This window comes from Quercus lobata, chromosome 5, assembly GCF_001633185.2.
Source record: "Quercus lobata isolate SW786 chromosome 5, ValleyOak3.0 Primary Assembly, whole genome shotgun sequence".
NCBI classification, from domain to species: Eukaryota; Viridiplantae; Streptophyta; class Magnoliopsida; order Fagales; family Fagaceae; genus Quercus; species Quercus lobata.
The window spans coordinates 39,348,005-39,419,688 of NC_044908.1; the positions used below are offsets into that span (position 1 = coordinate 39,348,005).

A 71,684-nucleotide genomic window follows, 5' to 3' on the forward strand; every position below is an offset into this window, starting at 1 on the left:
TACCACCTAATGATCAAATTCTCGACAGAATATGGGGTAGGAGAACTGCGGGGGAATCAAGTAGCAGCACGAGAATGCTACATCGCCATGTTAAAGATGGAGGATCAGCAGCAGACAATGTGCATCGGGAAATAGCGAGCATTAGCAGAGCCGGTTGAAGAGCTAGAAGAAGTAAGACTTGACGACACACGGCCTGAACGAACGACTAAGATTGGCACACTAGCCAGTTGGCCCGTACGCCAGACGATCACAACTTTCCTAAGAAATAACCAAGACGTATTCACCTGGAATCATGAAGACATGTCGGGAATTGACCCATCGGTCATGGTCCACAAGTTGAATGTGTCGCCCTCCTTCCCTCCAGTCCGGCAAAAGAAACGAGTCTTCGTCCGGGAACGGGATAGGGCCATAGCCGATGAGGTTCGGAAGTTACTGGAGGCAGGTTTCATCCGGGAAGTATATTATCCCGACTGGCTGGCGAATGTCGTTATGGTTAAGAAAGCCAACGGAAGATGGAGGATGTGCGTAGATTTCACAGACCTCAACAAGGCTTGTCCCAAAGACAGCTACCCGCTCCCACGGATAGATACCCTTGTGGATTCGACTACAAGACACCAGCTCCTCAGCTTCATGGACGCTTTCTCTGGCTACAACCAGATCAAGATGGACGAATCTGATCAGGAAAAGACCTCTTTCGTCACAAGCCAGAGATTATTCTGCTACAAGGTGATGCCTTTTGGACTCAAAAATGCTGGAGCAACATACCAAAGGCTAATGAACAAGATGTTTGCACATCAGATTGGCAGGAACGTTCAGGTTTATGTGGACGACATGTTGGTTAAAAGCATGCACGAAGAAGATCACCTAGACGACCTCAGAGAAACATTCGATATGCTTCGATCGTTCAATATGAAGCTGAATCCGAACAAGTGTGCATTCGGAGTAACTGTGGGAAAATTATTGGGTTACATGGTATCCCAAAGAGGAATAGAGGTCAACCCGGAGAAAGTACGGGCGATAATGGAATTGGAACCACCAAGGACGGTCAAGGAGGTCCAAAGTTTAAATGGGAAGATCGCAGCACTAAACAGGTTCGTCTCAAGGGCGACGGATAGGTGTTTGCCATTCTTCCGAACTCTGAGAAAGTCATTTGAGTGGATGGACGAATGCCAAACGGCTTTCAACGACTTAAAGACATATCTATCGTCTCCACTGCTGCTCAGTCCGTCCATACACGAAGAGGAACTCTACCTTTACTTGGCAGTCTCGAGTGCCGCTGTAAGTGCAACCTTGGTAAGGGAAGAGGACGGTATACAGAAACCCATCTACTTTACCAGCCATGCGCTCCGAGGAGCAGAAGAGAGGTACCCTTAGTTGGAGAAGTTGGCTTTCGCGTTAGTAATTGCTGCGCGGAGACTTAAGCCATACTTCCAGGCGCATACAATCATTGTCTTAACGGAAAAGCCGCTGAGAAAAGCCATGCATAGCCCAGAAGCAGCAGGAAGGATGGCCTTGTGGGTGATAGAGCTAAGCGAATTCGACATCCAGTACCGCCCGCGGACGGCCATAAAAGGACAGGCAGTAGCTGACTTCATCGCCGAGTTCACACTCAGGGAGGACCAGTTGGTAAAAGAGAAGGAACAGTGGAGTATCCACACAGACGAATCCTCAAACAGACGAGCTGAAGGAGCCGGAGTAGTGATAAAAACTCCGCAGGGGGACACGATACAGTGCATGATCAGACTGGATTTCCCAAAAACCAATAACGAGGAAGAGTATGAAGCCCTGGTCGCGGGGCTAGACCTTGCGAAGGCCGCGGGTGCAAAAAGCATAATTGTCCACTGCGATTCACAAGTGGTCACAAGTCAGATCAATGGCAACTACGAGTGCAAGAACGAAAGAATGAAGAGATATCTAGAAGAAGTGAGGTACCGAATCAACAGCCTCGAAATCGAATTCATTCAGGTCCCAAGAGAAGAAAACGAATGGGCTGACCAACTAGCAAAAGTTGCATCAGCCGAATTCATGCTGGTTCCCGAACAGGTATTATCATTCTTCCAAATATCTTCACTTATCGATGACGGGACAAATATGTAGGTGGTGAACTCTGAACATAACTGGACCACGCCATTGATCTCCTACCTAAGGGACGGGTTGTTACCAGAGGAAAAGGGTGCCGCAAGGAAGCTGAAGGTCTAGGCGTCACGATTTGTGCTGATGAAGGATTTCCTATACAAAAGGGGTTTCTCTCGACCGTACCTAAGGTGTTTTTGCCAAGAAGAAGCAGACTATGTGATGAAAGAAGTACACGATGGTATTTGCGGAAACCACTCAGGCGCACGATCACTGGTACACAAGCTGATTCGAGCAGGATACTACTGGCCTACAATGATGAAGGATGCGCAAGCTTATGTCCAGTCTTGCGACAAATGCCAGAGGTTCAGCAATTTCATAAGGCAGCCGTCTGAAGAGCTGACACCTATGACAGCTCCGTGGCCGTTCGCACAATGGGGACTTGATATTATGGGTCCGTTTCCGACGGCTATCCGGTAGCTGAAATTCTTGGTCGTTGGCATAGACTACTTCACTAAATGGGTTGAGGCAGAAGCTTTGGCCACCATCACGGAGAAAAACATCCGAAGCTTTGTCTGGAGAAATATCATATGCAAGTACGGGATACCCAGGGTATTGGTCTCTGACAACGGAAAGTAGTTCGACAACAGCATGTTCAGAGACTTCTGCGCGGAGCTAGGGATCAAGAATCACTAATCATCACCCGCACACCCACAGGCAAACGGGTAAGTTGAGGTTACGAACAGATCCCTGCTCAAAATAATCAAGACCCGTCTCGAGGGGGCAAAGGGTATCTGGCCAGACGAACTACCAAGCGTCCTATGGGCATACCGGACCACAGCAAGAACACTTACTGGAGAAACCCCATTCCGACTCGCATATGGAACCGAAGCTGTCATTCCCGCAGAAGTGGGGCTCACGAGTTACCGGGTGGAGAGCTACGACGAGGATACAAACCGAGTGGGTATGCGCCTCCAGCTTGATCTACTGGACGAAGTTAGGGCAACAGCAGAACAGAGGTTGGCGCGCTATCAGGATCTCATGGCGAAACACTACAACAACAAAGTAAGGCACAGGGACTTCCAAGTCGGGGACCTTGTACTACGGAAAGTAATGGGTACCGCCAGAGATCCTTTGCAAGGAAAACTCGGCCCCAACTGGGAAGGACCCTACAGGATCGCGTCATGACAAAGGAAGGGAACCTACCACCTCGAAACGATGGACGGACGAAAGCTACAGCACCCTTGGAACACGGAGCATCTTCAGAAATACTACCAATAGAGGAAAATATGGGGATCCGGCTATTTCCAAAATTTATTTTATTATTCTTTTAGCTACAATTTACTAGTTTTTCCTTTTTACTTTTGCTACAATCTTTTTGTGCCTTTTTAAACCCAAGGGGGCAGGTACTTTTTCTACAAACGCATTTTCTTTAAAGAAGAATATTCAGACACGACTTTGATTTTTCACATGGATGTTTATTACAGATGTATATCATACTGGCAACAAAATCCACAAAGTGGACGGATCACCAGAACGGTGAACAAAGTTACAAGTCCACAAAGTGGACGGATTACTAAGGTGATGAAAAACTGTCCTCAAAGTGGACGGATCACCAAAACGGTGAAATTACAAGTCCACAAAATGGACGGATCACTAAAGTGATGGTTAAATTGTCCACAAAGTGGACGGATCACCAAAGCGGTGAACATAATTACAAGTCCACAAAGTGGACGGATCACTAAGGTGATGAAAAACTGTCAACAAAGTGAACGGATCACCAAAGCAGTGAACATAATTACAAGTCCACAAAGGGGACGGATCACTAAGGTGATGAAAAAACTGTCCACAAAGTGGACGGATCACCAAAACGGTGAAATTACGAGGCCACAAAGTGGACGGATCACTAAGGTGATGGGTAAACTGTCCTCAAAGTGGACGGATCACCAAAACGGTGAACAAAATTACAAGTCCACAAAGTGGACGGATCCCTAAGGTGATGAAAAACGGTCCTCAAAGTGGACGGATCACCAAAATGGTGAAATTTCGAGGCCACAAAGTGGACGGATCACTAAGGTGATGGGTAAACTGTCCACAAAGTGGACGGGTCACCAAAGCGGTGAACAAAATTACAAGTCCACATAGTGGATGGATCCCTAAGGTGATGAAAAACGGTCCTCAAAGTGGACGGATCACTAAGTTAATGAAAAAACTATCCAGAAAGTGGACGGATCACCAAAACGGTGAACAAAATTACAAGTCCAAAAGTGGACGGACTACCAAGATTTTGAAAAGTTGACGGATCATACCTGTCTTCAAGGTAGACGGATCATCCAAATGGATGGATCAATCAACACTAAAAATAATAGAACTCCACACTGTGGACGGAGTGAACGTTCGCTAGGAGTACACTCAGATAGACGAGTATTTTTTTTAAATCTCTCCTTCATAAGGAGGATGGATTTTTAAACAAGTTCCAAACAAAAATAGAAAGCATAAAAATAAAGTATAACATTAATAAGCAAATAAAAAGCCCAGGAGGCAAGTATTTAATACAAAAAAAGAGGACGGATTGTTCTCAAAATAAATTACAAAAAGATAAGTAATATCAGTCTACTTTTTTGGGTCGGCAACTTGGGCATCCTTCGACGGGACCGATTCTCCGTCACCCTGAACCGCATCCTTGCCAAAAAGGTCGTCTGTATTCTTTGAAGTGGCGGGCAGAGCAGACGTCTAATCTTGATTATTGACAGTTATCATTGACTCATCCAGGTCAGGGTAGGCTTTTTTAAGCTGACGGAGTACATCGTCGAAGCCTTGAAGGAACGATCCTCCCAGCTCTTTCAACAAATCCTCGGAGTCTCGGTACTCACTGACAGCATCCTCCTTGGCTTGACGGAGCTTTTCCTTCAAGTCCTTTATCTCCTCGTCTTTACCCTTCAAGGCCTTCCCAGCTTCCTCCATCCTCTGCTCAAGCTCTTTCCTAGTCTTCTCTGACAGGTCAAACTTCTTCTCCATTGTAGACTTCCACTTATGAAGTTGACCGAGTTCGTCCTCCGTCTACTCTGCTTTTGCCCATACACGTTCCAGAGCGGCCTCACGGTTTAGGCACCGGTCCATTAAGCCCTTCATCATAACCAAGGACTGGAATAAACAAGTTAAAAGGATGTTAAACAGAAGGCTAAGAAAAGTGGGCGGACACAAATTGACGGATAAGAGTTACCTGTGCAACAGTAAACAGACCCGTCTCCCCCATTGCCTCCGTCGAATGGTTACCCAGGTCCTCGTAATCCTCCGTGGAAATTATCGACGAAAGTTTCTCCAACGCAAATTTCGAGTCATCACGGAGAAGAGGAGGAGGCTTCTCCTAGCTGGTGGACGGGGCCTGCATTAAGCCTTTGCCGGACCCATGTTTTGCTAGGGTGACGGTCTTCGCTCCCTCAGCCATCAAGCCCACAACGGGTTCCAGAGGAACCTTCTGCTGCTTATGTGGACGGTCAGACTTGGATGACTGCTTCCTCTTCGCCGACGACCCCAACCCCTTGCGAACCACAACCTCGCCCGTCTCCTTTTATTTGACGGCCAGTGATTTTATCAGTGCCCTCCTCTTTGCGTCGTCCATTTCTGTAATACAGGACAAATGAAGCTATCTACATAAATTAACAACTACTTTTGAAAAGTAAAAGTTGACGGACTTACATCTATGGAATCTTTCGTCGTATATAATGGCTTCACGGGTAGGTTCGGGACCGTCACAATACCAATGGATTGTTTTCAGATTCACCAACTTTGCCCAAGTCCGCTCTTCTGGCTTCGTCTTCTGGAAAATTCTTTCTAGAAAGCCAAACTCTTCCACGTTGACTTGAGGGCGTCGTCTACCTGCAGATGAAGTAGATGGTTAGAGAAAACAGCCAAAGCTGACGAATATAATATATTAAGTAAAATGTGACGGGCTCATACAAGATGAATGTAAAACACCCCATGTTGTGTCGACGGGCATAAATTCCGTCTCCCCCGGATAGCTCATCAATCCGTCACCCTCTATGAAGAAATAGCGACTCTTCCAGTCTCTATTTGAGTCTGGTGTTTCAAAAATAACCTTCAGCAACGGGCTCCTACTGGCAAAACTGTAAATTTCCCTTGACTTATCAATCTCATCTGGACGGTAGCAATGAAGAAATTCATGCACCGTCAGCCTCCGTTCACTGTCAGTCATTGCACCATAGAGTATCTCCATGGCAATGAAGACCCTCCAAGCATTTGGGGATATCTGGTTGACGGAGAGACCTAGATACTTTAAAAGCTCTCTATGCAGTCTACTTAGAGGAAATCTAAGCCCCGCCTTCAGCATCTGTTCAAACACTCCGACACCTTCCACCTCGTCGTAATAGCATTTCTCTAATACGTAGGGCAAACAGATTGGAATGTAGTCAGGAATCTGAAAGTTGACCCTAAATGTGTTGAAGTGTTTCTCCTTAATGACGGATGTAAATTTGTGCACCGTCCACTCTGGTAGCATGATGAACTTCCTAAGTCCATCAGCACAGACGACGGGTTCTGACGGTAGATCCTCGCCGTCGTCAGACGATTCTTCCTTGGACTTCTATCTTTGCCAGAACTCTCTTGGTCTTTATGACCGGACGGGTATACTTCCTCGTATTTCGTCCCGTCACGAACCATTGACTGGTTACTTGACGCACTAGACATTTCCTACAAATGACGGCAAAACCTAAGACTGACGGATCTAAGAGTATTAACAGTTGTATAGGTCTGTCTATATATAACTGCCAAATTCAAAAAACTTGCATATAATAATAGCAATACTCACCGTTCTTTGAAGTAACTGGGAGTTGACGGTTGTATGATCAACTGTTTTGTATGGGCGACGGACTGTTCTGACAAAGATGACGGTTGCGCTCTGACTATGTGTTTTGTCTGTGAAATGAAGAAATGAGGATTGGGAGGTGTAATATATATACCTGAAATGCACGGAAGACGAAGCAACGCTTCGATCCGATAGAAAACCCAATCGAAATGCGACACGTGGCACGCTCATAAATGCTTGGCTATCTGCCTTAAAAATAGTCGCAATCCGTCTCCTCCTAAGAAAACCGTCAACTTAAAAATCATATGGATCCGTCCTAAATTTTCTCTATCCGTGAAATCCAAACGATATCTAACCGTCACCCTAAGGGTTCGTCTATATAAGAGTTGACGGACCCATAGGGTGAAGGGGGCAGCTGAAGGGGCAAAAATTAGCTCAATGGACTTTCACGACATTGGGCCTGACGGATCTGGGCCCATGGGCCGGCAATGGTAGAGCCTGGTAGCTTAGAGCAGTTCCATACTCTTGGTACGCACGTATGGTCTCCTAGAAACCTAGCGCAAGGAACATTCCGGAAAATACGCGCGATGATCCCCTCTACAAGGAAATGTCTTGTCCATCACATTTGGGATTACTCAAGGGGATTCCCATAAGGAAAAGACTTCTAGTCCAAGGAAGAGAAGCCGACTTTCTTCTACTATAAAAGCTACAATACTCTCGCGAATCAAGGTACGCATAATTTACCCTCTCTAGCACTCTAGAGTTGAGAACAGTTCTAATTTGACCGTCGGAGGGTATTTGGTCGACACCACACCGGTGTCCACGGCGAGATCAATTTTTCTTCTTGCAGGTTGTTAGCGGGAGCGAGCGTGGATTGTGTTGCTCACTGGTGATATTACGGCATCATCAGATAGCTTCATAGGCAGAAGACCATCTCTTTGGCTTCCTGCTTCTAGCTCCTGCTATTTTAATGATCAACTGCCATTGCCCTGATGGTGGATGTTGGTCTGCATTGGTCTTTCTTGGCTGGCTGATGAGTCTTGGATGTTTAAAGAAAGCTTCCTTGTACCTGCAAGCCATAGATTGAGCTGTTAAAATTACATTCATAGGATTAGATGTTAGTCCTTCATAAATCACCCTGTTTCTATGAGTAAGTAAGCTAGCCATTGCTGGACACTTGTGTTGCTAAAATCAGTGGAATGGATGGCAAAGGTTGAGCCATGCCAGCAAACTCTAGAGAATGGACAGAGCAGAAAAAGGTGTGTTAAAGATTCTTCTTCAAAGTTGCAAAGGGGGTACATTTTCTAATTTGTTATACCTCTATTACTTAAATTTAGAAGGGTAGGAAGTCTGTCCTGAGTGAGTTTCCAAATGAAAATGTTAATTTTCAAAGGAACTTTAACTCCCCAAATCAGATTCCACACTCCTTCCTGTTGATGAGTATCCTAGGAGGAGAGGAGTCAGTCATCAGCATCTCTGCATTTTTAACTTTATAGTCACCATCACTCGAAAACTTCCATAGGAGTTTGTCTTGTTCAGAACCTGTTTTGGATAAGGGAATCTGCAAAATTTCAATGCTCAAGGGGAAAGGATACACTACTCGAACCAGATTAGCTCTCCATGATGTGGAGTTCTGGTCAATTAGATGTCCCACTGTGCTAGTGGGTAGACTAGGGTGATCCGGATTCAAGTGGGGACTAGAAAACTAGTTTTGATGATTAAGAGGAACAGTAAAACCATTTCCTAATCTCCATTTCCCTTCTCTCAACTTAGGGTTATCCTGTTTAATGATGTTCTTCCAAAACCAAGAGTGATGCGGTTTGGGAGTACAATCTTGTAATGCACAATTTGGAAAATACTTAGCCTTGTAGGTTCTGGCTAGAAGAGAATTAGGATTTTGATTAATCCTCCAATATTGCTTTGCAAGCATGGCTTGGTTCATAAGGTTGAATTTCTTGAGACCAAGCCCTTCCTTCCTCTTAGATTGACAAATTCTCTCCCAATTAATCAGATGAAGCTTTTTCTCTCCTTGCTCATGTCCCCACTAAAAGGCTTGAACTATGGCATCCATCTTGCTGCATACTTGCTTAGGAACTCTAAAACATGAGAAAGTATATAGGGGTAAGGATTGTAGGATAGAAGATGTGAGAGTTGTTCTTCCTACTTGTGATAGTAACTTTGCTTTCTATCCTTGTAGTTTGGAGTTAAATTTTTCAATCAAAAATTGAAAATCAACCACTCTGTTACCCGTCAACTTGAAATTCATTCCAAGGTACTTGTTAGGATTTTGTATCAAATTAACTTTTAAGGTTCGAGCTAGTGCTTCCTGTTCTTTTATAGGCATATTTGGAAAGCAATATAAGTCAGATTTGGATAATTTGATGCATTGCCCTGAAACTGTATAGTACCATTTAAGAATCTTTTGCAAGGTGTCTAAAGAGTGATCATCTTTCTTGAAAAAGCGGAGGGAATCATTTGTAAAAAGAAGGTAGGTAAAGGAAATGCCACTCCTTCCAACCTTCACACCTTTCAATTTGTTGGAACTCTCAGCTTGTGTTAAAGAGATGGATAGGATATCTGCACATAATAGGAACAAATATGGGGATAAAGGGCCCCCTTGTCTCAAACCCTATGACGGGGTGAAGGACTTCATCAAGTTCCCATTTATTAACAAAGTGTAGTGCACTGAGGTAACACATTCCATTATCCACTTTATCCATTTAGAATCAAACTTCATAACAGTGAGGACTGCTTGTAGAAAATTCCATCTTACTCTATCATTAGCTTTGCTCATATCTATCTCCAAAGCCCTAAAGCCATATTCCCCCCCCCCCCCTCTTTTTCTCCTAAGGACATCAAGGATTTCATGAGCTAGAAGTATATTGTCAGAAATGTTTCTTCCCTATATGAAGGCATTTTGATAAGGTGTAATGAGATTGTTGTTAGGGACATATTTGATGTAATTAGTTAATCCTTTGACAAAACGCACTTTTCTTATAATTGGGTAGATCTAGGATGGACTTAGTACTTCAAGAAACAAGTGTTCAAGTTTAGTATTGAAGCTATGCAAGTTTGACCAAGAAACAAGTGAAGAAGTGATGTTCATTAAATCTCGACAGATGTCCCGACAAAAGCCTTTCTATTGAGGATTAATGTTGAAACTCGATAGAAGCTCAATAGGAGCTGTATCTATTGAGAATTACGAAATTAGAATTTCCAGATCTGATTTCACACACATCTATGAATATTTGTGTAGGGTTTCTTTTCTCACAACCCTAGACATATATAAGGATTATTTTAAGGATCATCTCAAGTGAAGCAAAGTGATAATACATGGATATTATGACTGGAGACAATTTGCCCTAGTTCATCATATTCTCTCTAGAAGCTACTGCATTTTTGTGTCAAAGGTTTTGTAACCAAGGAGCTTCTTGATCTTCATTGTTGGATGAACTGAAGAACTTTGCAGCCAACATCTTCTTCAAGTTGGTGTGTTAGTCACGTACTGAGATCCGTGCATCATTGGTTAGCTTCTTGTACACCAGTCTTGTGACTATTTTTACATACATTATGCTTATCTTTGATATATATATATATATATATATATATATATGATGATAATGATGATGATGATGATGATGATGTATGTCTTCTTTACCTATCTCTATATTTGTTATTTCTTTTCTCTCTTTATACACATGTTTCTTTATGTATGTAATTTTTATTTCTGTTTCACACTAAGATGCCTTTATGAGTTTTGTTTAAAGTGTTTTAGAAAGATAGGTTGTGAAAATCTATCATGCCATGAACTCTCTTCCTGCAAAGTTTTTCAAGAGTTTGTGTTAAGGTTAGATTTTTTTGTAATTCAACAAGTGATTATGAGTTTAGTGTTTTAAGACTTCTCTCATGATTCATTTGTTTGTTGTGGTTTTGTCACGGATTGCCAAAGAGGGAGATTGTTAGAGATATATGTTATGTAAATTGGCTAATCCTTTAAAAAAACACACTTTACTTGTAATTGGGTAGATCTAAGATGGGTTTAGTACTTCAAGAAACAAGTGTTCAAATCGAGTATTGAATCCATGCAAGTTTGACCAAGAAACAAGTGAAGAAGTGCTATTTATTAAAACTCAACAAATATCTCGACAGAAGCCTTTCTATCGAGGTTTAATGTTGAAGCTTGACAGAAGCTGAATCTGTCAAGAATTATGAAATTAGAATTTCCAGATTTCATTTCACGCACATCCATGAGTATTTGTGTAGGGTTTCTTTTCTCACAACCCTAGATATATATAAGGATTATTTTAAGGGTCATCACAAGTGATGCAATGTGATGCAAAGTGATTATATACGCATATTGTGACTGGAGATAATTTGCCCTAGTTCATCATATTCTCTCTAGAAGCTACTGCGTTTTTGCGCTAAGGGTTTTGTAACAAAGGAGCTTTTTTATCTTCATTATTGGATGAATTGAAGAACTTTGCAACCAACATCTTCCTTAAGTTTGTGTGTTAGTCATGTACTAGGATTCGTGCATCATTGGTTAGTCACGAACTGGGAGCCGTGCATTGAAAAGAGAGATTGTCGTTACATTACAAGTTCAATTAGATATTGGGGTAAGGGTTCAACTATAAGTTGGTATTAGGTACCGGTATTCCTTTTACTTGTAACTTCTTGTTTTGATAATAGTGGATTCTCGGAGTGGTAACCTTAAATTCACTCGATGGGGTTTTGCCTCGGTAGTTTTCCCTATTCATAAACAAATCACTTGTGTCAAATTTATTTTCTGCTGCATTTAACTTAGTTGGTAATTTTTTTATGCTGCCATGCTTAGTGCATGAAATTGAATCTAATTAATTCACTTGGCTAATTAATTAATTAATTTACCAAAATGGTAAATACATTTTTGGCCTATCAAGTGGTATCAAAGCGGGCACATTCTGATTATGTTTAATCTTTACTGTGTGATCCATTGACCCTTGGTTGTCATGGATAGATGACAATCTCTTTTTATACCTCCTTTATTTGATGGCACTAACTATGCATACTGGAAAGTACGCATGTGAGTTTTCTTACAATTTTTAGATAAGAAGGTATGGCAAGTTGTGGAGATTGGCAGGACTAAGCCAAAGGAAGCACCGGCTGATTAGGATGATGCAAAGATCAAAGCGGCAAACTTCAATAGCAAAGCATTGAATGTCATTTTCAGTACGGTTACGAATGAGGAGTTCAAGAAAATATCCTCGATTAAAACTGCAAAGTGAGCGTGGACCATCTTCCAGACAACTTATGAAGGGACTAAGGCTGTCAAGGAGTCAACGCTCCAAAGGCTCACTACTAGTTTTGAGGAGATAAAGATGAAGGAGGGTGAGTCTTTTGATGAATTCTATGCCAAGCTGAAGGACATAGTCAACTCAGCCTTCAATCTTAGGAAAACTATTCAAGAACCCAATGTTGTAAGAAATGTGCTAAGATCTCTACCTGAGAGATTTCATGCCAAGATCACTGTCATTGAAGAATCAAAGGATATTGACTCTATTCCTTTGACAAAGCTAGTTGGCAACTTGCAAACCTATGAATTGGGTTTAACAAGAATTGGGAAAGGAAACAAAAGTAAGAGCAGGACATTGAAGGCCAAAAGCAATGAGACAGATGAGTCTTCTGATGATGAAGATTCCAAGATGAAGTCCTACATGACTAGGCAGTTCAAGAAGTTCATGAAGAATGCCAATGTGAAAGGATTTGATACGGACCGTAAGCAATCCAATTCTTCTCAGTTCAAAAGCCAAGACAGAGGAAAGAAGGAGCTTAAGGATGGCAGTCAGTATACTATTCCCTTCGGACCAAAGTGCTTCAGATGTCAAGGTTTTGGACACATGAAACAAGAATGTCCAACATATCTCAAGACAATTAGGAATAGCAAGGCTCTTGCTGTTACCTTGAGTAACACCGAGCTTGAGATTAAGTCAGATGACAGTGATGACGAGAGAATCTTGAGTGCTTTCACTACTATAGTTGATCCTACTGAAGGGGTTACAGAAACAAAAGATGAAGAAGAGGACTTAGTGGTATCTAAGTTCGAGAAAATGGATGAACAAGACGACATCCATATAGCCTGTGCAAAATTGTACAAGGTTTCTGAGAAGTATGAGAAACTGTATAGGCTAGCCCCCAAGAAGCTGAGTGATGTAGAGCTAAATTGAGAGGAGCTCTTTACAAAGGTTGATGAAGCGAATCAAACTATTGGAGCTTTACGATTCGAGAACAACTTCCTTCCTGAAAGGAAAAAGAAGCTTGAAGCTGAACTGTTCTAGGTTAGAGCTCAATTGAAGAGGACTTCCAGTGCAAAGCTCAATGAGATGCTAAGCTTTTAGAAAGCTATTTTTGATAAAACCGGTTTGGGGTATGATTTCTCTTCTCTTAATATTGCCTCATCTAGTACAACTGTTTTTGTCTCACCTGCTAATAATATTAATTTTCTTTAGGCAGTTTTAAAAAGATTCGTCGGTTTATTTTCTTTAGGAAAAATGGTATAATTTTTAAAAGATCCCTTGAATTTGTTTGAGAAAAATATTTGGAGGAAAAAGCTTTATTTTGGAAAATATTTTTACAAAAAATAGGGGATTAGAAAAAGCTCTTTTGTTATTTAAAAAAAAAAAAAAAAAACTTTATGGGTTTTTATTTTTGAAAAGATTTGAACCAAAAATTCCCATGACTTTGAAGAAAAGGAAATATTCTTTTTGCAACTTTGCTCATTCAAAAGATTTCGTTCAACATATATTTTGAAAGAAGAAAATTCCAACGTGGTAAGAGAAAACATTTTTTGAAAGCCGTATTTTTTAAAAGAAAAAATACATCAATTACAGATTTTTTTTTTTTTTTTTAAAACCAAATATATTTTTGAAAAAAATTTCAAGGGAAAGAGAACATTTTTAAGAAAAAGAGTATAGAGAAGGATTTTTCTAGAAAATACTTTATTTTTGAAAACAACTATTGAAAAAGAGAAGAAAACTCTTTTTTTTTTTTTTTTTTTTTTTTTTTTTTTTTTTTTTTTTTTTTTTTTTTTTTTTTTTGTGGAAAAATCATTTTTTAGAAAAGCATATTAAAATAATTTTTTCTATCCAAGCAATTAATTTATGGCAATATTATTGATGAGAAAAAGTAAAGAGCAACAATAGTATAAGCGCTATAAATTTAAAAACAAGTAAATAAGTGCAAGAAAATAAAGTTGCTAGGAAATTTAAATGACAAGTAGATGGAAAGTGCTGAAATTTTAAATGATAATAAAAGTAAAGGGCTTGAATTTAAATGAAAATAAAAGTAAAGGTTCATTAAAAAGGTCTTTTTTTAGAGATTCCTCTTAAATAAACCTTAATCTATTTCAAGCCTTATGGGTGCTTTGTAAAAAAGAGATGGGAGTTCTAAGCCGTCAACCATTCTTAAAACAACATTCTCATATTGTGCTTTACTCTAGGTTTAAAACTCAATTAAAAGGGATAAATAGAAAATCTTTATGTACATATATGTGATGAGGAAATAATATATATAACAAGGGAAAGTAAAAGTGCAATATATAAAGGGGAGTGGGGATTAGCAAAAATTAAAAGGGATGACATTAAATTAAAGGGGAGAGGCAATAGCATTAAAATAAATGGGTAACATTATATGAGTAAGAACATAAAAGGTTCCTAGATGCCTAAGAGAAATGAGATTTCTTCCCCCTAAGGGTACTGCCCATATTAGGTCTAGAAGATGGTTCAATACCCATCTAGGAACAACAACAATATCATAATCAACAGTGAGTAATATAAACATAAAGGAAAGAGAGATAGATACACAATCACAACAATAGTGCTAGGAAAGTCAAGAGACAGTAAATAAATAGAACTTCATATATAAAAATGGATGATGTTTACATGAGATGAAGTAGAGTGAAATGAGATGGGTATGGTTATTAGGAAAACTATCTCATCCCTACATCTTACCTAGGGATGGCAATGGGGCAGGGTAGGGCCGAAAAATAGGGTCTTCGCTTCCGCCCTGCATGGTTTTGTCTTACCCCATCCCCGCCCTACCTGTCCTGTATGACGGGAAAAACTTTTTCCCCCCATCCCTGCCCCTTGGGGCCCCGCGAAGCCCTACCCCACCTTGTAAAACTCTACTTTTTGATAATTTTCCCTACAACTAGTACAATTTTTTTAATGAAACATATTTCATTAATAAAAATATACTTGAAATTGCAACCAAATTTATCCCATCAAATCAAATTAGTTTTTAGCAAAAATTGAATAATATTATCTAAGTGTTTAAAAAAAAAAAAAAAAAATCTTCTCACAGTATAACACATAACAAAATAGAGGCAGAAAACTACATTGGGTAAAATAAATAAGCGAATATTATTATGTTTGTTTAAATAGTTGGGTTTTAGAGTATGAAAAATTTGCAATCATAACCCTAATCAACACAGGGCGTGGCAAGGCGGGGTTGGGGAGGAGCGGGGTGGGGTGGGTCTAAAAATTCTAAACCCATCCCTGCCTCGCCCTGTAGTGCGGGGCAAAAATCTCGCCCCATCCCTGCCTTACTACCTTTGCAGGGAGGGGAAAACCAGCGCGGGGCGAAGCGGGGAAGGGTCAAGTGGGGCGGGGCAAAGTTTTCATCCCTAATCTTACCCACAAAGATTACAAATAAAATGAGAGGTTGAATTTTTGTGGTGGTTTCCTAAAGAGAGGAGAGAAACTTTTTTTAGAATTTTCTAAGGTTTTAATTTTTTTTTTTAAATTTATTTATAGATTTTATCTAGTATTTTTCTCTTTAATTTTCCTATTTTTTCTCCCAAAAACTTCATATTTTTTTACAAAATAATGAGGGGTATTTATAGAGATAGCCTCCCATTTTTGCTACCTCATCAAACTATTTCGTCTTTTTCTCAATTTTTGGATTGATCTTCGTATAGTTGTTTGAAGGCCTTTCTGAACTCCATTTTCTTCAAACTTTATATCTCTAGAAATTTCTGGATGTCTAGTTTCCATAGGTCTTGACCTTGAAATATTTGGAGTTAGGGTCGTCAAGATATTGTGTTCGGAAAGGAGGTGACAAAGTGTAGGAAATTATGTGACGTTTTTCCTTAAAAAATTAAGTCCTTCTAATCTGTAGCAAATATCATTGAGTCCTTTTTATGAGAGGTGTTTGAAACCTCATACTTCAAGCTAATTCATCCAAATCACTCCAATTCTTCCCCAAACGATACAGTTTTTTTGCGCGAAGTTGGTCCAAACACAGCCTGTTTAACTTGAAAAAAGTGAAGTTTTTAATCAGGGTTTTGGTATTTTGTTGATATCTCATCTGTTTTAACTCCAATTTTGGCCCATGAACTATCATTTCGAAGGGAAAAATATGAATTACGAGATGGTCCAAATTCAACTCGATCAGACGATTGGATCAAAAAGTTAACTTTTTGACCATACTTAGTTAGGGTTTTGGTCTTAATTGCTATGAGAGGGATTTTGGAATATTGCAACCCTTGGATTCACTATTTGATCATGATGCATTTACTTGTTACCCTTTTTTGGCTTTGAAATTTGCAATTTGCAACTATTTTTTATTTTTTTTTTTTTATTATTTTTTTTTTTTTTTGTTTTGATTTTGGTATTTGTTTTGATGCATGAATCAAGGTCGAACAAAATGCAGTATCGACAGCAATGCCACCACCAACAATGATTGCCGCTCCTCTTTCCTTTCTTCTTTCTCTTTATTAATATTAATATTATTATTATTATATTTCTTTTGTTTTATCGATGGCAAAAAATCCTTCTCTCTTTCCTATTGTTTGTTTGGTTATTGGTTGATTTTGTTAGGGTTTGGAGATTTGGGTTTGAGTTTGAAAGGTGGGATTTTGTGATGGTGTTTGGTTTGATTTTGGATTGTGGCCACAGTGGCAGTGTTGGTTGGGTTATGGTCACGGTGGTTGTTAGGTTATTGTTTTTTGGTTGGGTTAATTTTGGGCTGGGGTTTATGGTGGTGGCTGGTGGGTGGGTATCCGTTTGATGGGTGAGACGAAGTGGGAGAGAGAAAGAAAAGAATAATAAATGTATAGTGTTTCAATGGAATGCAAGCTCAAACAACAATTTATAGTTTTTAAATATTAAAAACTGTGGCCCAAAAAAAAGTATGTTTGGTAGGAGTGTTTGATCAAGAGTGTTTGAGTCACATTTCTCAATTTAAGATATTTAAACACTATATTTTGAGAGCACATCCAAGCAAGTTTTTAGTTTTTGAGTAACATAGCTCAATGGCATTGTTGTAAATATTTTGAAAATCATGGGACCCACTGATAAGACAACACATACTTTTTCCTCTCTCCTGCAAGGCTTTTCTCTCTCTCTCTCTCTCTCTCTCTCATGAACCCACATTGCTAGCTGATCATCTTCTTCCTCTCCTATTTCTTTTAATGTTATTTTTGCTGCTTTGGCGTTTACTGCAGTGCTAGTCTTCTTCTTCCCAATCAAACAAAACCTATTTGAATTTAATCCCCACCAAAAAAACAAAACCCATAGAAACAATATGCCAAACCCAAAAAAAAAAGCCCATTTGAGTTAAACCCCATCGACAAAACACAAACCAAATCAAACGTTTAGAGCAAACAAAAGAAAGAAACTGCAAAAGAGAAGCAAAGATGCTGGGACCTAGGCTGAGAGGGATGAAGAGCACTGAGAGAGACGAAGAGAAGAGAATCCTAGGTTTTTTGTGAAGAGAGAAGAAAGAAAAAGTGAAACGGTAATAAGGAGAAATTTCTCTCTCAACAAATAAAATAGTACTAAGCGTACTGTTTATGTCAGATAATTACCCACTTAAAAAAAAATAACACTCATATCAACACATACAATTATAATTTTTCACATTTTAAAATATGTTGTCCACTACTAAACTGACCCGAAATGTTGGGTGAATTGTGACATAGTGAGTTAAAAATTTAAAATAAATAAAGTAGCTTTTTTGAGTGCTAAAATCTAAATTTTTTTAGGAGTGTTACATTTATAAGATTTTCATAACAAATTTTGAATGGAAGGACGTTACTGGTTCTAATTTGAACTTATTACTAAATTTTTTTTTTTTTTTTCACGTCAATGACAACCAATAACAACTTACAACTTATAATTTGTTGTAAAAATATTATGGTCATTTCTTAAATATTTATGCATCACTGAATAATTTTAGAAGTAATTAGAGTGTTTTTTTTTTTTTTTTTTAAGGGAGTAATTAGTTTAGACTTTATTCATTTATTTATTTATTTAGGAGCATTAGTTTACACTTTAGTATCCTACCAACTCAACTGAGTTCCATTCCTAATCATTTTCCGGATCTAAAAAAATGGACCAAATCCAGCACAAGTTCATAGACGTAGCACGAGGACTGAAGCTCCACTTAGCCGAGATCGGAAGTGGTCATAATCCAATCCAATCCAATCCATTATGTTTACACAATCTTCACTTCTTATATTTTTTCTTTTCTGCACACGTCAGATTGGTTTGATTCTTTTTTCTTTTTCAGGTCCTCATGTGGTCGTGTTTCTGCACGGGTTTCCCGAGATATGGTACACGTGGCGGCACCAGATGATGGCTGTAGCAAATGCCGGTTTCCGAGCGATCGCACCTGATTACAGAGGGTACGGCCTCTCTGACCCACCGCCAGAACCAGCAAAGGCTTCGTTTACTGATTTTCTAACTGACCTGCTTGGAATTCTTGATGCCCTCCAACTTCCCAAGGTATTGTTTTGTTTGTTGGAACAAGAATTTCCTTTTGCTAAACTTGTTTTTGATGAGCTTGATCTTACACATATTTAGCAATATCTTGACGGTACTGTTAAAATAAGTTTTCAAAATAATCAACATTTGAGAACCAACAAAGAAAGACATTCATTTGCTAGATCCAATAGTATTTCAAAAAGAGATTAAGGTTTTAATGATTTTTTGCAAAATAATTTATATATATATATATTTCTAAGAAAATATTTATACAATAATTAGAGCTTATTTAGATACCATTTATTTTGTTGAAATTAAAAAATTATAATTAAAATTATTGTAGATAAAAATAAAAACTAGTTGGAGTAGTAAAATGGACTCATAAATAGTGCCAAAAAATACTGTGAATAATAAAATAACTTTAATTTTTCATTTTAATCTAAACGCACACTTAATATTGAGAAATTTGAATTTGTAGTGTTTGTCAGTACGTACACAACTTATATTATAATTATATATGGCGAAATTATGAAATTGTGAAGAGTGCGGCATGACTTTTTTTATTCTATCCTTATGAAGAACCAAGTCATGTAATTGATTCCAGGTTGTTGGCACACCCATGTGTTTTATCAGCTAGAGGAGTAATCGTATTCTAATAAAATGAGCAAAAGAAGAAAGATTTGTGTTGCATTTTAAGTAGCTCACTCACAAACACATTTTAATTTTTATATGCACAGGTTTTTCTTATTGCAAAGGATTTTGGAGCTCGGCCTGCCTACTTATTTGCCAATTTGCACCCAGAGAGGGTCCTGGGAGTTGTAACAATGGGAGTGCCATATTTGCCCCCAGGTCCCACTACATTCCATAAGTACCTGCCTGAAGGCTTCTACATTTCAAGATGGCGGGTATAGATATAGTTTCTCTCTTAAGGTTCTGATGATACAATGCATTAATGCCATCCGCTGCTTGCAACTTATATGTTTATGAACTCTTTTCAGGAGCCTGGACGAGCAGAAGCTGATTTTGGGCGCTTCGATGCTAAAACGGTTGTAAGGAACATTTACATCCTCTTTTCCAAAAGTGAAATACCAATAGCTGCAGAAAACCAAGAGATCATGGATTTGGTTGATCCATCTACTTCTCTTCCCCCTTGGTTCACGGAGGACGATCTTGCAGCATATGGAGCTTTGTATGAAAAATCTGGATTCCTAACTGCGTTACAAGTTCCATATAGGTAATGAATTGATCCCAATTGTACGCTAGTGACCAAGAAGTATTACCCATTAAACCATGGCACCTTCCTAAACTATAAATCTATACGAGACTTTTGCTCCTCCACTATTGCTTTGTTTACTTGTACAATCATTCACACTGTATCCAATGAGTATGCCAGTGCTACTTATTGGTGTTAGAAATGCATCATTTTCCTCAAGCAAGGTAATTTATAGTTGTTCATCTGTTTCGCTTCCAAAGTGGATTAATTGTACTTTTTTTTTTTTGGGTGCGTAAACCACAGTAATTGGAAAAGTTGTTAATGGACTGTGGATTTGCTAATGATTTCTGTTGATATTATGCATTCTAGGTCATTTGGTGAGGACATCAACATGACAGATCCAAAAGTTAAACTTCCAGCACTTCTGATTATGGGTGGTAAGGATTATGTCCTCAAATTTCCAGGCATGGAGGACTACCTTAATAGTGGAAAGGTGAAAGAGTTCGTCCCAAATTTGGAGATCACTTTTTTGCCAGAAGGAACCCATTTTGTTCATGAGCAGTCACCTGATGAAGTGAATCAGCTAATCCTCTCATTCCTTGGCAAGCATGCTTGATCATAGACACTTTAATTACAGTTAGTTGTCATGAAGATTGTCTAAGCTTGGACGAGTTGTGAAATATTAAACACATGTATTGTATTGATATCAGAGTAATTTCAATAATCAAGCGTTTGTGTATTTATAGACAGATTAAAACTGTGTTTCGTCAGTGTTGCATGCGTTAATGTTTTAAATGCTATGAAATAGTGTACACATCCTCTGTTGCTTGAGCTCTTGTTGAAATCTATGATAAAGAAGAATGGTTAGTAAAGTAAGGTCTCTATTTTCTTTGCTTCTGGATTTATTGCCGTTACAATTTTTTTTTCTTCCTTACTCTCTTTTGAATCATTGTTTTCAATGTGCATACTCCTAAAACTAAAGATTCTAGGTGGAATAAATGACTCAAAAATCACATTTTTTCAACTTCAAATTCATCACTCCTAGATTTAGTAGCAACCCTTGCAAGGGTCTTACCAAAAGTTTAATGCAGGCGATACTGCTGCTGTAATAACAACGGCTCATTGACAAAATGGCAATTTGCTTTTGTTCCTTACTCTCTTTTGGATCATTATTTTCAACTTTCATATTCCTAAAACTAAAAGATTCTAAAATGACTCAATAAAATAAAATTCACATTTTCAACTTCAAATTCACCACTCATAGATGATAGATCAAGCAAGGTCTTACCAAAAAGTTTAATGAAGGTGATATTGTTGCCATATAACAATGATATAATTTGCTGTAATAACTTTTGTTTTTTTTAGAGTGTTTCAACTTATGACGTTCGCTTCTAATGATAGCTCTTTATCATCATACCAAGACACTAATCAGTGTTTAGTGTAGGCGGGGATTGAATCTCAGATCTTTTATTTAATTATAAGAGACTTTACCAATTGAGCTAACAGGAATTCACATTTGTCATAACAACTGCTGGTTGGCAAAACGTCCTAAATTGCCAATGGTTACATTGGAGGAGTTCTGAATTTCAACTTCACAATAAAAGCCTTGACATTAGTAACTAATAAGTACAGCCAGTACACCCAATAAGGAGAAAGGAAAAAAAAAAACTTCTCTTTATTTATTTTGAAATAAAGAATAATTTCATTATAAATTGTAAATGAATAAAATATCACCGTATTTAAAATTCTATTCTACAGTCTACACCTAATAATAAAAATGTTAAATGAAACGAATTCATTTTTAAATTTGCTAACCTAATAATAAAAATGTTAAACGAAACGAAGAATTCATTTTTAAATAAGCTAAGAGCTAAGATAAACTATCAATTAGTACAATAAAAAAATAAAATAAAAAACTCTCTCCCTTCTAAAAGAAAATATAATATAGGTGGTTAATGCTTACCACAAAAGAAAAAGAAAAGAAAAGAAAAAAGAAAAAAAAATATATATATATATATATTTATATATATATAAAAAGTTATTCTCTCCCTCCTAAATCTAATCCTATAATAATAATAGAAAAATAGAGAGATTCTTTTCCCACCTAAACCAGCCGTGATTGTTTCCTTTTGTTTTGTAATTATGTTGGGCCTTTTTTTATATCCTGGGCGGGATTGCTTCTGCCATACTATGGCCCAATGATTTTGGGGTTGGAAAGTCGAGACTGGCTCAATTGAAACTCACTTTAAACCAACTTATGCGCAAGCTAGGACTCCTAGCAAAGATCTTGGTCACATGCCCACAGCAAGGAATGCTGTCATAAAAACGTTATAGCAGGAGAAACATAATACAGTAAGATAGTTAAAATATTCTAACTAAAGTACCAAAGATAATGTTTAAACGATTTTGCAATAGGCTGGAAAATATGATAATATGAGTATGACAGGAATAAATAGGCAACAAGAAAAATAACATTAGCACTTAAGCAATTATGATAAAGGAAGGAAGGAGTCAGTTTGCTGAACCTGGCACCTTGGCAGATTCAAGTCCAAGAAGGGAACCAATTTCCAATGTAGGTAACCTCACAGGGAGATTCTACCATAGAAATTGCCTATTTTGGAAAATGGGCCTAAGTGGCTTAATCTCAAACTCTTGACTTGCTAGAGAATGAGCTATTGAGAGGGAGAGAAGTGAGTAGCTTATAGGTGCATGCTCTATCACTCCTCACAATCTTGTTTTCTCATTTCACTTTCTATGTTTCTTGTTGTTCCTCCTTATTGTTGTTCACTGTGCACAATTAAGGCTTTTTTATACTGTCTACCATGATAAGATTTACCTTTTTACCCCTCAAGTACTTTTGGCCTGTTATGGGTGTCTTTCTCAAACTACCCACTAGTCTGCTAGCTGCCTAGCCACCACCACTACCATGTGCTGGCTATGCCATATTCCATTCCCAGACAAAGAGTTTTGTTTTATTTTCTTACTTTCCGTGGCATTCCCATCCGGATAAGGGCTGGGTATTCTCTCTTACTAACTCCTATAGCATGCACCTAAAGATTCCATCTTATCTTTGCTTCTTTTGGGTGACATGTCATCCCAACAGGACATTTCCCCCAAAAAAGCTTGAGCAGGAACCCCAGAATAGGCTTCCCCCTTCTCACCACTACCAGACCACACCCTTTCTTACCTCTAACCCATGGCCCACTACCCCTATACTGGTTGGGTACAAGTTGGTGGTGCCTGAGTCTTATGCGTGCTTCACTCCCATGTGAGTCCATTGCTTGTCTGGTGTTCACGTGTTTACTATTGCTTGTGGGTTTGTCTAGCATTGCTATGTGTTCTGCTGCTTGTTTAACCTTTTGTGGCATGGGTGAGTCATTCATTCTCCGCATCTCATTTCTTCTTTAGGCTAGGTATTGCTTGGATGTGGGCCTTTGCTTCTTTCAATTCAACACCTATCTCTTTTCACCCTTGGTTTGTGGGTTGATTGGTACTCCTGCCATGCCACTGCGTTGTTCTTGCCATGATACCGTTTAGCTTTCATTTGCTGGGCTTCCTCTATGCCTGCCATTTATTATTCCTTCCCTCAGCTCACGTTACCCAGTATTTTTGCTGGATCAGTTCTCACATCATCTTAGGTTTCCTTGGCCCATTTTATTCCTTTAGGCATCCTTGGCCTATTTCATTCCATTGGGCATTCTCGGCCCATTTCATTCCTTGGGGCAACCTTGGCCCATCTTACTCTTTCCTACTTCTTACATTCCCATGGGTTTTTGCTAAAATCTTTCGAGCTTCCTCGACCCAATTACCATATCCTTTACTTTTGGGTTTATTGGCCTTTGAATCATCCCTATTTACTAATTCCTTTCTTTGGACTCCTCCGGCCCATATTTGCTTGCTGTTTATTTCTTATGATTCTCATGGGCTTACTACTTCTTTCTTTGGGGCTCCCTTGGGCCCATTTGTTTTCTTTGGAGCCCTTTTACTATTTTGTGGGCTTGTGTACCATTATTTCTATCATTCGGGCCTAATGGTTTTTTTTTTTTTTTTTACTTTACTAATTCTTCTTTCTTCACCCCTTTTATATTGTTGGACTTCTTATTGCCATTGGGCTTTTTCTTTTTGCCAAAATGGGCCCCAATATTCAGCCTCCTAAGCATATGAATCGCTCCTACGGTTCATATGCGAATAAAAAGTCTTTTTCATTTTTTTGTTTTGTTTTTGTTTTTGTTTTTGTTTTTTTTTTTTTTTTTTTTTTTTTTTTTTTTTTTTTTTTTTTTTTTTTTTTTTTTTTTTTTTTTCGAACAGTGGGTCGCTCCTTATTTTCTTTCTTGTTGTGAACAATATTGTCTCTTCGAATTTCCCAGTTTAGCAGTTATTCTGAAACACAGCTTCTATTTCATTAATACCATGCTTCTTTTGACGACTGACCCGTTGCATCCTTTCATGTTATCTTTATTGTCATTTATACTTAAACTTATTTCCTTCCCATCATTCATTTAGAATGTCTTTTCATTCTCTCTTTCTTCATTGTGTTTTCTTCACTAATCTATTCTACTCAACTATCCCATCATGACATTAGCAAAACGCAAGGGTTCTTCCCATTGTAAGGGGAAGGAGATTGCCGCCAACGATCTTGCCACCAAAATCGTGGGTGAAGATGCTCCCCTCTCCGAATTGGAATGCTCTAAGGAGGAGGAAGGGAGTCGCGACCCGGATAGTAAGTGCGCTCTCCTCATTGACTTGAGGTACAACACTCACGCCCATTTTTCGGTGGTACCCGGTGACTACTTGCCTCCATCGTCAAGTCACGTGTGGCTTTCCATTTGTTGCATTGACATGGAGGTGTCTCGGGCCCCTTTGGTTTCCTCGATCCCCGATCTTGTATGCCAAGGAACTTCGCTCCCTGTGCCCATTCTCTTCGAATTTGAGTCAGGTACCTCTTTGGGTTGGAAGGAATGGGTAGATGAAGAGTTGTCCAATACAGGTTTCATGACAGCGTTGTAGCAGGTTGGTGTGTTTAAGCCTATTGTTTCACCGCGTTGCTTGTCCAACTATAAGGACTTGTTCAATCGTCATCATTTGGTCTGCCGATGGTGCACTGCTACCCACACCTTCTTCCTTTCTTGCAGCAAGATCACTATGGCCTTGGAGGATATGGCGAATCAATTGTTGTTGCCCATTCTTGATGATGTGGACCCAAGTGACATGGAACTTTTTCTCGAGGAGGAGGCCCTGGAGGTTGAATAGAAGAAAGGGATGAGCGGCAAGCATTGGGTTGGGGCTTTCTCCAAGGCTTCAGATGTAGTCCGCCATGCAGCCTTTGTTGCATTCTAGCTCTGTAAGTTCATCTTTGGCTCTCACCATCATTATGTCGTAAAACCTTTTTATTTCCAATTAGCCAATGAGATTTTTGCCGGGGTGAGTCTACTATTGGCTCCTATGTTTCCAGGTAATCTGTATGTGCATTTAGATATTTTGTACACTGATGAGAAGCAGGAAGGCTCTTGCCACATAGTTACTACCTCTACCTACAGTACCATTTTGCAACATCTACTATGGAAGCGTTGTGCTAAACACTCGGCTAAGTGCAAGTCCGTTCGTTTTACCAAAGAGAAGTATCGTTCATGTTTGAAGGTTATTACTAATTTTTGTGATTGCTTTGTATTTGACTTTCCGTCGGCTTACCCCTGGGTTGGGTTGAAGCCGTTTGGGCTTCCTATTGTGGAGTTTTTTGATAAGGGAGTTGGCTTTTGTTGGAGAGCATACAAGAATTTGGGTACTAGCTTTACATGTGCTAATTTGGTTATGGGCCCCTTTACTAACACTACTAGGACCACCACCTCGTTGACTGCTTTTGGTGAAGGGGATTACATACTTGGTAGCCACTAATGCTGGGTGGCTGCCTTACCTTGCTAATGAGGGCATCCAATTTGTGCACTATTCTGCCAATAGAGTGATGAGGCAGTTTGGGTTGTATTAGGACATACCTGATGATTTCTTAGCCATTCTAGAGTCCACTACTTCTGTCCGACTATTCCTGCAGCCTAGTGCCTTTGAGTTTTGGGGCAGGCATTTCACTGTGGTCACTATTCAGGGTTCACAGAAAGAGGGTCTTTGCACAGCTGATATGCATTGGTGTTGGCAAGCTGTGATGCTTCATTTAAGAAGGAGTTGTTGGGCAACCGTGAGTTTTCTCTCATTCCTCCTGATGGTCTTCATGCCATCATTTCTGCCAACCTACAATTATTGCCTCCCACCAAGTCTATGGTGGTGTATGTTAGGAAGTAAAGCCAGTTTGCTAGGAAGCAGAGTCAGTCTGCTATATTTAGGAGAAGAAAGTGAAAGTGGTGAACCTTCCTACGCTTATGAAGAAGGGCTTAGTGTCTCAGTCCGCCAAGCCCAAGTCTACCAAGAGGGGTGATGATTCTTTTGAGATTTGTTCCGATATTATTCCCTATAAAAGTGGTCTTCCTCCTATTGGTAATGTAGTTCTTGAGGGTTCTCCTCCTCCTTCTATTCGCACCCGTTCCAGCAGGTGGCCTATTGCAGGCAAGCCTAAGCCTTCCACTCCATGACCATCTACAGATGCTCCTCCTTCTAACAGGACCTGCGGTAGCAAGAGAAAGACATCTCCACCACCTCCATCCACCATTATTGAGAGAAGAGTATGTTATCTCTAACCTTACTTCTTCTTTATTTATTTTTATTCATGGGGCCTTCCTATGGCCAACTCTACATGCATACTTATTTATTTCTTATTTTATTTTATTTTTTATATCACTTCTTGGCAATCTAACATAAGGAAGATACTTTTGCCACCTATCCTATCTTACTTGACGAGCTTGAGTTCCTTTTCATTATCATTCATCAATTTTTTTTTTTTTTTTTTTTTTTTGCTTATTTTACTTTTAAAATCTGCCTTTTTTTTTTTTTTTTTTTTTTTCTTCTTTTATGCTTTTAGGCTGACCTCGAGCCCCTTTCTATTTATCACCCCATGAGTGGGGAGATCTCTCCTGCCATGAGCACACCCATGGTGGGTTTCTTTGATGGGGCGGATATAATGGCTGGGGCCATGGCCTTTGCTTCTACTGTTGCACAAGGAGCTCCTGTCGAGGCCTTGATTCCTTCACCTAGACCTGGTCCTGTTGAGGAGAATGCCCAGACTGAAAGGGTTGGTGAGTCTATTCTTATTCTTGTCGAGACTCCTACTCCTCAAAAAGGAGTCACTCCTGCGGGTGCATCTTAGACTAGGAGTGCTTCTCCTGCTACTCCTATTGTCATCTCTGTTAGTGATCCCTTCATTGCCCTCTCTCAAGCCGTAAAGGATGGCTCCTCCTTGGTGGTCACTCCTTCATCTATTCCCAGTTTTGCCACCTATGGGCCTGATGCAAATTTGTCTTCTGATGAGGGATCCGATAAGGTCCTTGAGGATTCTAAGGACGAGCCTGTCACGAAGAAGAGAGTTTTTGATCAGTTCATTCCTCTTTTTCTTTTAGCTCCAATCCTTTATATATTTATTATGAATAGTTAGTAGTGTCATCAACTTTACTTCCATCAAAGGAAATTTAAGAATACTGTGCCATATGTTTAATGCAGTCAGTGGTGACTCCAGGAAATTTTTTCAGGGTGTTCCTCAATAAGCATAAATTACACAATCTAATAAAAAGAAAATTTTATATATTGACAACAACAACAATCAAAAAATACACAAATACATAGAATTTACAATTGCCTTTTACAAGTTTTCATATTTTGAAATCGTTGCATAATAGTCTCATTATCAATGCTACAAGCTACATCTTTTTCAATATACACAATTAAGCAATCATTCATCCATTGATCTCCCATTCAATTACGCAGTTCATTATTTACATATTTCATTGTTGAAAAACTTCTTTCTATTGTTGCAGTAGCAACTGGAAAGGTCAAAGCTAGCTTCACTAGCAAATAGACTAATGGATAAGTCTCGTGTTTTCTTGTGCTCACTAACTTTTCAGCAAGTTCACTAACTCCTTGAAGCTCTAAAAAGAAGTCATTGCTGCGCATATCAAAAATATAATTCTGCAGTTGAGAGTCAAGTGCCAAAATATCTGTCCCAAGAAAATCAGAGGGATATAACTTAGCTAGACGTATCAACTTTTCCTTATCGAAAGCCACAAATGAATTACTTGGATTCAAGCAAGCCATACAAAGTAGCAAATCGGTATTCGCCTCAGAAAAGCGGTTGTTAAGCTCTTGAAGTTGCATATATATGACTGTGTAGAATAGCTCAACACGATAATGATGTAAATTTATATTTTGTTGGGTGTTGCGTCGCGACCTCCCACTAACTACAAATATCGCTTCCATGTCCAAGATAGGAATATCATGTGAGGTACAAAATAAAGATACTTCAGCCAATAAAGATGCCCATCCATCATCTCTCATCACTTGCAACCGTTGCTTAGACACTTTAACAAGATCCATAGCATTTACTATATCTTGATTTTTTTTTTTTTTTTTTGGTAATGCTATTGACAACTCATTTGTAATCCCTAAAATATTTTTCATCAAGTGTAGAGCAAAGACAAATTCAAAAGAAAGAATTGACCTCATAATAGAACGAGCTTCAACTTTTTGGTCGGAGAGGCCATCTTCTTTAATAATCTCTAGTACATCAACAACAGCAGAGAACATCAAAATCAAGCTGAGAATAGTCCCATAATATGATCCCCAACGTGTATCACCAGGACGTTTAAGATTTGTCTCTTGATTCAAACCTTGCCCACTTCTACGAACACCATTATCTAAATCTTCTTTAATTTTGGCAAATTGTGTATCTCGAAGAGCATCTCGTCTCTTGCAAGAGCCTCCAACAACAATTACTAAATTACGAACCACATAAAAAAATTCAGCAATGTTAATGTGATTTTTAGCAACAGCAACAAGTGTCAATTGAAGTTGATGAGCAAAACAATGGACATAAAATGCTGACTTGTTCTCTTTCAAAATTAAAGTTTTGAGACCATTGATATCACCTTGCATATTACTAGCCCCGTCATAACCTTGCCCACGTAGGTTCGATAAACTCAAATTATATTTACAAAGTAAACATTCAATAGCATGTTTGAGTGACAAAGCGGTAGTACTTGCTACATGTACAATACCAAGGAATCGCTTTATAATAATTCCTTCTTTGTTCACATAACGAAGAACAAGGGTCATTTGTTCTTTCACTGAGATATCACGTGACTCATCAACTAATATTGAAAAGAACCCATTGTCAAGATCCTTGATGATGGCTTTGGATGTTTCACGTGCAATTGCATTCACAATGTCTTTTTGAATATCAGGGTGGGTAAGCTTGCAATTTTTCGGAGCTTTTTGCAACACTTCATTGATAGATTCATTGTGATCCCCCAAATATTGTACAAGCTCAAGGAAATTTCCTTTATCACTTGAACCTTGAGATTCATTGTAACCACGAAAAGCTAATCCCCGGCATAAAATGAATCTTATGCAATCAACTATGCCCAGGATCTGAAGGAAGATTTTCTAAGTTAAAGTCAACACAAATTCGCTTAGAAGATGAAGATGAATCTTGCGCAGGAGCTGAATCTTGGGTACATGGTTTTCTTATCAAATATTTGTCCATAATTCTAGCAAAAGAATAAACAATAAACTATAAGTTTATTTTAAATATTAATAAAATTATTAATTATTGTTGTTTAGTTGTTTCATTAATTTGTTTGTTTTTTATAAACTATAATTTGTTACATTATTGTTTCATTAATTATAAAATTATTAATTATTATTTAGCCTAACATAACTTAATTTATTTGTCTTTTATAATGTATTGGTTAATTATACTGCTTTAATTATTGTTGTTTAGTGCAACAATAAACTATATTACTTTAATTTGTTTGTCATTAATTATATTGCTTTAATTTGTTATATTGTTTAGTTCCTTGTGCACATTACACTAAAAGAGCCAAACATTATACACCCCATGTGCAGCATAATAAAAGCAGTGTAATGTGCAACACATTACACTACTTTAATTATTATTTACTACCCGACCCCATGTGCCCACTGCCCATCAGCCCATCTATCCCTACCCCACTCAACAGACAAGCACAAACCATCCCCCAATCAGAACTTGCCAATCAGAAAATTTCACAATCACAATACACATTACTAATCAATATCTCACCAACACCAACACCAACACACACTGAGTCATTGACCAACAGGCAACAGCAACGAATAAGATAAAGCTAAGATAAAGCCAAAAAACAGACAAAAAGCAAAATAAAGTTAAAGAGTAAAGATTGGTTCCAAAAAAAAAATAAAGAGAGTAAAGATTCGATAGCCAATCAGAGTCTTACAGTTCAAAAGAGAGAGAGAGAGAGTTACTGAGTTAGAGACTAGAATAAAAAGAGAGAGAGACATTAGACATTTTCATTTCATATTTTTCATTTCAGTGAGAGAGAGAGAGAGAGTGAGAGACTGAGAGAGAGTCAGAGAGAAAAAGGGAGAGAAATACCTTGAGGCTGAGCCGAGCACTGGAGTAGCTGAGACGGTAAGACCGATCTGCGATCTACGACGACGGGCAAGCGATGAGCGACGACGATGGGCGAGCGAGCGAGCGACCGGCGACGACAACGAGACGAGGACGACGAGCGACGGAGGTCACAGAGTGAGCTGCGCCTGCGAGCGACGTGACCGGGTTTGGTTTGCTCTGGGTCTGGGGTTTGGTTTGCTCTGTATTTGGTTTCTTTTTTTTTTTTTTTTGATAAACACCTCTGTATTGCAGTGTTGGGTAATGGGGTTTGGTTTGCTTTTGCTTTGTATAGAGTATAGACTGTATTAATCTCTGCCAACGACGTGACTGTGGTTTGATTTTTGATTTGCTTGGTACTTTTTTTTTTTTTTGGGTGAGAATCCATGGGTTTGCTACCTCCGTATTATGTTGGGCTTGCCAGGCTTGGCTTGCCGTGGGCAGTGTGCTTAGCTTTGTTACCATTTTTTTTTTTTTTTTTTTTTAGATTTTAGTTCAAAAAATGTTTTTTTGGATTTTTTTTTTTTTGGCTTGAAAGTAGAACAGATAATTTTTTTTTTTTTATATTTAATTTGAGGGTATTCCTATTTTTGTGATTGAGGGTGTTCCTAATTTTAGATTGAGGGTGTTCCTAATATGGATTAAATATATATATATATATATATATATTTTAATTTTTTTCAGGTCAGGGTGTTCCTGGGAACACCCTGACCTGTACGTGGCACCGCCACTGAATGGGGTGATTGATTTTATTTAAGTTTGTTTATTTCTCTATTTGGTTAACAAAGTTTGTTTTAATAATTAGAATAAAATTCAGTTTTGATATATATATTTATATATTTATTTATTTACTTGAAAATGTAGAAATTGTATTACTATAAAAAAGAAAGTAGGAACACCTTGACCTGTACGTGGCACCGCCACTGAATGGGGTGATTGATTTTATTTAAGTTTGTTTATTTCTCTATTTGGTTAACAAAGTTTGTTTTAATAATTAGAGTAAAATTCAGTTTTGATATATATATTTATATATTTATTTATTTACTTGAAAATGTAGAAATTGTATTACTATAAAAAAGAAAGTATGAAAAGTATAACATGGGAATAATCCAAGCCAACACAGTGGCTTAGGTTCCAGGAGAGAGAGAGAGAGAGAGAGAGAGAGAGAGAGAGAGAGAGAGAGAGAGAGAGAGAGAGAGAGAGAGAGTATTAAAAATTCAATCACTAAGCCCCAAAAGCCAACAGTGTTAAATTAAAATAACCACAGAAAGCCTATGATCCTATAATAATAGAAAAATAGAGAGATTCTTTTCCCACCAAGCTTACTGTTTCGTATTTCCTTTTGTTTTGTCTGTATGTTGATGAGGATACAAGTACGACAAATGAAGAAACGAAAGACAAAAGATGAGAACACAAATCACAAGACCTACATGCAGAATCTAATTAAAGGCTTACCAAGCTTACTGTTTCGTATTTCCTTTTGTTTTGTCTGTATGTTGATGAGGATACAAGTACGACAAATGAAGAAACGAAAGACAAAAGATGAGAACACAAATTACAAGACCTACATGCAGAATCTAATTAAAGGCTTAGATGATTACAAAGGAGAAGATGAGAAACCCAGTTGAGCTAAAAAGCCTCCGGTGACTAGACTCTCTCTCTCTCTCTGAAGCCTAATAATGGACCAAGTCCAGCACAAGTTCGTGGACGTAGGAGGACTAAAGCTTCATGTAGCTGAGATCGGAACTGGTCAGAAACCAACGTCAATCCAATCTAATTTATTTAAGAATCAAACACAAACGCCATTTGATCATTCACTCTTAAACTTTGAAAAGTTTTTCAGGTCCTAACGTGGTGTTGTTCCTGCATGGATTTCCGGAGATATGGTATTCATGGCGCCACCAGATGATAGCTTTAGCAAATGCTGGGTTTCGAGCCATCGCGCCCGATCACCGAGGATACGGACTATCCGACCCGCCGACCCAACCAGATAAGGCTTCCTTTGCTGACATTCTTACTGACCTCCTCAGTCTTCTCGATGCCCTTCAAATCGCTAAGGTATTAAAATATATTAAGTGTTAAGAAATTTGATATTTGCCACCAAACCTCGGTTATGCGTTTTTAAGGTCTTATTAGTTATGCTCCAAAAAAAAAGTTCTTATTAGTGATAAAATTTTGGAGATAGAAAAGTTTTAGTAATGTTATTTTCATAATTAAGAATTTGTGATGTGATGAAGCATAAATTGACATGCATGTTTGAAAATTCTTTATTATTCTCAGAATTGAATTTCAATATTATGGGTAAAGATTTTGGCTATATATAGTTAGTTAATAAGGTTCAAGGAAATTAAATGCCTTAAACGGTTAAGCTGTAACTCAGACTCAACATTGCTGCTTTGCCTTCTCTAGTCTATTGTTTCCATATATCTAAGACAATATAATGCCTAATTAATTAAAGCTTAATCTCCCCATTTTTCTCTTGGACTTATTGTATATGTCCATAGGTTTTTCTTGTTGCAAAGGACTTCGGAGTTTGGCCTGCCTACCTTCTGGCAGTTCTCCACCCAGAGAGGGTCTTAGGGATGGTAACAATAGGAGTACCTCTCAAGCCAAAACGCTCTACATTCCATCAATACCTACCGGAAGGATTCTACATTTCAAGATGGCGGGTATGGGTATACCTCTACTTTCCTCAATTAATGTTACCTGGCTCTGGCTTGCAATCTCATGTTTATGATCTCTTTTTAGGAACCCGGACGAGCAGAAGCTGATTTCGGACGCCTCGATGTTAAAACAGTTGTGAGGAACATTTACATCCTCTTCTCCAGAAGTGAAATACCAATGGCTGCTGAAAACCAGGAGATCATGGATTTAGTAGACTTATCTACTCCTCTTCCCCCTTGGTTCACAGAGGAGGATCTCGCAACATATGGAGCTTTGTATGAGAAATCTGGATTCCAGACTACATTGCAAGTACCATATAGGTAACGCCACTCATCATCAATCAATATTTTACACAGTAGTTGTTATATATGTAACCGCTGCACCTCGTATACTATTATAGGATTCTGCTTCTTTACTTTGTATATTGTCAATATTGATCGCAGGTCACTTCACACTTCTTGGTGTAGATCGAGATGTTACCATCATTTGTTTCAATTTTGTATAAAATATAATGGAGGTTTCATCTTTGTGGAGTTGTAACTAGTCTGAAATTGCAATTAGCAGTCTGCTTTACCTGATAAATAGGCAGTGGTAACTCGTAAGTAAGTAGACATTTGCTAAGGATTTTTGTTGGTGTTTTGCATTAATTTATAGGTCATCAGGTGACGACCCCAACATAACAGATCCAAAAGTTAAAGTACCAGTGCTTTTGATTATGGGTGGCAAAGATTACATCCTCAGATTTCAAGGGATTGAGGATTACATAAACAACGGAGAGATGAAAGAATTGGTCCCCGATTTGGAGATTAAATTTTTGCCTGAGGGAACCCACTTTGTTCAGGAGCAATCACCTGATGAGGTGAATCAGCTGATTCTCACCTTCCTTGCCAAGAATGTTTGATCATGGAAATCTCAACTACGGTTATTGGCATGTAGTTTGCCCAAAGTTTGGCCTGAGTTTTTATGTGTGTAAATTTCAAATCTGAAGGACGGTAGTGTAATAATAATCAAGCATTTCAAGTGTGATATAAAAAGCCTAAAACTCTGAGTTTCGTGTGGCGTGTAATGTATGTTTCTAAATGCTATGTCTGTGTACACATTTGCTATCACTCACTCTCTACTCGTCCCTAGATTTCATTGTCAATAATCTATTCAAATAGCAATTGTTTAAAATGTGTGTTTTTTTTTTTTTTTTTTGGGTTGGAAGCTAAAAACATCTTTAAAAAAATCTGTTTGAATTCTGGTTTTTTATTGTATTTTTAAAAATACTCTAGAAAACATTTTTCGGCTCTTTAGCTTGTATAAAATCACAATTTTTTTTCTATATTTATAGATATTAAATAACAACTTTAGTTCACCACTTTAAAATATTAATATAGAATAACTAAAATCAACCTAAGCAAAATCAAAAGACATTTATTGAAAATTACACTTATAAAATTAGAATCATTCTAATAATAATAATTGTGGAGGCCAATTAATTAGGAAGTACTGTTAAGACAGTGTTAACTGGGCCTATGGCCCGATCCGAGAACGTTAGACCATCTGAGGAGGTCCAGATAAGATTATAAGGATAACGAAATGAAGAGAGGAGTAGAGACAATATGAGATAGGTCCAACAAGCGTCTGAGGACAAAAGCCCTTGACAACATGTGTCCGAGGTCGATCTGAGTGTCATATCATCACAGACTTACTTCGGAGTTACATCATTACTAAGGGTTAGATGTCAGACAAGGGATAAGAAAGGAGAAGGACAACAAATATCTTCAAAAAACTGCTATCTCCGCATTAAATGACTCCCAACCAACTCTCTGACCGTATTAATATGGAAGTGACGCCTGAACAGTGATCAAGCAGCCTTACAGCTACTAGTTTATGGTTCTGGGAAGTGCTAGATGGGACAGGAATGAATTTTCCAAATCTAACCTACACGTGTGTGGTAGGGACGACACTAAGGTTGGAATATATAACATGGAAAGATGTACTAAAAAGAAAAAAGGAGAAAAAAATCAAAGATCAGGACTGTAACTCTTGTGCAATTTTATTATTCAACAAAACCATATGATACAAACTACTTGGGCTATTCCGAGGATAGATTTTCTAATCTGAATTGTGTCTTACAGTCTGAAACCACTAAATCTAATTCGTTTTTCTTCTGGGATAGATATAGTGCTTCCATCCACGCTCTACAAATTTATTGTTTGGGCCGCTTGGGTTTGAGCTCAATCCTGTTTTAGGACCAATCCAATTTCAGTCCTTACAATAATAATAATAATAATAATAATAGGTGAATCTAAGAGAAATTCAAATTAAAATTCCAAATTAAAGTTCCAATTTTGAGCCATGTGTCCTAAATTATTTATTCTTAAAGAGTTTTATTTCTTAATTTTAGAATCAAATGTGGGATCACATCATAAATATTCATCCAAGTGAGTTATTAAATACAAAAACCAAATAATCTAGAATAAATGAATCGTGTAAAAAAAAAGTGCTTTACAATTAAAAAAAAATAGACAACTTACATTTTATACCTAATAATATATGTACAAAATGTTTTAAAGAATTAACAAAATATAAAAATGATTATCAATAATATTTAAATTATATATAGAAATTATATTATACATCTTATTATATATCTTTAAATGTATCCATGCATATGTATGGGATTACAAGCTAGTTCAAATTAAAGTAAGAATGCTCCAACCAAAAAATAAAATAAATTAAAATTATCAACTATAATACCATGACCCACCAAATTCATTTATTCTAAGTAACACCCAACCGGTCCATTTGTCTTATTACACGTTCACATGAAAATTTACAAATACATGAAACCTCCCACCTCTATATAAATATATTTTGTCTCTATATAAATATATTTTTATACAAGTATACATAAAAAAATATAAAAATATAAAAATACAATATTATATATATTTAAATCGAGTCCTCATATTCATGAGTTTTGTCACAAACACATTAGAGCATTCACAACATTGATTCTAAAAAATTTAGCTTTTAGCACCTTAAAAAGTTATTTTATCTATTTTACCATCTCATTTTAAAATTTATCAAATGTCAAAAATTCTATTTTTTTTACCACTTCATCTAAAATAATATAAACAATTCATTAAAAATTTAAAAAAAATAATAAACAACAACAACCACCACCACAAAAATCTATGTCAATTAGCCACAGCCACCTCCACCATTAGCCATAGACACCACTTTGGCAGCCATAACCCATAAAAATAAAAAATTAAAAAAAAAAAAAAAAAAAAACCCCACAACTCATCACCACCAACCATAACAACCCACCACCGCAACCAAACCTACAGCTAAAATCAACCAAACCCATAGCTAAAATTAACCACCATCACCACCACCACAGCCCACAACCAAAATCAACCAACACCAATCCACGAAACCCACAACCAAAATCAACCACCACGAATCCACCCACACTTGAAATCATCCACCATTCACCACCCCAGCCACCAATCCACAAAACCCACACCCAAAATCAACCACCACCATCACTACAGCCACCAAACCCGCAAAATCCACACCCAAAATCAATTACCATCACTACTCTAGCCACCAATCCACAAAACCCACACCCAAAATCAACCACCACCACCACTACAACCACCAATCCACCAAAATCAATCACCACCACCATAGCCACCAATCTCACGAAACTCATAGCCAAAATCAACCACACCAACAAACCCACAACCACCAAACCTATAGAACACACACAAAAACAAAGAGCAAAGAGAATAAAGAAAAGAGACCAAGAGAAAGAGAAGCAAATTGGCGACGAAGTGGTGGTGAAGAGAAGAGGAAAAGATAAAGGTGTGAGGCGATGAGAGATGGAGATATAGAGTATAGAGAATATACTTCACAGGATTGAGAGGTGAGGAGAGCCATGGTAGTGGGAGAAAGAAATTAATAAAAAAATAATAATAATAATAGTAGCAACTTGCTATAGTGACCTCTGCTAGTAACAGGTTACTGTAGTAAGTTGCTAAAAAAATTTGAGTTTGGCACCACTGATAAAGGGCATTTTTTGGGCTAGCAAGTTGCATGTCTAGTCTTGAGGAGTGTGTTCATTCCTGTCAATACCGAGAGCCCTTGAGTCCGCTTTGGTTAAGGAAGGCATTAAGTTGGTTGATCACTATTTTAACACATTTGTTGGGAATGCTCTTATAATGTTTGTGCTTGGTTCATTTAATAATCATGTCTAAACTTAATGCTTAAACTTAACTTATTTTTTAAAGAAACGAACATAAACAAACATTTTCCCAAACTAAACTTGAGTTGTTCATAAAAAGTTTGATACATTTACAATTCACTCATTTTCATATACAGTTTGCTACAACTATCCTCTTTGTCAGACCATGATTGTTTATCGTTATCATATTCACTCACGATTTTTTCTTCAATCATAGGTTGGTTTGCCATAAGACTTGCCATTGGCCCATTGCCTGGTATAGTTGTGGGAAAGTAAGTGTTAAAAAAGAAATATTAGTACTACAACTTTTATTACAACTTGACACATAACGAGTTGTCCTGTAAGTGGTACATATATAGACTCATAATTTTTTTTCACCACACGTGGCGAGTTACAGCCAAAATTATGTAAAATATTATAGAATTGGCATTTATCGCTTAAAAGTGTGCCTTGTCTTGGTTGGTTCTTTATCAATCTCGGTAAGAGAAAGGATACTATTACGACAAAGGGAGAAACAAAAGGCAGAAGATGAGAACACAAATCACAAGACACAGAATCTTGTTCTTCGATGATTACAGAAGTAGAAGAAACGAAACCCGGTTGAGCTTAAAAGGCACTAGTTTGGTAGTGAGTACAATTAATGGACCAAGTCCAGCACAAGTTCGTGGACGTTGGAGGACTAAAGCTCCATGTAGCTGAGATCGGAACTGGCCAGAAAGAAACCAACGTTAATCTAATCTGATTCATTTAAAGAATCAAACCCATATGCGATTGCCATTTGATCATTCATTCGTAACTTTCACAGGTCCTAACGTGGTGTTGTTCCTACACGGTTTTCCGGAGATATGGTAATCGTGGCGCCACCAGATGATAGCTTTAGCAAAGACTGGGTTCCGTGCCATCGTACCCGATCATCGAGGCTACGGACTATCCGACCCACCGCCCCAACCCGACAAGGCTTCCTTTGCCGACATTCTCACTGACCTCCTCAATCTTCTAGATGCCCTCCAAATCGCTAAGGTTTTAAAAGCTATTAACTATATATGATACTATCTATGTTAAAGAAATTTTAATTCGAAAATTTTATTTTGTTATTAGCCAGCCACAGTCCAAGGGTTTTGGTTTTTAAGTTCCTAGTGAGTAGTGATATGAATTTGGAGACAGAAAAAGTTTTAAGTAATGCTGTATGAGTACTCTTTATTCTGTTACATTTTTCATAGGAATTTGTGGTGAGGCATAATTTTCATGATCAATTTGAACATTAAAATATAGAGAATATGCATGTTTGAGAATTCATTATTTTGTTAAAATTAGGCTGAAATACACTCCTAATGAGCATTTTTAGTGTCAGTTTCAAATAAGCGTTATTAGTTTCTAAAGTTTTAAAAATGAGCATTTTTTTTAATAACTTATTTTATATTAAAAATTACACATTCTTCCCAACGACCCAAACCGGTTTCTATGTGGTCTGCCCACCCAATTGAAACCCAAATTCATTATTGTTCAAGATGATTCATTCCCAAATCCTCAAGAACAAGAGAGAGAGAGAGAGAGAGGGTTTATTCACTCATAATTCAATGTGAGCAAAATTTTTGCCTCTAGTTAAGGCTCAAGGCAAAGCTAAACGTTGAGGAATCAAGGTTCCAAGCCTCAGGGTGGAGTTTTGAGGCTTGAAAATTATCCTCACTCAGGCCTCAGCACCCAACTTGGTTGGGGTTTTCGAACAAAAAGAGGCTTATTTTTGTCTCATAATAATAATAATAATAATAATAATAATAATATATATATTTTTTTAATCTTTAGATATATATATATATATATATTTTTTTTTAATCTTTAGATAGCATTGAGTGATTCGTTTAGTTTTAGGCTTACCATTTACGGTTGACATTATATACGTGTTCATTCTTAATGCTAGTTTTTCTTTGAGGACATGAATATTAGTTGTGATTTGGCTGTAAAGTTGTTTTTAACATTTAAGCTGATAGGCAAGAGGCTTGTGGTTTGTCTAGTTCCTTCTATGTGGAGAGTCTGGGTTTAGATCCCTCTTCCCCGACTTGCTGTAATCAATATATATGTTCTATAAATATATCAAATGTGAAGTTGAGGACTTATAAATTAGGGTCAATGAGATACCTCATTTCCAGCAAATCATCATTGTTGCCTTCTTTAATCTGTTGTTTCAAAAGGCAGAGCAATCGTTGGTGCATTTGGGTATTGTTGAAAAAAAAAGTTTTGCTTTCTGTCTTAGTTTTTGTGGAAATAATCTAGCTTTTAGCTTTTTTGAAGTAAACTAGCCTCTAGCTTTTTGTAACATATTTAATATAAAAGTTACCAAAAATTATATCTTTTAATAAACACTATTCAAACAAGCTACTAGAAATAAGCAAAAGCCAAACAGACCTAAGCAAAAGACAATGCCTAGTTAAAGATTTTGTTATGTGTAAACTCTCCCTTTCTCTTGCTCTTGTTATGTGCATAGGTTTTTCTTGTTGCAAAGGATTTTGGAGCTTGGCCTGCCTACCTATTTGCCGTTCTCCACCCAGAGAGGGTCTTAGGGGTTGTAACAATAGGATCGCCTTACATGCCAAAACGCTCTACATTCCTAAAATACCTACCAGAAGGTGTCTACATTTCAAGATGGAGGGTATATCTATACTTTCCCCAATTAACATTCGGCTATTATTTCACCAACGTTGCCTGCTTGCAATCCTATGTTATGACCTTTTTTTAGGAACCTGGGCAGGCAGAAGCTGATTTCAGACACCTAGATGCTAAAACAATAGTTAGGAACATTTACATCCTCTCCTCCAGAAGTGAAATACCAAAGGCTGCGGAAAACCAGGAGATCATGGATTTAGTAGACTCATCTACTCCTCTTCCCCCTTGGTTCACAGAGGAAGATCTTGCAACATATGGAGCTTTGTACGAGAAATCTGGATTCCAAACTGCATTGCAAGTTCCATATAGGTAATTGCACTCATCATATTTTACACAACAGTGACCAAATGTTATTGTGTAACTAGCGCACCTCCTATACTATTACAGGGTTCTGCTTCTCTGCTATTACTTTGTATATTGTCAATATTTATTTATTAACCTGTCACAGGTCACTTCTGCACTTCTTGGTGTAGAAATGCTACCATCATTTGTTTAAACTCGAATAAAATGGAGTTGGCATATTTGTGGATTGATGTGGTCCGTGTAACTGATTGCAACAGACCTGAAATTGCAATTGGCTGTTGCATTACCTGCTAAATAGGCAGAATTGTAACTCATATAAGTGGATACGTGCTAATGATTTTTGTTGTGGTTTTGCATCTATAGGTCCTTAGGTGAAGACTTCAACACAACAGATCCAATAGTTAAAGTACCAGTGCTTCTGATTAGGGGTGGCAAGGATTACTCCTGCAAATTTCCAGGGATGGTGGATTACATAAATAGTGGAATGAAAGAATTTATCCCCGATTTGGAGATCGAATTTTTGTTGGAGGGAACCCACTTTGTTCAGGAGCAATTACCTGATGAGGTGAATAAGCTGATTCTCACCTTCCTTGCCAAGAATGTCTGATGATGGAAACCTCAACTACGGTTATTGTCATGTAGTGTACCCGAAGTTCGACTTGAGGTTTTATGTGTGTACTTCTAAAATCTGAAAGACGGTGGTGTAATATCAAAAACCAAGCATTTGAAGTGTGCCATAGAAATGCTAAAACTCTGTTTAATGTCGCATGTAATTTATGTTTCTAACTTTAATAAGATGGTGTACACATTCCTATCACTCTTCTTGTCCTTAAAATAGTCTATTGAAATAGTAAAGCTCCATTTGTTTCGGCGTACAATACTTTTTGTTGGAAACTGAAGAACATTTGTGCCATAAATAACAATTTTAATTCACAATCATTTAATTACAAAATCAAACTTATAAGCACAATCATTTAATCTCATATTCGAGGTTTTGAAGGAATTATGCTCATTTAAAATTTTAAATGTTGTTTTGGTCATTTGCAAGTGTGGGAAGATTTTAATAGTTCTGGTCGTTTAGAAGGTATTTTTTATTTTTTTATTTTTTTTATTGGTCATTCATTTTAATAGACTAGATAATGTCCCGCACAATGCAGGAATGCTTTGTAATTTTATTTGAAAATAATTTTTATTTTTTTAAGACCCATATATAATAATCATTTTGTTATATAATATTTATGATGTTTCCTATAATATAGTTGAATGCTTTGAAACTTAATTTTCTTAATTCATATATTATAATTTTTCCTTATCCTAAATGTAGTTTTCGACTATATATATATATATAAAAGATTGGATATATATAAGATTGGTAGTTATTAGAAATTTCTAGGTGTCTATAAAATATTATAAATTTAATATTTAAAATAATAAAATAACATCTAGATAAAAGGTAGACTTTATTTCTAGTACCGAACACTTCCTCAACCACTTCATTCTCACCGCCAAATCCCAAGACCCCAACCTCAAACACTTTGTTCATAATCTAAATGAAACAAAATTATTTGGGTACCAACATAAAGAGAACGTAATCAAACAAAGAAAAATTGGCTAAATATACTTGCATTTATCAATATTTAATTACCTCTAATAGGACCTTTATATCATTTTAAAAAAAAAAAAAAACAAAAACAAAGAGAATGTTAAAATTCAAGGAAAGTATAAGCTAAAATTGGAAAGACTGATCTTGTATTATTAATTTTACACATGATTTTTGTCTTTATATAGAGATGTAGAGCACACTTATTAACTTACAATTGTATATCAAAAGCGTAACAACAAATTAAATAATTTGAAACTAATCATAACAAACTGCAACAACAAATTCCTTGTCAAAGAAAGGATCGTATGACAGAACTTCATGCTCTCCCACGTGAGGTTTCTGCTTTTATAATATATTGATTGATTTATCATTTTGATGTTTTTAGGGGTTATTTGATCATATTTGATGTTTTGAAGCTATTTTGGTCATTTGTAGGTTTTGGAATATTTTAATAGTTTTGGAAGTTTAGAGGGTATTTTTATCATTTTTGAGACTTTATCATTCATTTTCATTTTAAAATTTTGAGTATATTTTGATCATTTCAAAGGTTTTAAGGGTATTTGGGTCATTTTGGAGATATGGGGGGCATTTCTATATTTTGAAGGTTTTTAGAGGATATTTTGGTCATTTTAATTGTTTTAGGAATACTGTGGTTCTTTTGGAGGTTTTGATAGTATTTTGGTCATTCTAGATATTTTAGGAGTATTTTTTTTATATAATTTTTTATGTTTTTGTTGTATTTTGGTCAAGGCTTATTCCAATACCACACTAAAATAACGGTAGCATTCAACGTCCTTCTCGAATAAAGGTGGGTCTCACGCTTGTGGTGTACACCTTCATGTGAGAGAGACATTATATAGAACAATTTTACAAAATAATAAATCCTGAAGAGGGTTCTTTCTTGGTCCATGGAAAATTATTTATGCTTGACCAAGTTTTTCTACCATCCCAAATACCACAAAGGACAAATATTTTACAGAGACATGTTTTATTTTGAAATAAATGAGGCAAGAGATTTTTATGTTTGTGTAATTACAAAGGCAAAGGTTCCCTTTGAAAGTCTCTAAAGTAGCCTCTCCAACTTTTAAAGAATTGGAAGAGAAATAGTTTCCAAGAAAATGTTTTATTCCAAAATAAATGAGGCATGGGATTTTTATGTTTGTGTAATTACAAAAGTGAAGGTTCACTTTGAAAATCTCTAAAGTAGGCTATCCTAAAAGAATTAGAGTTTCAATTTGACCAAGTTTTTTTTTTTTTTTTTTTTTTTTTTTTTTTTTTTTTTTGCCACCCTAAACACCAAAACTCAAAAATGAGGAAAGCATTTTCCCAAAAAAAAAAAATTGCCAAAATAAATGGAGCCTGGTGTGTGTGTGTGCGTAAGAGAGAGAGAGAAATTCTGAACTTGATCATAATGTCTTTTTCCACCTGAGTCAAAGACCAAAACAGTCCCTAAACTCTAAAAATAAATTATAGGCATTAGCAGAACTTTACTCCATGTTTAGTTTGAGGAAGTAAGAGAGAAAGGAAAGCAAATACTTTGATAGGCTGAGATGAATTGGGGTAGAGGAATGGAAAAGTGTAGGGTTTATTTTCATCAATGGCCTACCAATTTCTGACCTCCCAATTTGGGCAAAAAGTATCTTATTATATATTGTCTTATGAGACTTTTTTCTAACAATATGTCTTGACACAAAATATGAGTTTTACATGTTGTAAGAAAGTGTTCTCATGACACCAACTTAGGCGAAAATGGGTAACTAACCCTAATTTTCCAACTATATAGTTAGTAGGTCCAATTCAGAAACAATATCATTTACTAACATCTCAAGTCTCAAAGACTCGATTTTGGGCCTATAAATCGAGTCTTTAAGGCTCGGTTTTTTGGGTCTGATGTGGCAAAATTCCACGTGGAGTACACCTGGAACTCGAGTCTCAAAGACTCAAGTTATGTGACGTGGCCACCTGGGTCTGACATGGTTGGTCCACGTGGAAAAATTAGAAACCGAGTCTCTAAGACTCGATTTCAATTTGGGTTTTTTCAAAATTAACACCTCTCACACAGAACGGACACTCTCCACTCTCACTCACCCTCTCTCTCTAACACAACAGACACTCACTCTCACGCTCTCACTCACCCTCTCACTCTCACATTGAACCTCAGCCTCTCTTACTCACTCACCCTCTCCACTCTCACTCACTCTCTCTCTAACACAGCAGACACTCACTCTCACGCTCTCACTCACCCTTTCACTCTCACACTGAACCTCAGCCTCTCTCACTCACTCACCCTCTCCACTCTTACTCACTCACCCTCTTCTCTCACTCACTGCTCTCTCACTCAGTCTCCACTCTCTATCTCCACTATTTCAGATTCATCGCCTTCGCCAAAAGATTCGATAAAGCCACAGCAACGTGTACAGAGCTTTGAGTTCCTTCAGTGTCTATGTGGTCTCTCAAAACTAAAAAAAAAAGGTGAGTCGCTTTGTACAAAGTTCACTGTTTGGTTGCTGAGAAACAGTGGGAAAAATCAAAGAACTTTGGTTTCACCCACCGTGGGTTTTCTATTTTGGTTTCTTTATTGAATTTCTAATAGAACTATTAAAAAAGATCGAAGCTTTATTGTTTTTTGAGATTGAATTGGTTTGTGGGTTTGATTTTTTTTTTTTTTTTTTTTTTTTTTTTTTTGGTTTTGTTTTGCGCTTTGTTCTGTTCATGGGTTGATATCAGGAAAATTTCAAATTTCTATCTTGAACTATGCATTCTTCTGCAGTGATGATGCTAGTTTTTGTTAACTGGGTCTTTGCTAAATTAAATATATATATATATATATATATATATTATCAGGAAACAAATATAAATATTTAATACAAACAAATATTTTATCAGGAAATGTCATGACAAATTCAATGCAAGCAACACTTTCTAAAGCAATTATATACACTAAACAACCAACTAGAGAGTAAGGAGACCCTTACCTGACATGAGGATGTGCAAATGTACTGCTGAGATTGTATGAGAGTGAGAGGGGGAGTGAGAGAGGGAGACTACAATGAATGTTGGGCTTGTATGAGAGTTAAGAGAGGAGCAATGTTTTGCTGCTGAATGTGTATGAGAGTTTATGAGAGTTCTGTGAGAGTTGTATGAGAGTTGTTGAGAGAGGAATCAGTCAAATATTCTCTAAATCCCAAGAGACTGGACCAGACAAAACAAGATGGGACATGACCAAACTTGATGGGAAACAGACATGACCAGCCCACATGGAGTTTCTGACCACATTTAAAAATCAAGTTTCTGAGACTCCGTTTCACTTTTAGTAAACTGAGTCTCAAAGACTCGAGTTTTAAGGGCATCTACGTGGCATCCACATCCACGTGGCGTCTACGTGGAATTTTGCCAACTCAGATTGTAAAAACCGAGCCTCAAAGACTCAATTTACAGGCCCAAAATCGTGTCTTTGAGACTCGAGATGTCAATAAATTAATTACTTTCGGAATCGGACCTACTAACTATATATTTGGAAAATTAGGGTTAGTTACCCATTTTCACCCACCAACTTATAAGATACCTTCTTTAATTTAGGAAGGAAGAAAAGAAAAAGTCCTTTATGAATGGGGTCCATCATAACTCAATTTTCTTTTCTTTTCTTTTCCTTTCTCTTCCCATTAACCAAACACTTGAAATGAAAATTTCTTTTTCTTCCCTTTCCATTCTCTTCCCTCCCCTTTCTTTTCTCTCCCCCTTGTGTTTTTCCAAGCACATTTACGGAATTGGTAATCTGTTGTAGAACTGGTGTTAAGATGAGAATGAATTTGACACTTGTGAATGTAATTTTCCACCTAAAATATAAAGACCTCCCTAAATCGTCTGGACTGGATTACATGATCTTGTCGTAGGGTTGACCCTTTTTTCCTAAGTGGTCAGGTTGGTTAACACATGAAGATCATTGTCCTCACTAATATATTTGGATCGGGTTGTTCCATACGTTTTCCATGTTCATAACTTAAGGCCCAAGCATAGATAGCCATACAAGTAAGTGCATCAAGATTTTACTAGCAAAACAGATTTGTGGCCCAGTTCTTGAGGTGCAATCAGCCGAACAGACTTGAATGATAGAAGTTTTTTTTATCCTGATTAAAAATTGAAGGAATCCAAAGCAAAAGGCCTCCTAACCCAGTGTCGTGAGAAGAAAACACGCTCTAATTCAGAAATTTAGCTTATGAGAAGGTTTTATGAGAGGTCTCGGGACATGTAGGACTCACCTGTGAGAGAGTGGGGTCTCATGAGATACATGAGGCAAAAGACAGAATTGCCAACAATGAATATGAAGAAAGAAAAAAAAATTACAACACAAATTACGTGTACACTGGACAAAGAAAACACTTTCATTCTACTATCATTTTTTCGTATACAAGCATCTCAGCCTGCACAAAATGGTGCAAAGAGAGCTAAAAAAAAAAAAAAGAATACACTAGTAAAGAAAGAAAACAAGGGACCCCAAATATGAAGAGAAGAAGAAAAGGCTCAATCAGACTATAACACAGGCTTGTCGTCAGTTTGATGTAGTTTGCAGCAGCAGGGAATCGTGTCATAACAAGCAGTTGTCTTCCAGGAAGTGAGAACACTGCTGCCTGATATGTAAGAAATGCTGACGCTGTACAAAATCTCTCGAGCTCTCATGGCACTCTACAAGATTCAATTACTTCGCTCACAGCTTTATGAGTTTCCGGAGAAATCATGTTTAAAGTCAAATGAAATGCCTGTTGCAAGAGGGAAAAAAAATCATATTTATTCATAAATATAATACTGAAATAAAAAGAAGGGGATCTCAAGGTTTCAACTGCTCCATCATCGACCACTGGGGATACACAATCCCTGTTTTGTTGGTCACTTCCACCATTTTAAATGGTTAGAGTAGCAGAACACTAAAATTATTTGACAATTGAAAACAATTCACAGATCCAATTATGACTTGAGCTTCTCGCCCATGAGGTGGTATCTCATAAGACCAGCCTCTCACAGTTGTGGATCCCGCATATGAGAGCGAGGTCTCATAGGACCGTCCCATTAGATACTTTTTGCTCACCCACACCATGCTAGAATGAAGGGGATGCCGTGGGCAATTCGTCCAAAAAGCAGGGAAACTAAATAAGTTAGCTGCTCTACTCTAGGGACTGGCACACCCACGTAACAATGATATGCATCCTTCAATAATTCACAACCTGACCATTGGACAGGCTACAGCCCTTTGAAAGTAAACCAAAACGTGGCCTCTTAATGGGATAAGCTTAAACACCAAGACAGTCCTGATTAATTTATTTCTAATACACCAGATTTCACAATTGGGTAAGTTTCAAGCCCCATCTACTGTATGAATTAAAAAGTTACAAGTCAAAAAGAAATACATACCACAAATCTGTCCAACACAGGTACAAGAATTGCCAGGTTGTGTTTTGGGAGACAGCCAGCAATAGCTTCACGAATGCTCTTACTGTAAACAGCCAAAAAAACAACTCCCTGATAAAATCTGACGTGAAATTTTACAAACAAAAAAGAAAATCTAGAAATTGCAACCAGACCTTTCAGTTGAAAGAAACGCTAGAAGAAGGGCTGAATAAGCTTCCACAATCATCTTCTCAGCTTCTCTCTCTCCTTGTAATACAGCCGTCTCATCATTCTGTGACACAATGCAGATTTAGATGTCAACAACAAGCAGATTCCTTCTGCCTACCCATAATGTAAACAACTTTGTTTTTAGTCTTTATTTTTCCCTTTCTTGTTTTTACTTTCTCCACTATTCTACTCCTTTATGGTAGGTATCAGCTAAAGTAAATTTGAACAGTTGGTGACTCGGTGACTCACCCATGTTAAATTTTTTCCTTCATCAGCTCCCTCGCCTGCTCCTTGGTTGGCCAAAAAGATAGAGCAAAGTAGTGGAATCACATCCCTCTGACTCTCCTCTTCTAACCCTTCAAAGTTAGGCAATGGAACTCTGGCTGCTGCAAGTCGTGATCTGCAGAAAAGCTAATTGTAAGTACATGAAAATTCCTTTCCAAGTTTCCATGCTCCAGTAACTATAATATTAAAGGCATCATAACAACTTGCAAGATCAAAACAACAAGACAAGTTCTCATTGAAGACTGGCATCATTTGACTAGGAGCTGAAGAAAATTATGTGTTTCAAATGATGCCTTCTATGAAACTTATGATCTGTTTGGATTGAGGGGGAGGGAGGGGGAGTAGAGTAGAATTGACCCAAAATTAGCTTATTTTCAACCAACTCTACTCTACTCTCCTCCACTCCCCCTCCCTCCCCTCTCAATCCAAAAGGGCCCTTAATGTATTTAGAAATCCACCCAATGAGGACTTGTCCACTTTACCCAACCCATCAATGTACTCACAAATAGAGAATGCTAAAAACCCATCTGAAGACTATATTCTTTCTACCTCTCCCTTAAAACCTAATTTAACAATCAACTGCTTCAATTAACGTGGTTGTGTGTAGTAATTTATTATACTGTATGAGAATGATAGAATGAAGAAAAATATACAAAATTAGAAAAGGCACCAGCAATTAACACAATTTTCAATGGCCAAAACATATAAATTGAACAGCAATAGGGAGAGAGGGGGACAATTGCATAGTTGAAACAGTCAAAAATCAATCATTAAAGCACTGGGTCACCAACATCTCCCAGAGCAATATAAAAATGCGGGCAGCAAAGTAAATAAGAAGTAAAATAAACCTGTTATGACCATCTTTCTCTACCAAGTTCACTAGCAGGCCCAAAATCGCAACAAGAAAGTCCAGCTCTTGATCAGTGAGATGTCTATCATTCTGGTTGTCAAGATCAGTGCTTGAACTGTTCTCTTTTATCAAAATGGGGGGAGATGAGGACGAACTATATGAAGGAAAGTGCCCAGCAATTAAAGAACACATGGTCTCCAGTCCGCCACAGGCAGCAATTTGACAACAACCAACAGGGTTGTCATTTGTTAAGTTCATTAGAACCTGAAAATAAGGACCACCAATATTATAATTTATATACATTAAAATACTGTATTTTCAGTCCTAATACAAAGCAAATAAATCAATTTTATTCAAATTTAGATGAAACAATCACCTCCATAACTACACAAGAAAATCAATCAGCTGATGCATATTAGATAGACTAAAAGTTAAACAGGGGAAGAAAGTTCAGTTATTAGGGCCACATTGACAGTAACAGTAACCAGGAAATCTGGTTGATCACAAATACAGATGCCCTAACAATAACATCGCCTGATAGGTAGCATCAAGATAGAGTTGATGGGTCTAATATAGGACATTGATAATGACACATAGTATAACCATCACCCTCCGTCCAATATCATAGAAGTAAGCATTGAGAATCACAAAAGTCCAAAAACAAAACGTTTAGGCTGGGTTTGGATTTGGCTGAAACCCATGTTTTCAGTTCTGCGTTTTAACTTTTTTTTTTTTTTTTCTTTTTCCCTGCAGGCATTACTTTTAGGGGACAGTAGCACTGTTGAACACTGTTTATCACTGTTCATAGATTAAAAAAATATTAAAAATGGGTCCAACGGTATTATTCACACATTTAAAAATTATTTTTGCTATAGTGTTTTCAATTTTCAGTTTCAGCAACAATAAGTTCAATCCAAACAGACCCTTAAAGTTCAAATATTAGTTCAGTATTCACCTTAACAGCAGTAAGAAGGCAGTCAGCTAGAAGACTGGAACCCTCTTCATCAGCAGCAACTGGACAGGAAAGTTCCTGGGAAAACTTGTTTTCACCATTACTTGATTCTTGTTGGCTCATTAACCGCTGAGATTGACACCCATCTTCAAGTTCTCTGTATGGTACCCTACTTTTCCGAGTTTGAGATGTTTTTTGCTTCCCAGATAATAAGTCCCACTTAGAGGGCTCAAAATCATCTTCATCAAAAGCAAAAGGATCCCGGTTCTCTAAAATTTCGAGCTTGGCATCTTCTGTATCGTTTGGTCTCTTACCACACCCAAAGTTCTTGCTGGAGCCATTATCAGTTACAAATATGCCACTACTTGAACGCTTTGATGTTCCATTGCATGAGCCAGACATAGAAGAAGTGACTCTCATCTTTAACGAACAAGTATCATTCATGGAAGTGCTGGTAGTCTCAGAACCGGATATAGAATAATCAAACTGAGTAGTTGGCAACAATGGGCTGTTCCCAGATATATTGAAGCTCTTCTGAGAGGAGGTCCTCCCTGTGCTACACCACTTTCTAGAGGAATTGATGGAAAAAGTCTCACTGCTGTCCACTGCAAATTTGAGAAAAACATTCAGTTTAAACTTTAAAATCTAGAGTCAACATAGATTTGTCATACTAAGGATTACGGAGCAGTAACTGACAAGTAGCTGGTGGCTGGCAGCAGTGAATTTAATTTTACTGCACACTTTTTTTTTTCTTAAAAATAGGATATTATTCTGTAAAGGTAACAAGAAAGACTTTTTCCCAGGACAAAAAGATTGTTGTTTTTATAAAAATAATATGAGAGATGATGCAATAGATGTGTGATGGTCCCTGTATAATGATTTGAATCACCCACATCAATCATTATTTTTATCAATAACACAGTATCCTTCTGCTTCAAAGTTCAAACTCCATCAGGCATGATATCAGCACTTAAAATTAGTAGAGTAATCTAGATGGCAGATCTTATGAACAGGGCAAGACCCTGTGGATTAGAACAGCCTTTCATATCCATGGCTAACTTGGCTACAAAATCAAAAGCCAGTTGAAACATAAATGTGTCTCTAATTTTTCATATTTTCATGTTTATAATTTCCGGAAGATGTTAAAAAAACCACTTGCAACTTTACAAGATTGGCAAATTATGAAGAGAAGATATATATAACTGCTCTTTTGTGAAATGGGATCAAGATCCTGAAACACACACGGGGAGTGGGGGAAGAGAGAGAGAGAATAGCTAGCAACTAAGTACCTTTGAAGTCTTCAATTAAAGCCAATTCAGAAGCATGACAAGTCCCATCAGAGAGATTACAAGACTTTTCATCATTGGAGATGGCAGGAGAACTTCTAAGTAGATAAAGACCTAGAAATCAAAGCCATCAATCATCAAACAGAACGGATCAAAGAATATTTAGAAGTGTTATTTATAACAAAGAAAGTGGACCAAAGCAGTAGTAACAGTGGCAGTGCTCTCTACATAACAAGGCAGAAGTAGTGGTTCAATATAAGAAGCAACCCCTTATATTGTCAATCACCTGAAAGAGTCTTGATGAGACTTATAATGAGCTCTATAAAAGATATTGGGGTTCCCCGAGGATTTGAGTTTCCTTTCATTCCAAGCAAATGACTCTGGTATGGAAAAATATATGTAAAGACCTATTTAGAAGGAGAAGAAAAAAGATCCTAACATGCAAAAAAAAAAATTCTATGAAGTTTACAAAACCAATAAGATGGAAGAAGCCAAAGTCAAATTTATTAAATATAAGAGAGATGAGCCAAAATCATATTTCAATTTACCTGATTATCCTTACTAAGAAATGTGGCATTTTCCATTATCTTCAAACATTTTAATAGCAGCACCAAACTTTGAAGATTCAGGTCATTTTTTCCACCCTGAGAAGAAGGTGAATTACGTTCCATCCGACCCTGCCAATAAAATTTAAATGTTATATGAGCTTCCCCAAATATTAATCAAGTAACAGCATTTATTCATATAGAAATCAACAGGAGAGGATATACAGTAAACAATTGTTTTATTTGACAATTACACCATGCACCAGCCATCACTCAAACAATCAGATGCCTATCAAGTAAAAAAAATTACATTATAATCACAGCATTCATTTAGTATGCGTTTGGATACCGTTTATTTTGCTGAAAACTGAAAACAATAAAAAATCATTTTCCGGTTAATGTTCACTTTTAAAATTACTGTTCATATGCCTGATTGCACTGTTCATGGGCTCTGAGCTGAAAAAAAAAAAAAAAAAAAAAAAAAAAAAAAAAAAAAAAAAGCTGAAACGCAAAATGCATAAAACGTGGATGTGAGACACGCAAAACAAACGGACCTTTAGAGTCCATAAAGAAATGGTTGAGTTTGTATGCATGCATTCTCATGTCATATACAAGAAGAAACAGTTGGAAACAAGAACTAACACTAGATAAATACAGAGGTCAGACAATGATCACTGCCCATAAGTTCTGTAGAATAAATACAAAATGCCATGATTCATAGATTGATGAACACAAAAGAAAATTGGCAATGCTATTACCCTATAACTAGTATGGGAACACTGCTGCCCATTCAACAACTAGAATTGAAGTACAATTCCAATGAAGTCCCATCAGGACAGCTTATTGTTATGATTTTTCTTCTTTCCCAATACATGCATTTTAGCACAGAAAGTTTCAATTCATAAACTGAACCCCAAATTCTCATATAGCACTAACTGGATCAAGAAATGGCAATTGATACATGTTTTTAACAATTTATAGCAATAAATAAAACCGACAATGAGATCAAACAAACATACAAGTTCACACCTCCAAATTGGAATGACAATTCATGGCGACCTCAAAAACAGCATCAAGTCCTCCAAGCTCTCTTAATTTTTCCTTGAAATTGCCCCCAGTCTTCCTTACTGCACCAGAGGTTTCTAAACGAATGCAAATCCAAACAAGAAAACAAATGAGCAATCAGGAAAGAGCAAAAGAAAAAGAAAAATCATATTATTAGGATATAAAGGGCATGATGATTTACTTATCTAAAAAACAAAACAAACAAACAAACAAAAAAGCATTTTTTAGGATTATAAAGATCCCTACCAAAGCTAAAAAGAACATAGATTGAGAAAAAGTTGCATAGATAAGAATCCACATCCAATAAACTTGTTTAACAACTCATCAGGGATGTGAAAAAGCATAAAATAGATTACAGAAAACTTGCAATTTCAGGTTTGTAATTAAACAAGCACAGCAAACAAGTCTTCAATGAAGAACTGTCAATTTAAATTAGCATTTATTCAGAATAATGCAGTTACAGGAATTCTGTAATAACTTGAAATGGGCAAGAAATCAAAGAAACATATTTTGGAAGACAGACCAAGCAAGGAAAAAGAATGCACAAAATTAAACAAATGAAAATAATAAAACAATTCCTAGTTGGTAAAGACACATATTTTGATAAGTACTTAAAATAACTACTTGAAAATATCTACATGATTTTCTTTATCTCAAAAACATGTAAATGATTTTAATGATCTTACTTGCCAATCATATTAAAGGAAGTTTTCATCTCAGATTTATTTATTCACAACCTTCACAATGGTCAAGCTACCAAACAAATTAATGCACAATTTAACCCAAAAAAGGCTACAAGCTTCCAATGAAGAGATGCATTAGCGGTGCTGATTCTCAGCAATACCTTCAAGAGAGATAGTGGTTAAGCAAGCTTTCTCCATAGTCAGCAAAGCTATCCATTTTGGACATAGCTCTGGCCTCCCCATTCCAGTATCATCATCACGGCTTGATTTCAATTCCTTGCAACTTATAAGTATTTCCTGAACCTTTGAAACAATAGCAGCAGAACTGGAATCGACTCTTTTCATTGTATCACGACATATGTCGGCTTCATTCCGTAGTGCAAGAAGCTTGAGGCCTATTTTTGGTGCTTTGTCTTCAGTGGCCATTAAAGCTGTTGGTTTCAACAACTTGATTAGAAAACAGATGCAACTGGATGATTCCAAAAGATGATCATCTTGACCCTGAAATAGTGCAATTAGACAGGCCTTCAGGACTGTATTTCTATAAGAAAGGCATGTCTAGATAATGAAGATAATTTTTAAAAAGTGAATAAACAAAGCGATGTGCAGGTGACCACTCAAAACTATGAAATACAGCAAGATTCTAGTACTTTATTAAAAGTGTATAATAATAGTGAAATCAAATCTGATATATACAGAGGAAGAAGTTAAAAACTCAATTAAAAACAAACAGTACTCACCAATGTATTCAATATCCATGTCTATGAACAGTTCCCAAATATTCTCCATATTAATTATACAGCACCAACAGAAATAGGATCCCTTTCTTTTCTTTTTTTTTGAGAAAGTAGCATTTAGACATCATTTGGAAATGTTGCAGAAAAATGTTATAACTTATGAAGCAATACTTTCCCAATAACTATAAAATCAAAACCTCATATAATATACTTTCTCAATAACTCTCTCTCTCTCTCTCTCTCTCTCTCTCTCTCTCTCTCTCTCTCTATATATATATATATATATATATATACATATATATATATATAACCCAAGTGAATCCTGCTATGCTTGATGAATGCATTGTTTTGAATTTGCATTCAATTCAGCTGATATAAAATTCAAAAGCAGTGGAAAAGATTGCATTAAAAAAGGATAATTCCCCTCTTCCCCACCACTTTTGACTCAAAAAGCAATTCTTGAATGTATTATCATGCAATCATGGGCCTTATGCAGGTTTTGGGCAGGTCAAAATCATTTAAGGAAAAAAATTAGCCTCTTTCACCATTGATTAGAGGGCTTTCATTGAACTCTATTGAAGGTATAATATGAACACAACAGAAAATGCAATTAATCAAAAGAGTCTTCTGATCATCTGTACAAAATTTTCTTCATTGGGATAATTAACATATTTTCATCAATTTGCAAGGAAAAACTTCATTAGAATTGTACTTTAGCATGCAGATTCTTGTCTTGATCACTTACATCACCAGTTAAAACGCAGAAAAGAGTGGCAGCAGCCAGATTGCTGGGTGAGTCATCAAAGCTGAGGCCCAAAATAGCATCAATTATTGTCTTTGCAATCCTGAAATTAAAGTACCTCAAATATTAGTGAAAGAACTACCCAATATTGCACAGAAATTTAAATTTCTATAGGTAAATGAAGTTAGGTATTCTTGATATAATAGGGAGGAAAAAAACAAAAGCATAAGATGATACCTTATAACCAACTCGTATATTAAGCATTAATCCTTTCATCCTTTTATAATATTCTTTCTTTTTTTTGGATAAGTTTGTTTTTGGCCTCAAGGGCAGGGGGAAAGGAAGATTCAGTATAATTCTTAGTACTATTTATCCTAGAGAGAGAAAGAGAGAAAAGGATCTACTTAATAAGTAGGACAAGAAAACACCACCTTGTCCTAACCTTTTATAAAACATAATCTCAGAGAGTCAAAAAGATAAGAAAATAAGGGGGCTTTTTTTATAAAATAAATAAATAAGGGGGCATTTCATTTGGGGGAATCCATGTTAACCCCAGCATCCAAATTCCTAGGAATGTGATGCCTCACAATCTAGATGCTTGGGAATGTAAGTATTTCTAAAGTTGGTTTGATTGGGAATCTAATGAGATTCCCAAGAATACAAAATTCTTATGTTTGATGTATTCCTAGGAATCTTATAGGAACAATTTATTTTTCCCAAAATATCCTTAGATTTGTAAACCTTATTTTTATCATCCTCCAAATAAATAATGAGAAAATAAAATATAAACTATAAATCATAGCAAATTCACTAAAACTATAGTCTAACATTTCTGAATGGCGGATAATACAAAAATAATTATTTAAATTCTTATTCTTCATGGCAATCATGACATCATGTCTTGTTAATAATAATAATAATTTATTTTCTATTAGCATCTAACTCAATACCAAATAGGAGAATTAAAAAGGAAAAAGAAAAAAGAGACCAATTCTTAGTTTTATTTCTATTGGTTAAAGGGTAGGAAAGAACGTGTAAAATTATCAATTATAAAAAATGTAACTTTTTCCAAGCATAGGAACATGGACCCTCTTTTTTTTTTTTTTTAATATAATCCACATTCCTATAAATATGGGATTGGAAGGGAATTCAGATACCCATAGGCATTTGATACCATTGTGTGATTTGAAACCAAACATGGGATTATTAGGGAATCTTTCAACATTCCTAGAAATCCTAAAACATTATCCCATATCAATTGCCCCCTAAAACGTCTTCTATTATCAAAATAAATGTCAAATCTTGGAAAAAAGTAAAATAATCCAATGACACCCATTCATTATAAGAAAAATTAAATTTTTTGCTGCATCAAGTTTCCTCATATGGATACAGAGTTTCCTCACTACAATTTCTTACAAGTCACAGGCATGCACGCATAGGCGCACATACACATACAGGCATACTTCAAATAATATTCATCAGAAAATACTTTGAAAAAATTATACAAACAAACAAGTTGGTGACTCATTTGTTTAATGTAGCAAACAAAGAGTAAATGCTCACATCATCAAAAAGGAAACTAAAAAGTAAATGCAAACAGAGAGTAATCTTGCAAATCCACCCAAGTTTCGGATGTCTTCGATTATAAGAACAACTAATCCACCTTTCATTATAGCCAAGTCATTCAGTTTTGAACATAATTCAAACTGAACCATCAATAAAACATGAAACCCACATTACCCCTTACATAAATTTCAAAAATAAAGAAACCTCCAAATTCACCACTCTAACACTGGAAACTCATAACTCACAAATGTATCCCATAATCCAAACCAAAATCCAAGATTACCAAAACCCAACATGCAAATTGCAAAATCCCTCCACATTTCCATATCCCCAACCACATAAACTCATCAAAGATCATATTTTAACTCAAAACCCATTACACAAATTCACTGGTAACTGACAAGTCACAACTCAACAAGAATATAACATAAATTCAAAAAACCCCTCCACCTTCCCAAAACCAGACCCATTACACAGATTCATTAAAAACTCAATTCAACAAGAATTACCCAAAACCTACATACCCCATATTTCAAATTCAACAAACTCTTTAACCCCAAAATTCAAAATTACCAAAACCCAACATGGAAATTCCAAACCCCAACTATATAAACAATATCATGAAATTCACATTTAAATTCGAAACCCATTTACACAGATTCACTGTAAGCTCAAAACCCATATAGAATTGCCCAAAAACGCACACATCCCATGATTCGAATTCAAGAACCCAACAAACTCCCTAACCCCAAAATTTAAAATTACCAAAACCCCACATGGAAATTCCAAACCCCAACAATATAAATGTTATCAAAAATTCACATTTTAATTCAAAACCCATTACAAGATTCACGATAAACTCATACTCCATCAAGAACTACCCAAAAACGCACGCACCCCAAACTTCAAATTCAAGAACCCAACAAACTCCCTAACCCCGAAATTCAAAATCAGCAAAACCCCACATTCAAATTCAAAAAATCAAATTTTAACTGAAAACCCATTACCCAGATTCAAAATTGAAAAATTAAAGAAAACCCATTACAGAAAAGCTCGAAATGAGCATACCCTTGAGTCCGCAAGAGGCGTCTCTGCTGTACAGTGGCGCAAATGGACAACAAGGACAACAAGCTAGCCCTTCTGATCCGTACGGGCTGGGGTTTCCTGAGGCCATCGAGAGCGAAATTGACCTCGTCGACGTGCTCCATCATCTCTCCAAACTCCTGAGCCTCCATCAACGTGGAGGTGGCCGGAATCGAGAAAGAACAAGAACCGTTAGCTTTCTTGGGCTTCTTGTTTAGCGGCCTCCTAGGGACACCGTTTGATTTGGCGGATTCGAATGCTGTACAGTTGGAGTGGGACGACGATTCCTGAGACGAGAAATTAAAGCTGTAGAGGCTGTGGTTTTGGGAGAGAGAAGAGTCTTTGAACGTCAGGTCGTTTTGTTCGTCTACGTCTTCGTCGCTGTCGTCGTCGTCGTCGTCGTGGACGTGCACGATGTCGTTTAAAGAATCTGAGTAAGTTCTTGGAATGCCTCCTCGGTTGCGACGACCGTATGTACGGACGATCATTTTCGGTGGTGAGTTATGTTGTTGAATTGAGCATTTAGAGGAAAAATTGAAGGGCTTTTTGGGGATTTATGAAAATATTTGAATTGAGAATCAATAGCAGCCAAGCCAAGAAAGATAGAATGAAGAAGAAGAAGAAGAAGGAGAAGGAGAAACAAAGAAAAGAAAGAAAGAAAGAAAGCAAGCAGAGAAGGGCAAGGTTTTAATTTGTTGAAGTGGCTGATTTGGAATTTCAAGAGGGTCCGTTTGGTTTGGTTTGGTTTGGTGTTTGTGAAATTCTGTGCGATTTTGATTTTTGGTTTTTTAAAAGGGAGAGAGGGCCAATCAGATTTCGTTTTGTTTCTTAACATCAGATCGGGGGTAGTTTCGTCATTTTGTTTTTGAAAAATGGTTGAGATCCGATAATGTATATGTTTGGGTGGTTGATGAATCATCAAGTGATTAAAATTTAAGAAGACTCATGGTATGAGGATTTTTGAAGTAGAGGATCATGACCTATGGAAATCTAAGAAGAGATTAAAACTAAAGAAGGATGTGTTGTCAAAAATACATTTACACCCTCCAATTAAACAGTGTCGCATAAGACTTTTTCACATAATAGCGTAAATTTGGATACGATCAATTAAAATCACATTAAAAAACTTTTTTTTTTTTTGGTGTGGAGAAAGACATTAAAAAACTAGAGTGTAGGGAGTGGGTTTGAGTGCCCCTTCTATTGGACGAAAGGTCTTAAGCCCAACTGGCCCAATACAATGAATTTTTAAAGAATGGATTTAAGAACTAGGTCTTAGTCTGAACCACAATCACTAGACACAATTAGATGCGAACTGACCAATAAGGAAATGGGTTAAAGTATGGAATGTTGTCCTCGGGCGTTTCGTCCGAGGAGCTTAGTATTCTTCCTCTTCTACTTTCAGTACTAGGTTACAGTGGTTTTCAAGACCATGCAGACTGCTACAGTTTTCTCATTTTTCTCTCTTCCTGCTCTTTTTCTGCGATTTCCATTCTTGGGGGGTCGCTCACATTATATACTTCTTTCCAATCAATCTTGACCCTCTACCTGTTGATTGTATAGGTCATTACTCGAGTGCTCGTCCCATCAGCCACCTTCCCAAACCCTTTGTGAGTTGCGGCAACCAAGGCCGCACTGTTCAGGGGTCCTTTCCTCATTAATGCGGTCAGAACGTTAGTTGGACACATTCAATGTGGAGGTGACAACTTCTTCTTGAACTACTCCTACATCATACCCCTATGTGTGTCTTACTGTATTCGTCCTTTCTTCGGGGAGCGCTCTGGGAGGTTGCCTTTGATGGCGTGCCGTTCTTTCCTTCTGGATTCTGGAATGCCGAAGATAGGATTGTTCTCGGCAACATCTCTAGGCCATTTGGACTTTCATTGTACGTCCTCGAACATTTTCCTCTCCACGGCGCGAGCCTTGGGCCCAGTACAAAGTGGGCTGGGGTCACTAATTTCTTTGGCCCCACATAGAGTATGAAGCCAACTAATATATATATATATATATATTTTTTTTTTAAATCAAAAACAAAATAAAAACTATCTATCAAAGCAAAGTGGTTGGAGCTAAGAAAGGCTCCAATTTGGGTGAGGCATGTCATCATACAAAAAATGCTAAACTAGGAAAAACATCTCGTGGTTGGCAAAACCGTCACCACCTCCTCCCTCTACATCGTCATCATTATTATTTCCTAAGTCTTTGGTATCTACAAGGCATGTCCTCTCTTTCTCTCCAAAATATATGTGAAAGCTAAAGTATAAAAGAATAACACATGATAATTACGTGATTTGGTCTTATGACCTACGTCCACAAAGGAAACCCTTGAATGCTACAGCCCTATTTGGTTTAAGGATAACTCAAAACTTAGTTCTCATTTCTCATGACTCAAACCTCCTAACCCATATATCATATCTATATCTCTACTTACCTTAACTCACACTTTTGTTTGGTTCTCAATTCTCATCTCTATCTCACTTCTTAAACTCAAATTCCCAAGATATTGGTGGAGCCCACACACTATCCTCATTTAGAACAGTCTTCTTCCTCTCGCATGCATTTTCTCTTTCCACATTCCCTTTCTTTTTTATTTTTTTTGTTTGTCTTCTTCACTTTCCTTGGAAACCCATACAGCTCTCTCTTCCTAATTTTCTGCCTCTCTCCTCTAATTCCTTGTGAGGTGAGTTCACATTCGAGGGTTCCAAGCGTTGTTCTCCTTTGTAGACACAAAATTAACCCATATCGGTATTATCCACAACCTCTCTCTCTCTCTCTCTCTCTCTCTCTCTCTCTCTCTCTCTCTCTCTCTCTCTCTCTCTCTCTCTCTCTCTCTCTCTCTCTCTCTCTCTCTCTCTGAGATTTGGGTTTTAGATAGCATAAACAAAATATACATAAAACTCAAACAAAGTGGGGTTTAGAATAACAAATGACATAAACTAAATAGATGGCACAACTCATAAACTCGAAAATTTACGCAGAGCAACAACTCTATACTCCACAAACTCGAAAAAATACTCTATAAAAAAACTAAAAAAAAAAAAAAAAATTCCACATAGCAACATGTCTTCGATGGGCAGGTGCTCAGATGAGCAGGAGAGCTTTGGGTGTGGTTTTAGACTTTGGATGGAGGAGCTTGGGTGACAAAAGGTGGAGTAAAGGAAAGAAGAAAGAGAGAGAAAGAACCATTTGGAGTAATGAGAAGGAACCAGACCTAATTGTGACAAGCCACTGACGTGAGTCCCACATAGATGTAAAGATTTACAATAATACCACAATAACTCAGTTTTCGTAACTTGAAAACTTCCAAAAGTTGGTTTCATTTTTAGTGACTTAAACTCAAAATTTTGAGTTTTGAGTTTTGAATTATGCAAATTAAAAACAAAAACTTAACCAAACAATTTAACTTGGTGTGGGTCCTACGAAAAGTGAGTGATGAGTTATGGAAAATGAGTGATGAGTGATAAAAACACCCTAAACCAAACACCCCCTACAACTTTGATATATGAGTGAAGTGCAATTCTTGTGTTACAATGAACTTAATATAAAGTGTTTATAATAGGTTTAACCCTACATTAATTACTAGGCTTGGGCCTTGACTCTGTGGGCTAATGATATTTCTTAAACAAATTCTTTTTTTAACAAGAGTATTAACCTTAGGTAGTGTTATACTTGTGATTGGTGCTGTGTATTTTTTTTTCCTTATATTTATAAAGGAAGCAACTTTTTTATTGTTGGCATCTCCTCTACTTTGGTGGCACTTTTTTATTATTATTTTTTAAATAAAGTTTAGCTAAAAAATTGGTTGTAGCCTAAGGCTACAACTTTACTCAATAAGGAAATAGGCAACGATTTGGCACTAGATATCCAGAGGTGTGGAAAAAGTAGCTGTGAAAAGCAAAAAAACCATCAAAACACGACGATTATTCGTGAAGGTTTCTATAGAAAGACCTCTTAGTTCTGGCAAACGGATCACAATTACAGGTACTTGGGAGCATACCGATGGAATGAACGAAATACAAACAATTAACATAATATAGTCATAGATCTTAGGTTGTAACTTGATCATGAGAGCGAATTTGTTGAGGTTGCACCCACGAAGTATAGAAAGTGCCAAACATTGGGAACTACTCGAGAAGGAGTTAGGAATAGGAACAAGGAGAAGCGAGAACCACTTAAATAGAGGAATCTATTGTATTTCATCCTTTGTTCTCCATAGCAACTGGGGATCAAAAAGCACCAAATTTGATGACTTATTAAGGGAAAGATGAAGAGCATGTTATCAAAGACGTTGCAACATATGTTGGGAAAGCCTCCGTTGATTGTGTACAAACAAAATACGAGTCAAAAGGCAGGGTAAGAAGGGGTTTAGCTAATGGAGATATTAACTCTTTCGGGAATCAGTAACGCATAAACCATGTCAAACCAAGACCGATCAATATCCGAATGGAACGGATTCGAACTTCTCCTAGAATAGTTTCCAATGCAAAATGAAATTCATAGGATATATATATATAAACATTACTACATATTTTGAAAATCTAACTGTTGAATTGCATGTTCTACGTGTTCTTAATACACATGTCAAATTTTGTGTTAATCGAATATTATTTACTATATGATCTATAAACTTATATAATATGCATAATTTTAAACTACAAAAATTTGCAATTTAAACAATTTATTGATAACATAGCTATTGATCTTTAATTTTTTAAAATTTTGCAAGTATGGAGGATATAAGAAGAAAATGTAATCCAATAGTAAATTTGTCAATATTCACCTCCAATAAAAAAAATATTGAGTAAGGTTGTAGCCTAAGGCTACAATTAATTTTGTAGGCTAAGGCTACAACCAATTTTGTAACTAAACTTTGTTATTTAAAAATATATATATATATATATATATATTTGTTGGTTGAATAGGTTTTTAATGAGAGTTTGATATTGTGTATCCAACCTTAAGCTTTTATTTAATACAGTTTGATGTGGCATTGTTTTATTGTAGGGTGTAATTGTAGGTTTTTTTTTTTTTAGGCAAAACTATACTATTAGTCCCTTAAGTTTACCTATTGAGCTAGTGAAAACAATTAGTCCCTCAAGTTAAAAAAAAAAAAGGGTAATTAGTCATTTTGTTAATGACTTTTGTCTTAATAGCTATGCGGCTAATGGAACTATGATGTAGAAAATTTTTAAGTTATGTGGCATTAAATTTAATATTAAAAAATTAAAACACAAAATCTAAATTATTTAAATTAAAAAAAAAAAAAAAAAAAAAACCCGCATCCATCCATTAGAGAACCCAGCCCATTTCAGGTGACCCGTTAAGAAACGGGTGTTCCCAATTGATGAGTGAGTCTTACACCAGATGCCTCAATTCGGGGAGGCGTAGACTTAACAAAATGAAATGCTCTGAATTGATTAGTGTGTTTGATTGGGAAATTAACAAAAGAGTGAACAAAATCAAAGAGAGAAAGAGAGATCAGATATGTGCTGGAATGGAATCAAAGAGAAGTGGGTGTAGGTTTTGCTTCCAAGGTAACTACACTATAAAGGAAAAACAAAATTATATCTTTCATTTTCCACAAAGGATTGTACAGTACTTGTATTTTCCTGAAAACCCACAACGGATCTTTATGCACTAAGAACTCAAAAACTTATTAGTAGAAATCTACACACCGAATTTTAATTCAAATATTTCATTATAAAAAATATTTATTTCTTCTTTTTTGAGTTTTTGACCGATGATTCACAAGTAGGAATGCTGAAAGTGAACTAAAAATTGAGTGTTTGGATTGCATTGAAATAGAGAGCACGTCTGCGTTTGTGCATTTTGCTGAAAAAATGTGGATCCCATGGCACTGTTTACGGACTCACAAAAGTCATTCAAACACAAATTTCAATATAAACTTGGGTCTCACAGTACTATATACACATTTAAAAATTATTTTGCTATAGTGTTTTCAGTTTTCAGCAATAAACGGTATCCAAACAAATCCTAAGAATAAAGTGATGGCATTGAAATCCTATTCTCTCCCTTTAGATCACGTAGTTTCAAATTGGAATACTTGTTTCTTAACCAGCCAGTGTTTACCTAAAATGGGTTGAGTTCTAAGTAGACGAGTTTTTTTTTTTTTTTTTTAACAAATCTTATTTGTGTTTTTTTGAATATTAAATTTAATGTCATATCACTTAAAATTTGCCACGTTATAATTCTATTAGCCACATATGTATTGAAACTAATGGCTATTAGCAGAAGGACTAATTGCGCTCCTTTTTGAAACTTAAGAGATTAAAGGTCTGTTTGGATACCGCTTATTACTGAAAACTAAAAATATTGCAACAAAATAATTTTTAAAGGTATGAATAGTGTTGTGGGACCCAGTTTTAAAATTAGATTTACATTTTTCCATATCTCAAAGATGGGACCTACTTGAAGTCTGCAAACAAGATCAGTTAACCATCCAAAGGTTGTCTACTAATTACATCATTTGTGAAGAAAAGTTTTACAAAAGATCATATGATAGAATTCATCTCCTTTGTGTAACTGCTAAGGAAGCACAACAAATAATGGAGGAGGTTCATAAGTCAAGTTATGGGCCACATATGAATGCATACATGCTGTCAAGGAATATAATGAGACAGGATTACTACTAGACTACTACGGAAGCCGACTGTGCGGCTTATGTTAGAAAATGCCATCAATGCCAAGTCCATGGAGATCTGAAACATATGCCGCCCATGCCATTACATACCATGACATCACCTTGGCCATTCTTTACATGGGGAATAGACATTATTGGGAAGATTCACCCAACAGTATCCAACAACCATGAATTTATACTTGTAGCCATTGACTACTTTATTAAATGGGTAGAAGCTGCTTCATACAAAATCTTGAATTCAAAGAAAGTTGCTCAATTCATTCAGACCGATATCATCTGTAGATACGAGGTACTGCATGAAATTATCTCAAACAATGGGTTGCACTTCAAAGTAGAAACTGAGAAGCTACTACGACAGTTCAATATTCGACACCACAAGTCTTCACCTTACCGCCCTCAAACCAATGGAGCAGTTAAGGCTACTAATAAAAACATAAGGCGAATCTTGAAGAAGAGCATAAAGAACTACAAGGACTGGTACCTACAGTTACCCTATACAAGAAGTGGGGAGACTCAAGATAGAAGACAGAAAAATGGCGAAGGAGTCTCGTAATAGCGGAAGGAAAAATGAGCTTCTCACGAGTCGCCGTATCCTTATAGATATCTATAAGGGAGAGTATAAAGTGTGAGGGGAAGTTAATAGAGAGATCCTCAATGAGGGATAACAAAAACTGAGCACGAGGCTCTGTGATACTATTATAGTGAGACAATGGATGAAGAATAAATGTCATCACCATGTTAAGGAATCTCGAACCTTTAGCAAAGGCCGAGCATGAGGTGTTTTGATGATCACCCCATGAAGAAGGCGTCTCACAAAATAGAGACACGAGCTCGTCTTTGGACACCGCCCTTAGACGCTTAGAACCAAGGTAATCAGGATGCGCTACCCTAGGCATGTGTAGTACTTCAGATACAATATCCGGAGTAACTACCATGCGTATACCCCAAACGTGAGTGACAAAAAGGGGTATGGAATAATCAAATTCTTTCATATTGGAGTAGAACTCTTGTATGATCATGGAAAGGCACGTGACCGAGATGCCACAAAGTGACTCCCAACCCTTACTATGGATGACAGTGGGTAGGTCAGTGTCAGAGAAGTCTAACAGAACGACTTGGCGTTCCGAATGAATGCCTCGTTGTGAAAAGTTCTCCAAGAAGTCCAATTTGGCCTTCTCATCACAGAACCGAACGTGAGAGGGAGTGGGGTCAGATGGAGAAGAAGAAGAAGATGCCCCGGTACGGAGAGGGTTTCGGGACGGAATGGATTTACGTTTAGATGCCATAACGCAACTAACGTAAAAGGGAGAGAAAGAAAGAAAAAGAGGGAGACAATCAGAAAAGTACCAAACAACAAATATATCAATATATATATAATTGAAGGTACGTATGCATGAGAATGCATGAACATGTGACATGCAAATATAAATTCATCGTAGGCTTAGCCCAATCCAAACCTACCAGCACACAACATAGCAACAAAGTAAACACACATCTAAAATGCATGAAACATTATTATAATGCACATGTGATGCAATGCATGAAGTTTAAAGATCATTTTAACAAAAACCCATCCCAAAATTTTAACAAAAACTCAAAAGTTTTGAAAAATCTCAACCAATTTCAAAAACCCCAAAAGTTAGGTCAAAGATCATGAAAATGCATGATAAAGATGAAGAAAGTATCATACTAGATGAGGAACAAAGATCTTGAGACTGATAATGAAGTGAGGAAGTTGAAATGCTTGAGTTTGGGTGACTGAGAGAAGGAGAGAAGTCTGTCTATCGAGAGAGATCGAGGAGAATAAAGATAGAAATCGCGAGAATCCTATTTATAGGAAAATCATAAACCTCGATTGATCGAGAGCTATCGAGGTTTAAAACGTGCCTTTTAGCTATCGAAGAGCTAACGAGGAGGTATTAAGGATCAAAAGAGAGGTTCTCTTAACAAAGAAGCTCGATGGATCTAGGTAGCTATTGAGTAGCTATTGAGGAGATAGAAAGTTTCTCGATTGATCGAACTAGCTATCGAGAGCTATTGAGAATGCGATAAAAAGAAGCTGAAGGGTCTCGATTGACAGCTTATCTGTCGAGAGCTATCAAGAAGCTATCGAGATTGCTTAAAAACAGTTTTTCAAGGGAGAGAAAAACACATATATGAATGCAATAAAGCATGCTACTCAATCAAAGATCCAAACAACATTTTAAGATCTAAAAAACATCTCTCAACACAAAAAAAATGTTAAGCACAAAGATCCTAAAACACATACACACACACACACACACAACAAGTCTAACCAATTTTATATTTTAAAAACAAGTTAAAACAGTATAGTAAGCATACATTAACGCAAGTATTCCTTGTGATGGTCAAATCACATTGTACCTATGCATGTATTAAAAGTAGCAAAAAATATTGCGTGTTGTGTGTGAAAAACATCGCAAGATTGCATAAGTGTCTACATGTTATGATGATTTGAGATATGAGAAAATCACTTTAACTCACACACAATCATAACTGTTTGATGGGTACTATCACCTTCGAGGTACATCCTATAACTCCCACATCTCCTAGAATACACACTTGTAATCATATATAAAACATTTTGATTCTTTTTGCTTTTTATTTTTCTTTGCATCTTTTTCTTTTAAGCAAACCATGCATGGGCATATAAGAGAGAGAAAAGAAATACCCAATGATGTTAAGCATTTGACATTCCACTTTTGCTATGCCGAAGCATACAAATGTCATTTCATGATTGGCGGGCAACAGTGGTGAGATGGTTATTTATGCCTTTCTCTTAGGATTTTCTAGTCATTCCCATCAAAAAGAGTGATACGAGTGTTAAGTACAAGAGATCACGTAATTTTACTCATCACAAACATGAGCCACAAAGCTCACTTACTTAGTTGTGCATAAAGATGCTCATCTAAGCTACAAAAGATACAAAATTTAGAAAACTTTGTTTCAATGGCCATCCAAGGTACACAAGCACCAATTTACACAAACACCAATTTAAACAAACACACAATGTTTTTGTATATATATATATATATATTTTTTTTTAATTTTTATATGAAAAACAAAATTAAAAAAAAAAAAAAAAAACTGAAAGGTAACCAAACAAAAACATGTTAAACAAAGCAAATCAATACATAAAATTAGACTAACTCAAAACATGAAAGCAAAACACACAAGTAATGCAAAACAAAAACACGAAGAGGAAGGAGAGAAAAAGTGATAGAATCACTTAGAGCCTTTTCCTTCCACACCTTGGAAGAACCTGTCTGTTTAGCAAACCCTTGATCCGGCAATGAGGGGGAAGAGTTAAAACCATTCAAGTTCGAAAGGAAGATGAGGGTTTTGAGAAGATCTCCAAGAGGAGCAAAAGAGGATGGAAACTGACTCTGGTCTCCCGACGCGATCATGCTGTTGCTCTTTTGAGTGGCTAACCACTTGTAGCAATTAGGTCGAGTATGTCCAGCTGCGCCACAATGATGACATAAATGCTGCTTTTTCTGTTTGGGCTTTTGAGAGTTTCCCTTCTTAGCCCTAAGGTTCTTAAACTCTTTCTTATCAAGCTTAGAGGGTGCTCCTAAGATAGATTTACTCTTGTCTACATTCTCACTAGCTAATTTATTCTTAACATCATTGTTTTCAATTTCAACATTATTAGCAAGAGGAACAAAAACAATAGTACTAATAGAAGCAATACTAGGAGAAGAGAAATCATACCCTAGACTAGTTCGATCGGAAGCTGATTTCTGAAGACTGAGCTTCTCATCGAGCTTAGCGCTTGAAGTCCTTTCCAACTAAGCTTTGACTTGGAATAGTTCTACCTCAAGCTTCTTGGTCTTCTCAGCTAAGAAATTATTCTCAAATCTGTTGACACCTTATTTTGCAACCTGCATTTAACCTCACCTGGAGGGTAAAAGGGTAATTTTGTCTTGGAAATATACATCTTGATTCTGGCCATTAAATCCTTAATCTCATTTCACCAAAATGATCTTGATGTTGTAATGATCAAATCAACTGGTCATAAGCCCTAATTGGACCACCAGATTGAAAGTTATCATCAAATCAAGTTTTAATGGCTGAGATGTACTATCACAAATTGAGTCTGACTATATGTGATTATGAACAATTGATTTCAATTGGTTATAAGTGTAATCAATTTGAGATCAATGATGTATCATAATTTGATTGGTTAAGACTACATTTTATGGTGAGGTTGAATACACCTAATTAATTAGATAGTTAAACATTAATTATTCAATGAGTAATTTATGCAATTATCTTTTAATTATAGTAAATTTGGAACCAATTAAGTTTGAAATGGGAGTGATTAAAGCCATTTAATGTTAATTGGGAGCTAATTTTGGACCTATTAATGTTAATTGTGTTGAAACCATTTTCTAACAAATGACCTCTACTCACCATTTCATTGATATCTCTCAGAATATTTTGAATCTATGAATTAGTTAATTTTCCCAGAAACTAGACATTCGAGGCTTCAATTTGAGCATAAGAACAAGACAATTCCGATCAGAATTGAGTTAGATATGATTTTTTGAAGTTGGCTCTACAAGCTGTTACAACAGCTACGAGAAAATTGAATTTTAGCTTACTCCTCACTCCCACCAATCTTTCCATTTAATGAATCATATTTTCCCAAAGGCTAAAATGAGGTCTAGGTTCATGATTTTTTGTCAACCCTCATTAAATGACCTCCATTCATATTTTCTCAACTACTACTATATAAACCCCCATCTTTCACTCCAAGACACAAAAACCCCTTCTCTTCTCCTCTCTTGAGTTTTAGGAAATTAAGTAGTCTTGTCATATCTTGGTCTTCTTGAAACTCAAGGTATTAAGTGAGACTCACTCTTCCTCTCCTAACTTTTCTTTTCCTCTACCTTTAGGACCTCCCTCAAGAGTCTCCTCCTCCACTATATGGATCTTACATAAAGGTATAATCTTTTTCTCTAATTGTTTTTGGTGTTGCCATAATGAGAGTTTAAGATTAAAGCATGATAATAATCATTTAAATTCCTTTGAATATGTATGAATGTTCTTAATTGTTCTTATATGTTCTTCACATGTTCTTGGTTGTTCATCACATGTTCATGCATGACACTAGTTTTGATCTTAAATCCACATCAAAAACATGAAAAATATGTTTGTTTAATAATTCTTTTAAATTCTTGAATCTAGGATATCACCATTTACACACATTCACTAGAATTTATTTGTCAATCCAAATGAAATGCCTAATAAATTGAATTAGGGTTTATCACATGCACACACTTTAAATTCAACTTGCAAATTGATTGATAACATATTGGATTATGTGATATGAATGTTCGCCACCATAATCTAGAAGACCGGTTTCATCAGGCTAGGTGGGTGCCTTGTAACATAGCCTCTGAACTTAGATCAAGGGTTGATAGACCAATGTTTATCCTTATAATTTTCAATTACTAGATTGTAACTAGTAAACAAAACTATGTACTTTATCTTAGATTGTATCTAGGACTAAAGCAATGTAATTTTCCTATAATCGATGTAAGTTCAATTGAAAATTAATAAAATGAGAAATTTTTCAATTTTGGGTTTCTCATTTATCCCAATAATTAAATAAGTAGCGACTCCATTGTAAAACCCTTAATCTAAAGGGAAAAATATAAATAGTCGAACCTCCATTTTGAGAGGCAATAACACGACTCCACCCATTCATGTGGGTTTAGCCCAACATCCTATAAAACGGGCCGGGGGCGCGGTCTCTCACAAAAACTCAATGCTCCAATAGTCTGATTGGCTTTATCAAACTTTGTAGAGATTTCTTCTCGCTCCACTTCTCATGCTTTTCGGAGACCTTGTATAGCTTTGCATAGGCTGTATGGATGTTATCTTGTTCATCCATCTTCTCAAACTTAGACTCCACCAATTCCTCTTCTTCATCCACATCTTCAACAATCCCCTTAATAGGATTTACAGTGGCAGTGAAGGCATTTAGGATTCTATCATCCTCGTTATCGGAGTCATCCTCAGGCTCAGTGTCGCTTAAGGTAGCAGTAAGTGCCTTACTTTTTTCGATGGTCTTGAGATAAGTAGGGCACTCTTGTTTCATATGACCGAAACCTTAACACCTAAAGCACTTTGATCCTGATGGTACAGTGTATTGACCGCCATCCCTAGCATACTTCTTCCCTTTGTCTTAACTCTTGAATTGCGAAGAATTGAATTGCTTTCAATCCTTGTCAAATCCTTTCGCGTTGGCATTCTTCCTAAACTTCTTGAACTGCCTCATAATATAGGATTTCATCTTAGAATCTTCATCTTCTGATGACTCATCCGTGTCACTGCTTTTGGCTTTCAAAGCCATACTCTTGCTTTTGCTTAATTTCCCTATCCTCATCAAACCCAACTTATAGGTCTGTAGATTTCCAACCAGCTCAGTCAAAGGAATTTTGTTGATGTTCTTTAATTCCTCAATGGCAGTGATCTTGGCATGGAATCTCTCGGGTAGAGGCCTGAGCACCTTTCTCATAATCTTGGGGTTAGGAAGGGTTTTCCCAAGATTAAAAGCCGAGTTCACTATGTCTTTGAGCTTGGCATAGAACTCATCAAATGACTCATCCTCCTCCATCTTGATATCTTCAAAGCTAGTAGTGAGCCTCTGAAACTTTGAATCCTTGATAGCCTTGGTTCTTTCAAAAGTTGTCTAGAGAATGGTCCATGCTTCCTTAGCAGTTTTAGTAGAGGATATTTTCTTGAATTCCTCATTTGTGATGGCATTGAATAGAGCATTCAATGCTTTGCTGTTAAAGTTTTCCGCCTTGATCTTAGCATTATCTCAGTCGGCCGGTGCCTCCATAGGTTTAGTCTAGCCTATCTCCACAGCTTGCCACACTTTCTCATCTAAAGATTGCAAGAAAGCTCTTATGCGTACTTTCCAGTATACATAGTTAGTGCCATCAAATAAAGGAGGTATAATAAGAGACTGTCCTCTATCCATGACAAATAGGGGTCAATGGATCACACAACAAAGATTAACCCTAATCAGAGTGTGTCTGCTCTGATACTACATGATAGGCCAAAAATGTATTGACTCTTTGTGATGAATTAATTGATTAATTAACCAAGTTTATTAATTAATCAAATTAACATGCAAGATGCATGGTAGCACAAACAAATCACCAATTAAACTAAGTATACAGTGGAAAATAAATTGACACGGTGATTTGTTTACGAATGAGGAAAACCTACATAGCAAAAACCCCACCGGGTGATTTTAAGGTTACCATTCCCAAGAATCCATTATTATCAAAACAAGCAGTTACAAGTAAAGGAATCCCAGTACCTTATACTAATCTACAGTTGAACCCTTACCCCAATACCCAATTGGACTTGTTCTGTAGTGACAATCTTTTCTTTCAATGCATAGGTCCCAGTATGTGACTAACTAATTGCGTGAATTTCAGTACGTGACTTAATCACCAACTTGAGAAGGATGTTGGCTGTAAAGTTCTTCAGTTCATCACACGATGAAGATCACGAAGCTCATTGGTTACAAAACCTTATGGTGTACAAAACACAACAACTTCTTCAAGAGAAAGAAGAACTAAGGAAAATTAGGTTTTCGGTCACACTTTTCTTCACACTTGTGGAATTGTGCTCTTGTGCAACTTTCATCACCTTTTACGGCCCTCAAATTAATCCCTATATATGAGGTTTTGAGAAAAAAAAAACTCAA

The 71,684-nt window shown here is 36.8% G+C and overlaps 6 protein-coding genes across 7 annotated transcripts; 4 read left to right on the forward strand and 2 right to left on the reverse strand.

Annotated features, from left to right (window-relative positions):
* Positions 1-18,205: 18,205 nt before the first annotated feature.
* On the forward strand, positions 18,206-20,716 carry LOC115988763 (bifunctional epoxide hydrolase 2-like). The gene is made up of 5 exons (XM_031112380.1): positions 18,206-18,338; positions 18,446-18,660; positions 19,377-19,544; positions 19,638-19,873; positions 20,222-20,716. Exons 1-5 carry the CDS (start codon positions 18,266-18,268, stop codon positions 20,466-20,468), a joined length of 939 nt encoding a protein of 312 aa, XP_030968240.1. The 5' UTR covers positions 18,206-18,265; the 3' UTR covers positions 20,469-20,716.
* A 6,987-nt stretch (positions 20,717-27,703) lies between these two features.
* Positions 27,704-29,059, reverse strand: LOC115990444 (zinc finger MYM-type protein 1-like). Its single transcript, XM_031114279.1, has 2 exons — positions 28,459-29,059; positions 27,704-28,110 (listed from the first exon to the last, which is right to left on the reverse strand). Exons 1-2 carry the CDS (start codon positions 29,057-29,059, stop codon positions 27,704-27,706), a joined length of 1,008 nt encoding a protein of 335 aa, XP_030970139.1.
* A 2,532-nt stretch (positions 29,060-31,591) lies between these two features.
* Positions 31,592-34,160, forward strand: LOC115992622 (AB hydrolase superfamily protein YfhM-like). The gene is made up of 5 exons (XM_031116848.1): positions 31,592-32,144; positions 32,239-32,453; positions 32,900-33,064; positions 33,144-33,379; positions 33,714-34,160. The coding sequence occupies exons 1-5, from the start codon at positions 32,075-32,077 to the stop codon at positions 33,958-33,960; spliced, it is 933 nt and encodes a 310-aa protein (XP_030972708.1). The 5' UTR covers positions 31,592-32,074; the 3' UTR covers positions 33,961-34,160.
* Positions 34,161-37,752: 3,592 nt separating this feature from the next.
* On the forward strand, positions 37,753-41,113 carry LOC115989032 (bifunctional epoxide hydrolase 2-like). Of its 2 annotated transcripts, none has more exons than XM_031112679.1 (4): positions 37,753-38,319; positions 39,782-39,946; positions 40,034-40,269; positions 40,627-41,113. In XM_031112679.1, the coding sequence occupies exons 1-4, from the start codon at positions 38,167-38,169 to the stop codon at positions 40,868-40,870; spliced, it is 798 nt and encodes a 265-aa protein (XP_030968539.1). In that variant the 5' UTR covers positions 37,753-38,166; the 3' UTR covers positions 40,871-41,113. The 2 variants fall into 2 exon arrangements, with proteins under 2 accessions (XP_030968539.1, XP_030968540.1); XM_031112680.1 differs by having other exon boundaries at positions 40,046-40,269.
* Positions 41,114-46,188: 5,075 nt separating this feature from the next.
* LOC115989680 lies at positions 46,189-58,053 on the reverse strand. Its single transcript, XM_031113491.1, has 13 exons — positions 57,256-58,053; positions 54,625-54,724; positions 53,304-53,643; positions 52,424-52,536; positions 51,398-51,526; positions 51,136-51,229; positions 50,853-50,963; positions 49,567-50,168; positions 48,610-48,875; positions 47,726-47,876; positions 47,443-47,540; positions 47,273-47,354; positions 46,189-46,623 (listed from the first exon to the last, which is right to left on the reverse strand). Exons 1-13 carry the CDS (start codon positions 57,756-57,758, stop codon positions 46,540-46,542), a joined length of 2,673 nt encoding a protein of 890 aa, XP_030969351.1. The 5' UTR covers positions 57,759-58,053; the 3' UTR covers positions 46,189-46,539.
* Positions 58,054-64,019: 5,966 nt separating this feature from the next.
* Positions 64,020-64,481, forward strand: LOC115990445. The gene has a single exon (XM_031114280.1). It carries the CDS (start codon positions 64,020-64,022, stop codon positions 64,479-64,481), a length of 462 nt encoding a protein of 153 aa, XP_030970140.1.
* Positions 64,482-71,684: the final 7,203 nt, after the last annotated feature.

Coding starts and splice junctions, on each gene's coding strand:
- LOC115988763 (XM_031112380.1), top strand. CDS start 18,266: ATGGACCAAATCCAGCACAAGTTCATAGACGTAGCACGAGGACTGAAG. Junction 19,545..19,637: donor TCTACATTTCAAGATGGCGG/GTATAGATATAG, acceptor AACTCTTTTCAG/GAGCCTGGACGAGCAGAAGC. Junction 19,874..20,221: donor GCGTTACAAGTTCCATATAG/GTAATGAATTGA, acceptor TATGCATTCTAG/GTCATTTGGTGAGGACATCA.
- LOC115990444 (XM_031114279.1), bottom strand. CDS start 29,059: ATGACCCTTGTTCTTCGTTATGTGAACAAAGAAGGAATTATTATAAAG. Junction 28,111..28,458: donor CGACCAAAAAGTTGAAGCTC/GTTCTATTATGA, acceptor TATTCTACACAG/TCATATATATGCAACTTCAA.
- LOC115992622 (XM_031116848.1), top strand. CDS start 32,075: ATGGACCAAGTCCAGCACAAGTTCGTGGACGTAGGAGGACTAAAGCTT. Junction 32,145..32,238: donor TGTAGCTGAGATCGGAACTG/GTCAGAAACCAA, acceptor AAAGTTTTTCAG/GTCCTAACGTGGTGTTGTTC. Junction 33,380..33,713: donor ACATTGCAAGTACCATATAG/GTAACGCCACTC, acceptor ATTAATTTATAG/GTCATCAGGTGACGACCCCA.
- LOC115989032 (XM_031112679.1), top strand. CDS start 38,167: ATGATAGCTTTAGCAAAGACTGGGTTCCGTGCCATCGTACCCGATCAT. Junction 39,947..40,033: donor TCTACATTTCAAGATGGAGG/GTATATCTATAC, acceptor ACCTTTTTTTAG/GAACCTGGGCAGGCAGAAGC. Junction 40,270..40,626: donor GCATTGCAAGTTCCATATAG/GTAATTGCACTC, acceptor TTGCATCTATAG/GTCCTTAGGTGAAGACTTCA.
- LOC115989680 (XM_031113491.1), bottom strand. CDS start 57,758: ATGATCGTCCGTACATACGGTCGTCGCAACCGAGGAGGCATTCCAAGA. Junction 50,964..51,135: donor TCTCATCAAGACTCTTTCAG/GTGATTGACAAT, acceptor TTTGATTTCTAG/GTCTTTATCTACTTAGAAGT. Junction 46,624..47,272: donor CTGTGTTGGACAGATTTGTG/GTATGTATTTCT, acceptor CTCTTGCAACAG/GCATTTCATTTGACTTTAAA.
- LOC115990445 (XM_031114280.1), top strand. CDS start 64,020: ATGACATCACCTTGGCCATTCTTTACATGGGGAATAGACATTATTGGG.